A 70,807-nucleotide genomic window follows, 5' to 3' on the forward strand; every position below is an offset into this window, starting at 1 on the left:
ACAAAGCCCTGCCGGGAGGTCGCCCGAGGATCGCCAGAGTAAGTCTCATGGTGAGAGTAAAGTTTAGTTTCAATAAATTGTAGGGCTCCCTAGTTCTTAAAACCAGCAGAGCCACTATTTCGTTTCTACTTGTTGAATACAGCACTAGGTACAAGCACAAGTGTGGAGGTGTTGTCGGTCGAAACCCAACGGTGAGCAGCGACAGGCAACACGAAGAGCCGGGAGGTTGTCGGGGCGCTGGCAGGCACTGCTCCCTCGTCGACGGCCCGCAATTCCGGCACGCGCCACGGCTTGTTGAAGACGCAGGGCGTGCCACCTGACCTATACCCGATCAGGAAGGTGCGAACGTGCTTGCAACAATTAGCCTGCATACACAAACACATGGAAACGTAAGTCCGAGCCGTGGTCGGCTCCCAAGGATGACTCTTGCATCGGCTTTAAAGAGCCGATCGAGTCCCTGTGTCAGATTAGATCTGTTTGCATCCAGATGTTGATGAAATAAAGCAAATAACTGTAAAGCTGCTTCAATTAAATCTAATTAATCTAATCCACGATGGTAAAATCTTCACTGCTAGATCGGAACATCCTACACGTGACTGGGCCTAATGAACATAACAAATAGCTAAACCACAACCCAAAATAGAGGCCTAAGAACTAGCAAGAGCCGATTCCCGGAACAATCCCTATCAAGGCTAAGATAAAGCATCTATCACACCACCAGATCGTCCAACCCGTTTGCAAGGCCTAACCTAGCAGATATTATGCCAACTCCAAAAGATAAGAGCAAACCATAACAGATCGGATCTACTAAACAGAAAAGAAGCAGGGTGTTGTCTCTGTGCAACTAGTTCTATGCGACAAGAACTAGCATAAGATTGAAACGTGACTGGACAGAAACAACATGATATTCGTAGATGATAAGCAACAAAGCACAACAGATCTACTAAAAGCCATGCTACAAACATCAAGATAACTAGCATTACTCGCAATAAAAAATGCTTCAGTACGAGTAATACCAAGGTAAAAGCAAGAACAACGTTGCCCTGATCGCAAGACACGATCAGGGCAGCATGGCACTTACTTGGATGAAACCCTAAGGTTAGGGGTGGCGATGAGCCGAGAGTTGTTGTTTGCGAGACGTGATGACGCTCTCTCTCTATGAATAACATAGGGTACATATTTATAGTCCGGAGACTTGGGAAACAATCTAAACTAATCTTGTCTCGATCGGACTCCATCTCTAATCTTGAACTAATTCTATAAATACATGGCCCATGTGGCCCAAATGCTCACGCAGGAGCCGATTTACAAGCCTTCTTCAATCTTCTGCTTTAAGCCCACCTTGCTTTCGGCCCATAAATTAATCCTGTTAATTTATGGCGATAACACATGCCCCCCTGGTTTTGGCAATGATAGTTCCAAAACCACTCCGTCGCTTCATCTTCCCGTTAATGCTCATTAAACACACTGCAACCACCAAGGAAGACGCAACGTCTCTGCAACTGGCTCCTCGTAGAATGTAAAACTGCCGATCCGTCTTCCATCTTTTCACTATTTAATCTCACTCCGAATCGGCTCTTCTTCACGGCAAAACTCCTTCTTCCTCCCAAAGCCAGTAGCGCAGAAAAACCCCAATCCTCTAGCACCAGTAATGGCGATCTCTTCCTCCTCCGACTCCAACTCCTTCAGAGACTCTTCCTCCTCCTCTTCTCCTTCTTCTTCCCCCCTCCCTACTTCTTCCATCGACTCCATTCCGGAGAGTCGGGAGCCGACGCCGGAGTGGGACCCAACCGCAGCGTACGAAGCGCTGGCTCCTCTACACTGGGATGCAGAGGAGTTCGACTTCGGGGTCATCTCCGAGGAGGACGAGCCCGAAACTGAAGGAGAAGACCTCCGGCTCCTGTTCCAGGAAGAGTCGGAGAGCGGCGAGGAAGAAGACCCCTCTTCGGACGGAGTCGACTCCTCCTCGGAAGAAGAGATCGACTCCCCCTCCGACGACGATGAGCCGATGGGCAGAAAGCCCTTTCGGTTCCTCGGGTCCTCCGAGGAGGACAGCGAGGAAGAGAACAGCAGCGGCGGCGACAGCTGGAGCAACTCCGGGTCTGAAGGTGGCAGCAGCGCCTTCAGCAGCGACGACGACGACGACGACGACGGCAGCGGGGATGCGCCGGCCTGAAGCCCCAAGCGTCGTAGGTACTAGGCACCTACGAGCAGTAGCAGTAGGTAGCATCGTAGGCGTAGGATCACAAAGCCAAAGGATTAATTCCTTTGTAACAATCGGCTTTCCTTATAATGATCTTTCTTTTTAATGAAATCGAATTTCCTTCAATTTCGTGTATATCCGCTTACTTTCCAAAAAGCCGATGGCAACGCATCAGACTTCTATAAATATCCAAGAGCCGACGAAATTCAAACTAGAAGCAACCCACACAAGAGTAGAGTATCACTTCCACCTTGAACCGAACTCGACAAACTCTCAAATTCGAGCGTAATTCGAAAACCCAGCTCTACAAATTCGAGCAAGAACTCTCCAAGCACCCGGAATTCGAATCAGAACCCACAGCAACCAAACCCTAAGTCAATGGATCTGAACCATGGCAGATTCTGCAGCTCAAACGATAAGCTCTGCAATCGATGATGCGGCAATCTGCGGCCTGAAGGTAACATTCAGCCTAATCCTTTAGTTTTCTTCAGCTTACTAAGCCTCTGAAACACTAAACTCTGAATCATGACACCATATGCATACTTCTGAATTTCTGAACTTCAGGTGTCAGACATTCTTCTGTCGCATCCTTCCAATCCAAAATCTTTCTGTCTTGGCCCACGAACCCATGAAAACCCCATAGATTTGATCTCTTGTGAAGCAAATAGGATTCCTTTTGTGAGTCAAAACATCGATCTGAACCTCTGGACTGACTGCTTGAGAGCCTGGCCTAATCCCCCTGAGAGCTGGATTACATGGTACAGCATAGTAGCAAAAACTTACATACCCTTGTGGCAGGATTTGAACATAGCCGATGCACTTAACTTATCACTATCACCCCTTGACAAAGATGAAAATCTTCTGAAAACCATCGGCTATTTTTGGTCTGATGCTCTGAACTGTTTCTTCTTTGGTCATGGAACTATGACCCCTACTCTGCTGGATGTCACCATGATCACTGGCCTAGACATTAGTTCTCCTAATCCTGCTGCCCACAAAATGGCAGAAGTCCCCTTCAGACTTTCTTCTAAGGTTAACTGCACAAACTGGGGCACTTATATGAATCAGCATATGAAAACAAAAGGTCCAGTGACTGAGAAGGAACACACAGCCTTCTTAAATCTTTGGCTAGAGCACTTCATCTTCTGTGGTCCTTCTTTAGCTCGAACTAAGAATTACCTTCCTTTGGCCTATCAACTAGCCCATGGCAATCACACCAGCTTAGGCAAACTTTTCCTTGGAGAAACATACAGATATCTCCTTTTGATGACATCTAACTTGCTTAACAAAAAGAAACTGAGAACTGGAGGCCCTTGGTGGTTTATTCAGTTGTGGGCACAACTGTACTTTCAACACCATATTCCCAACTTCCAAGGCCTAACCAAGAACTCTTTTCCTGATGAGAGTGGCAAACCAATTAGATGTACAAGCTATGGACAAGCTTTATTCAGTCTTCCTGGCAGCAAACTGAATTCAACAGATGCAGCAAACTGGTTAAGAGTCTTCTACAAAGGTTAGACAATTTTGCCGATGACAACAGCACTCGGCATTTATACTCTTTAATGATCCGACCTGGCTTCCTTCCAGTTGGCATTAGCACCTCTAATAGAATTATCAAGCCAGGTTATGAATCTTACCAACCAGTCATAGCAGCTCGGCAATTTGGCCTAGGACAGGTCCCTCCCCACTTCCATATTCACCACTTGGTGGAGAGTAGAGCCGATCTGCCTAATGGTCTCACCATCTCAAGATGCTACAGCATGTTCGACGATCTCCACATTCCAATACCAGCCGATCTGTCCTTCACCTCCTCATCAATCGACTTCAGCACATGGTGGGGAATGTGGAAAACTCATGTATTCAGGAAAGCACTAGGTCCTCGACTGCAGAAAATTGATCCTGAATATGTAATCCCCGAGGAAGAGGTACTGAATTTATGCATTTTACTCTTTCTAGATCACCCATTTCTTTACTTGACTAATCCTGCTCACTCTGTTAGCAGCAACAGGATGGTCCAGAACCTATGACCAGCAACGGGGAACCATTCCACTTTCTTCCAATTGCCCCTGATGTACTCTTCTGCAAGGGATCACCAACAATGAAGAAAGTGATAATGACCATTCAGCCGGACTTACTTGAGTCGGCTTCCAAACGAAGACAAACTTCTGCGAGTGTTGCCCCCCGAATCTTGACCAAGAAAAGGAAGATGATCACAAGGCGAGTCATCAAGAAACCAGCACCAGCTTCCCCGAGTCCATCAAAGTCGAACACCAACCAGGCAACTCGTCTTTCTAAAACTTTTCTTTATTGCATACGCATGTACTCTGGTTGACCGTAGTTCTATTTCCAGGATGCAACTGAAGACACCCCTAAAACTGATACTTCAAATGCTCTGACGGATGTGCATGACGAACAGGCTAACACAGTCAAAGCCCCTGTTGTCACCTCCAATCCAACCGGATCGGCTACACCTGAACCGATCATCACTTCTTGTTCAGAACAGGTAACTTTTATGAGAACCAATTTTGAATCAGCCGATAGCTTCATAAATGTATCTTGCTCTAACTTCATATATGCCCCTAGAGCTTTGATATTTCAGGTTTGCTTTCCTTTGACCCGGCATCAATGGGTCGACTATCCCTGGAGCAGAAACACAATCTCTGCAGCAATCGGCTAATTTGGCACATCAGCTTCAACTCATCAAGGATCTACTATCTGCTCCGATCACTGCTCTGGTTGATGATTCCAGCAAAATAAAAGAAATTCTCGGGCAGATAGAAACCCAGCTTCCAGAATCACTTCAAGTCAAACTTTGGCCAGCCGGCCATCTCCTTTTCTTCCGGGCAGAGGTGAAGGCAGGTCAACAAAGAATAGAAGCATGTCGTTCTCAAGCTTCTCTGAAGACTGACATAGCTCAAAAGTGCAAAGCCCTCAACCAAAAGAAAACAACTCTGGATGCTAAAGCTGATATCTCCGAGAGCACAAAACGACTCAACCTCTTGGAAAAGGAACTGATGGAACTTGGAGAAAAAGTCCGCAATACCCAAAGACTAATCCAAGAGGAGAAAGCTTCGATTGCAAACTCTAAACAGGAAGCCCAAGAAATGACTGAACAGATACGGGCAGAGTTTGCAGAGATAAGCACCTTGAGTCGGCAGATAGTATCAGGCGATGACAAGGATGACGAAGAAATAATTGCAAAATCTGATGCTGTACGTGCAGAAGCCATCCATGCCATAGAAAGATTTCTGAACTAGTAGAACCATTCAGAACATTTGATGTTGCCTGTAAAACCTTAAACTTGTACTCATTTAAAAACACCTTAAGTCGACGGTTACACATCGGCTGTTTGCTTTTCATATGTATTTTTACTAGCCAACTCAACGTGTTGGCCCCTTCTCTTTTTTTCTCTTTTTTTACTAGCCAACTCAACATGTTGGCCCCTTCTCGGTAGAGCCAGATGGATCTCATCGGCTCTTGTTACTCGCCTTCCCACATGCTCGGGAAATACTTCTTGAGGTGTTGACCATTGACAGCAACAGGAAACTTGACGCCGTCCAATTCCTCGAGCATATATGCATTCCCAGGAAAAACCTGATCAACCTTGTACGGCCCGTGCCAAGTTGGAGACCATTTACCATACTTTTTATCTTTAGTTCCTAATGGCAATACTGCCTCCCAAACCAAGTCTCCAACCTGAAAATTCTTTGGTTTGACCTTCTTGTTGTACGCACGAGCAACTTTAGCCTTATTTACCTTGATCTTCTCCAATGACCAAAGCCTTAGCTCTGTCAGGTCCTCCACATTGTCATTCATCAAGACTGCATACTGTTCAATTGTCAGATCATTCTGGAACTCGACACGCCTTGATCCAGCCGTAATTTCCCATGGCAGCACAGCGTCTTGGCCGTAGACTAAATGGTACGGCGATGTCTTGGTGGACCCGTGACATGAAATACGATATGCCCACAAAGCTTCTAACAACACCTCATGCCAGCGCCTAGGATATTCATCGATCTTTCTCTTTATGAGCTTGATGAGGCTCTGGTTGGATGCTTCAGCCTGTCCATTAGCTTGGGCATAATATGGAGATGATCTGATCAGCTTAATCCCCATGTCATCGGCAAACTTCCTGAACTCCTCTGATATAAAGACCGATCCTCCATCGGTCGTAATGGTCTGAGTAATCCCAAATCTGTGAATGATGTGCTCTTTGACAAAGCTGATCACATCTTTTGACGCTACTGACCTCATGGGCACTGCCTCTACCCATTTCGAGAAATAATCTGTAGCAGCTAAGACCCATTGGTGACCCTTGCTAGACGACGGGTTGATCTGACCAATCATGTCCATGGCCCAACCCATGAATGGCCACGGCTTGATGATAGGATTCATTACTGATGCTGGCACTATCTGAATTTTGCCAAACCTTTGACATGCCTGACATCCTTTGTAATATTTGAAGCAATCTCCAAGCATGGTGGGCCAATAATAACCTGATCGCCTAATCAGCCACTTCATCTTATGAGCCGATTGATGAGTACCGCAGGCTCCTTCATGAACCTCATGCAAGAGCCGATTTGACTCTGGAGGTCCCAGACATTTAAGCAGTAGTCCTTCCAAGGTCCTGTAGAACATGTCATCCCCTATCAGAACATACTTCATGGCCTTGAGTCTTATCCTTCTGGGTGCCCCTCGAGCCGAATCCTTCAAGTAATTGAAGATATCGGCTCTCCAGCCTCCGGGTTCTAGAAACTGAACCTCTACATCGACTCCATCGGCTGTTTCCCTGTAGCCAGAAGCCATCTGTGCCAAATCATTGGCTTCATTATTCAGAGTTCTGCGTATCCAGTGGAAATTGATATACCTGAATCATGACATCAACTCATGGCACTGCATCCATATTGGAAAAAGAGCCTCGCTCTCACATCTATATTCCTCCGTGAGCTGAGAAATCACCAGCTTTGAATCTCCAAAAATTTCCACCGCTTCTGCACCAGCTTCGAGGAGTAGTTCCATCCCTTTGCGAATGGCTTCATATTCCACCAAATTATTGGTGCATGGGACAGTCATTGTGATGGAAAAGGAGTAAGTCGCCCCACGAGGCGAGACCAACAGAATTCCCACACCGCATCCATCATCACAAGCCGATTCGTCAAAAAACATAGCCCAAGCACGAATAAAAAATGCAACAATATCAGTGCTGATCCTGTCTGCAACAAGATCCGCCAGTGCTTGTCCTTTGACCGCTTTTGCAGGCTGATACTGAATATCGAACTCTGATAATGCAAACATCTATTTTCCAAGCCGGCCTTTCAGGACGGGAGCCGACAGCATGTGCTTTATGACATCCGATTTGCATATGACAATTGTTTCCGCCGAGAGCAAAATATGACGAAGCTTTGTACATGTAAAGTATAAGCAAAGGCAAAGCTTCTCGATCTCAGGATACCTGGTCTCAGTGTCTATCATGCGCCTACTGAGGTAGAAAACCACCCTCTCCTGGGCGTCGTGCTTCTGGACTAACACCGAAGCAATAGAAGTGTCACCCACGGATAGGTACACGTAGAACGGCCTATCTTGCTGAGGAGGAACCAACACTGGAGGCTTTGATAAATATTCTTTGATTTCATCGAAAGCTTGCTGCTGTTCTGCCCCCCAGCGAAACTCATTATCGGATTTGATCTTCACTAAACCCATGAATGGTTCGATACGCCCAAACAGATTAGAAATAAATCGTCTGACAAAGTTAATTTTACCGATGAGCTTCTGCAATTCTTTCTTGGTAGTAGGTGGCTTCATCGTCTTCACAGCTTCTTGACTCTTCAGGCCAATCTCAATTCCCTGTTCGTGCACCAGGAATCCCAAAAATTGACCGGCCGATACGCCGAAAGCGCATTTCTTTGGATTCATTTTGAGCCCAAACCTCCGAGTCCGCTCCAAAACTTGACGCAGGTCTTCTAGATGCCCCCCAGCTGATTTGGATTTGACCACGACATCATCAATATAAATTTCTACCAGTTTGCCGATGAGATCATGAAAAATGTAGTTCATGGCACGTTGGTACGTTGCACCGGCATTTTTCAGTCCAAAGGTCATAACCATGTACTCGAACAAACCGACTGCGCCTGGTACTCTAAACGCGGTCTTGTTCACGTCTTCTGGGGCCATGAAGATCTGGTTGTAGCCGGCATTACCGTCCATAAAACTCATCATTTTGTGGCCAGCAGCTGCGTTGATCAATGTCTCTGCAACAGGCATCGGGTATTCGTCCTTCGACGTCGCTTTGTTGAGATCTCTAAAATCGACACAGACACGCCATCGGCCATCCTTCTTTTACACCGGTACAACACTAGAGATCCATTCTGCATACCGGCACGGCCTAATGAACCCAGCGTCCAACATCTTCTCCACTTCTTTCTTGACTTCTTCTAGGACTTCGGCCTTCATCTGACGTGCTCGTTGCTGAAACGGCCGAAACCCTTTCTTGAGCGGGAGCCGATGCTCGACGATGCTTCTGTCTAGACCGGGCATCTCAGTGTTGTCCCATGCAAAACAATCCTGGTACTCTTTAGTAGTGCAATCATCTCCTCACGCAAGACCGGATCCAACCTCTTGCTGATAAATGTCGGCCGTGGCTTATCCCCAGGACCGATGTCAACCTCTTCCAAATCATCAGCTGATGTGAATCCGTATCCTAGCTTGCCGTCATCTGAAAAACCAGCTGCGAACGCAGGCGAGTCCTCGTTATCCTCAAGATCAGCGACAAACATAGGGAGATGACAAGAAAAATTATTTGGCCAACCGCACGGGCTGGCCGCTTCTATAATTCCATTATCATTCGGAACCAAATAGTCGATGAGTGGCCAACTGCCAGAGCAGGCCATCGTATGTACATGATGTAAAATTTCCGAAACCAAACAGGATTTTTCTATTTTTGGGGGGCGGTCGCTCTATCTCTTTTATATCCCATGGCATGCCAGGATGTGTCTACTCTGTGAGGCCAGTGGATAAGACCAGCCTCAGTCTGTTTTTTGTTGCTTCGATCTGATCACAATCCTCCAGGGCGATCCCTGAGATCGGCTCTTGTCCTTCCGCATCCCAAGCGTTCATGTCTGCGAGTGAGACCTCGCTGGAGTCATCTGCACGGACCACCTCCACTTCATCGCCATCCCACTGGATGAGATACTGATGCATTGTGGAAGGGATACAACAGTTGGAGTGAATCCAATCCCTCCCAAGCAATACCGTATATGTACTCTTGCTGTTGACGATGAAGAAGGAAGTCGGGATTGTCTTGCGGCCCACTGTCAACTCCACATTAGGAACCCCCATTGCCTCTGATGGTTGTCCGTTGAAGTCATTGAGCATCACATTGGTCTTGATTAGGTCGGCGGAAGAACGACCCAATCGGGTCAGCACGGAGTATGGCATCAGGTTGACTGCGGCGCCAGTGTCGACCAACATCCTGTTCACAGTCTTGCCGTCGATGAAGCCCTTGAGATACAATCCCTTTAGGTGCTTGTAGTTCTTCTCCTTGGGCTTCTCAAAGATGATCGGCTGTGGGCCAAGATCCAACTGCGCAACAGGCAAATCCTCCGGTTGGGGTGCCCGGAACTCTGATGGGAGCACGAACACCATGTTCACATCAGCCGATGGCTTCTCATCGGCTTTTGTCTGCTTGGGGCGCCACTCTTTTCTTGGAGGGTGCCTTTCCACCCTTCGCGGGTGCTTGACTTGTTCCGCGAGATTCAGACGCGCCTTCCTCAACACGTCAAGGTACTTTGCTTCTGCCTCTTCTAGATTGCGCAAATGCTGCACTCTGCGCTTCTGCGAGCGATTAAGCCCGTCAGGACACCACCGTGAATGATGGTACCTGTCTTCTTCTTCTGGCTCGGAATCACCCCTAGATGGCCGCCTCAAACGGTCATCACGACGTGTTCTGGGCCCTAAGCGCTGGAACACCGATGTCTCGTCCTGCTGGCGTCCTCGAGGCCTGCACTCCAAGCAATCATCTATAGTAGGCAATCGGCTCATGCCGGAATTCCAACAGTACCTGTAGAACGGGCAATGCCAGTGGTCGCGTATAGTCTGGCGTCTCCCCAGTGTCCTTCCTGTGCGGTGCTCGTACTCATCTTCTTCCGATTCGTATCGGCGGCGCAACTTGTACTGGTACTGGTACTTTTCCAGAAGCCGATCAGAAGCTGGAAGCTGGTTGCGGATGTGACGCACTTGCTCTTCAGTCACATGTTGCTGTTCCAGCTTGTGTTCCTCCTGCGGCCGTTTGCCAGAAGCAGCCTCTCTCCTCTGCTTATCATGGCGGCGCATGGGTCCCACCATGTTGATCTGGAATGCCAAATTTTGGCCCTCGGATCCGAAATCTGACAGCTCCACCACGTTAGCTTGTGGGAAGGGCTTCGTGTCAACCTTCATCGTGTGTTGTGCCAGAATTAATCGGCCTTGCTCGATAGCCGACTGGATCTGACGACGCAGCTCCTTGCATTCACCCGTGGCATGAGTGAACGAGTGGTGCCATTTGCAGTACAGCCTCCCCTGCATCTCTTGTGCCGTCGGTAGCTTGTGATTCTCTGGGACCTTCAGCTATTTTTCTTTGAGGAGCAAATCAAATATCTGCTCTGCTTTGGTCACGTCGAAGTCAAAGCCCTTCACAAGCCCCTGCGGTTTGACCCACTTGCACGGGACAGGGTTTGCCCCCCGAGTCCACTCTGCCATGGCCACTTCTTGCTCTTCGCCAGAGTCATCAGATCCATCCGCTTGGGCCATGTTTACATGGCGCTTGAACTTGTCCTAGTACAGCTCAGGATGGTAAAGCTCATATGCCGTAAGCTTCTGCACCATGTGTGCCAGAGAGGTGAACTCCAACTGAAAAGCCAGATCCTTGATCGGCTTAGCGAGTCCCAGAACAGCCAAATCGACTGCCTCCTTCTCTGGGATGTGCGATGAGTAGCATCGGTTCTTGACTTCTCTGAAGCGCTGTATGTATTCTGACACAGTCTCTCCTCGTTTTTGCCTGACTTGGGCGAGGTCGGCAATTCCAGCTTCAGCAGCCTCTGAGTGGTACTGGGTATGGAATTGATCTTCGAGCTGCCTCCAAGTTTGAATCAAATCCGGAGCCAATGACGCGTACCATCCAAAAGCCGGGCCTGTAAGGGATTGGCCGAAGAACCGAACCCTCAGAGGATCCGATACTGAGATCATCCCAAGCTGCGTTAAGTATCGGCTCACATGCTCTATGGAGCTGGCTCCTTCTGACCCATTGAACTTGGTGAACTCAGGAAGCCGATACTTGGGAGGCAACGGGATCAAGTCGTAGTCACTTGGATACGGCTTGGAATAGCCGATCGCTTTCCTCTTGGGCAGGATGCCGAACTGGTCTCTCAGTATTGCACTGACCTACTCCACACTAAAAACTCCTGGGGCCGATGGCTCAGCACTCGGCCCAGTAACGTACTTTGCCAGCCACGCTTGTTTCTCCGCGTCTGCTCCAGAAGCTCCTGGGTTTACCATCTGCACAGAGCGTGTTGGATTGACGCTGTCAGGGATGTAGGCGCACGTGTAGCCGTGCGGGATCTCCTTGGGTGGCTCGGTGAGGAATTGGCCTTCTCCAGGATCACCGCCAATCTTGTGGACGACGTAGATCGGCGAATTTTGTGGTTTTGGAGCCGCAAATGAGAATGGCAATAGCGGCCTAGAATGCAGTGCAGCTTCCTCTGTGTGACTCCCCAGGGTTGGTCCCGATGGAGAGTACTGGTTCTTGATTATCTCCTGGATGACGCGATGTGCCACGCGCTCAAGCTCATTCATCAGGCTCTGAGAGTGCCGATGAAGCGTATGGGCCACCATGTAGTTCATCTCCTGACGCAAGGCCATGGTGCACTCCTCTGATGGTACAGACAGGTCTACGTTGTCGAGAGCGCCTTCAGGTGAGAACCCCTTCCACTTAATGCCATGGTTGCGGGTCCTCACAAAAGAGCCGATGAGATCAGCTTCCAGGAGAGCTTTGATCTTATCGTACTTCTTCTTGTGTTCAGGAGGGAGCTCTTCATACGTGACGGGCTTGGGAGTGGGTTCTTGATCTTGAGCTCCATACATTGTTGGAGTGGAAGTTGTTGACGAGAAGGGTCCCACCGGGCATACCAGAATGTGTTGCCGGTCAAAACCCACCGGCGAGCAGCGACAGGCAACACGAAGAGCCGGGAGGTTGCCGGGGCGCTGGCAGGCACTGCTCCCTCGTCGACGGCCCGCAATTCCGGCGCGCGCCGCGGCTTGTTGAAGACGTAGGGCGTGCCACCTGACCTATACCCGATCAGGAAGGTGCGAACGTGCTTGCAACAATTAGCCTGCATACACAAACACGTAGAAACGTAAGTCCGAGCCGTGGTCGGCTCCCCGGGACGACTCTTGCATCGGCTTTAAAGAGCCGATCGAGTTCCGGTGTCAGATTGGATCTGTTTGCATCCGGATGTTGATGAAATAAAGCGAATAACTGTAAAGCTGCTTCAATTAAATCTAATTAATCTAATCCACGATGGTAAAAGCTTCACTGCTAGATCGGAACATCCTACACGTGACTGGGCCTAATGAACATAACAGATAGCTAAACCACAACCCAAAACAGAGGCCTAAGAACTAGCAAGAGCCGATTCCCGGAACAATCCCTATCAAGGCTAAGATAAAGCATCTATCACACCACCAGATCGTCCAACCCGTTTGCAAGGCATAACCTAGCAGATATTTTGCCAACTCCTAAAGATAAGAGCAAACCATAACAGATCGGATCTACTAAACAGAAAAGAAGCAGGGTGTTGTCTCTGTGCAACTAGTTCTATGCGACAAGAACTAGCATAAGATTGAAACGTGACTGCACAGAAACAACATGATATTCGTAGATGATAAGCAACAAAGCACAACAGATCTACTAAAAGCCATTCTACGAACATCAAGATAACTAGCATTACTCGCCATAAAAAATGCTTTAGTATGAGTAATACCAAGGTAAAAGCAAGAACAACGCTGCCCTGATCGCAAGACACGATCAGGGCAGCATGGCGCTTACTTGGATGAAACCCTAAGGTTAGGGGTGGCGATGCGCCGAGAGTTGTTGTTTGCGAGACGTGATGACGCTCTCTCTATATGAATAACATAGGGTACATATTTATAGTCCGGAGACTTGGGAAACAATCTAAACTAATCTTGTCTCGATCGGACTCCATCTCTAATCTTGAACTAATTCTATAAATACATGGCCCATGTGGCCTAAATGCTCACGCAGGAGCCGATTTACAAGCCTTCTTCAATTTTCTGCTTTAAGCCCATCTTGCTTTCAGCCCATAAATTAATCCTGTTAATTTATGGCGATAACAGGAGGGAGATCTCTCAAGACCGTCATTGCCATACATATTCAAGATCTCCCACAGATGTATCGCACAACATCGTTTGAACCAAGATGATAAAGGACGAGGCAAAGACACCAGAGCCAGCCGGCCACCTTGGTGGTTTGGCTGGATCACCATTGCCTTGATCCCCATCTTCTTCAACAACGATTGTATGTGCATCCTCTACCTCTCAATTCTCTTGATTCATGAGTTTGAATGAATTTTAAATCTAACTCATTAAAATCAAGTCAAAATGAATCAGTGTGTTCCACCTGCTCTACATGTTTCCTATGGTTGGCTTGCATATGTTTTATTCCATTCTTATCGCCTTGATGCTTGTGATAAAAAATATTTAAGAAAGCATGCTCATCTAAGTAGTTGACATGTGAGATATGGTTCGGATGATATGATCTTCTCTCTTTGTTGACTAAGTGCTTGGGAACTTTATTTAAAAATTTGAAAAATCTTTGCGAAGCTCCTCTTTGATATGCCAAAGTCCTACCAAACCCATATGATGATACTTCTTGAAAACCATATACACATATGCTGCTTGTTTTTGCATTGAGCTTTGTCAAATTGTTGTGACACTCGAGAGAAATTTTTTTATGCTTTCATGATCAAGATTCACGTGCACACCACATATCCCTTGCTATGCTTCGATGAGAAGTTAGCATTGTATCATCCATCCATTTCACAAAATAAATGCTCCATAAATCGTGTTGGTCTCTCTCTCTCTAGCTACTGTTAAAAAATGAGGCATGAGCTATTAAAAAAATATGGACCCATGAAGGTCCAGAAAAAAAAGAAAGAAACAAAAAGAAGGGGACCCATGAAGGTCTTGAAAAAAGAGAGAGAGAAGAGATAGCCATGCTCTCAAAAGAATTTATAGAGAGAGAGGGACCACACAAGAGGAGTTTCCATCTCATCCACCATAATCCATACACGTGCACATCTTGATCTGATGGTATGATTTGTTTTTCTCTTTGGATCCGGTTTTTGACTTTGCAATATATATGATACAAGTATGTCTTATCCTTCATGCCCTACCTTGAGCTCCACATAGCCATCACTACAAGTAGGATGAAGAAAAGGTAAGTCAAATGCCTTGGAAAGAACATATACACATTGAGCGATCTGAGATAATCAAATGAGGAGCTAAGCAAGGTTTGTTTTGAAAGCTTATTGAAAATCTCAAGCTACTTGACATAAGGAGTAGGAGTGATTTGATTCAACACTGTTCCATGCCTCAACTACCCAAGATGGCATGATAGACACTTTAAAGTTTACAAGTACAAGGTATGAGTTGGAATATCTCTTATGCTCGCTTCATATCTTTGGAATTCATGTTCTACCTTAGTTCTTTCTCCTTCACTCGAGAAGGAGCAAATGCCAAGTGTGGGGGTGTTGTAGACGGCGCTTAAGTATCAATTTTGTGCCGTCAATTCCTGCATAAACTCATAAAATGTAAACATCAACATAGTGGTAGGGATTTATTACTTACCACTTCCACGAGTATTGGTAATTATTTGTATGCAGGTGAAATAAGGGTGAAAACACACTTCATGAGCAGGGAAACAAACTCCACAGATCAAGGCAAAATACGCAACCAATCATAGCATGAGAATCAGGGTGAATTGGATCAAAAGAGGCCCGTGCACCCAAGCAAACGAGCTTAGGACAGGCCATGACCCATGGGATTAGGACAAGGGACACCAGGGCAGCCCAAATACCAAATTTGGGGGCGGTTGGAGCCCCGGGCAGGCCGGCCGACCACCATGGTCGGCTGACCAAGCCCACGGGCCCCACCACCTCATCTTTGACGCGTGGCAGCTCCTCACTGGCTCCCAAGGTCGGTTCCAGGGGGATATAGCTGCTGATTCTCGGCTGAACACCCCTTGGCTCCCTATTATAAATAGTAGAGGAGGGGGAACAAATGAAGACATCTATCAAGTGCTCACTTCAAGCCTTCTCTTGGTTTAGAGTTGTCTTAGAGTAGGGAGAGGGTAGAGGTACTCAGGAGGGGCGCCGATCTTCGTCGCTCTTCTCCATTTTGTACCTCTACGAGAGTGAGAGAGTAGTTCGGGAGAAGTGCCGGGGTGTCGGCATTCTGCTCCCAGCTTGTACCTCTACGAATGCTGCTACATTCTTCGGCTTTAGTAAGTATTCGTGGTTCCTATCTCTAGTTCTATACTTGGTATAGTATATGCGGTTTCGTCGCTCTGTATTCATTCAGAGTGCTATAGTTTACTACGGGAGCTCATACGTAGTTAGACTACAGTAGTAATCAATAGCGTAGACGTGGTGTCTAGGCTAGGGGTTATCCTTCGTTTGCCTTATATCCCACGGTTTGTTAGAGGTAGGCCGTAGGTGGTGACAGCCCTATTGGTCCTTCGTAATCCTCCACGTTCAGATATAGCGTATAGCTGTTGGCCGGAGTCGACTGACAGACCAGTTGTAAGCCGGTGCCCAAAGCGAGTATTTTGCCCGAGAGATCGACCTTTAACTCAGCAGCAGCAGTATCTTAGGAACCCTCTCTTCCCTTCAACCTATTTTGGTGTGTCCTTAGACCGAGTAGAATAGAAGAGAGTGTACACACGTTCCCTGTGGATTCGATAACCCTTGGAATACTCTAAGGTGAAAGATACAAAAGTATACGTGCACTTGTGAATTTATTCGTGATGCTAAAATACCCAACAGAAGTCCGTGCCGAGCACGACCTCGAGATCGCCGACATCGACCGCGCCGATGGGAGCTACCTCGTCGTGGCCGCCGACCTCCACCTCCTCTTCGCATTCCTCACCATGCGCGTCGGCCGCGCCGATGATGCCCTGCACACCATATGCCCCCCTCCACGGCGGACGGGAGTGCGATGAGGCTGGCGTGAGACACGCCCGCCTCGGCTTTGTTGGCTGCCGGCCCTAGAGCTGCCTGTCGTGACGGCGGGGTGCAAGACGGCCACGTGCCCATCCGCGCCATGCCAAAGCCATGGCCTGGGACACCACATCGAGCTCTATCGCCAAATCGAGCTCTGCTCTGCCACCGCTTGATTGAGCTTCGCCGCCCTTCTTTGCTCTATCCATCGTTGTGGTAGCTCGTCGTTGTCTGCCCCCTTTGCCGGCTTGAGCGCAAGGCTCGCTGGCTGAGATGCAGACCAGGACAAGCGGAGGACGTGGAGCAGCACGACAGCGTTCCCCTCAGGAAGGTCAGGCAAAAGCATAGGGAGGCGGAGCAGAGGAGGGAGAGAGAGCGCGGATGTTAACTGAACGATGATAGAATTCAGAGAGGTTGTTTTGCAAATGTTTGCCACCGCGACATTCATATGGTGCTTTGGTTGCTCCTGTGGGGCATTTGGGATCTCGAATGGAATACTTAATATGATTTTAAGATCCGGATATAATAATTTGAAAGTCTAAGAACTAAGTAAAACTTCACGATAAGTATAAGGAGACGGGTACAAATTACTCTTCACAAAACACTCCGGGGAGAGTCCACGGACCACTGCGCTCGTTTCCCAGTTTCCACCTCTTGTCTTCCACAGCCTTCATCCAGATCCACGCATCCTTCCATCCGCCGCAATCCCGACCACGCCTTCATCCCGATCGCCGTCGTCCTCGTCTAATCTGGGCCGGACTCCCACTCCCAATCCCCAACTTCGCCCTCCACCGCTGCACGTGAGGAGGTAAGACGAATCGATTCGCGTCTGCACTAGCTTGCGCGGCGCGGCGCGCCCGTGCGAGTGCGACCGGCTGCGGCCTGCTGGCGTGCGGCACGGGACACATCCCCGCCGTGGCCCGTGGATCTCCGGAAGGCGCCCGGTCCGGCAGGCGCAGAGAGATTCGGAGTGGGGGAGAGGCAGGCAGGCACTCAGGCCACAGGTTGTTGATCTTTTGCCTCCCAAATACACATCCACCTCACTGTTTCAATGGAACTTTGAATAATTTGCTCAAACTGAAATCTGATTATGTATTTATGTTTACGCCGCATCTTGTACTAGTAACAGTTAACATCCCCCATTTGTTTTCTTGAGGGTTTGTTACAACTGAACCACCATGTTAACTTGGCCTGACCCTGGTATGGTGATTTAAAGATCTTATTTCTAATTTCTGAACTTGGGTGTGCAATTGGTAAGAACCTGACTGGACAGAGAACGGATGGCAAATTAATAGTCATTTCTGTTGTGCAGCCTTGGTGCAGACATTCTCCTGCTTACCACAAGGATATGTGTATGCACTTGTCCAAGCATTCATATCGGGATAGGGATAGTGAATTGTTAGTGTTTGATACTTCAAATGTATCCATGTCTGCATGGGTGTGCACCTGAAGGGCATAATAACTTAGTGCTTAATTCAACTTGAACCGTAGTCCCCTCTCCTTGGAAGTGAAAGTGTGTCATGTGGCTCACCTAGGACCTTCACTTTGTGCTGCAGAGTGCATGTGTTCTGCGCTGTAGATGATTACTTGGTACACACTTGTAATATAGCGGCATATATAGATCCTAATTGGATTCATAAATTTTATTGGAAGATGTGTTGCAATTTTGATTTGCATTGACTTAACCTAGAAGTTGCCTGTGCTTTTTATAGCAATAAATATAGATGAAGGTTCTTCATTGAAGAATAAAAAAACGGCAATCAGCTTTTTTCACAGTTAAACTGGTTAAGATAACACCTTCTGCTGTTTTTCCTGCTTGTAGAATACCATTATAATTATATGATTATATAATCTAGCTTCATTGCTCAATGCAGATAGCAAATGCTTGTTACTAATTCTTGCCATACCTTTCAGTGATTCCTGTGCAGTTTGGTGAAGATGGCAAATACAGAGAACTTATTCAAGATGGCAAATACAGACACAGATACAACTGCACAGCACAAGGAATGGGATTATGAGTTTCAAAAAAAGGAATGGGATGATGCGCTGTGCCCAATATGCATGGACCATCCGCATAATGCTGTCCTTCTGTTGTGCAGCTCCCATGATAAAGGATGCCGATCCTACATATGTGATACAAGCTATAGGCATTCAAATTGCCTAGACAGGTTCAAGAAAATGAAAGTGAATGATGGTGAGAGTTCTTCACACCCAAACTCATCCATGCCTGGGGGTACAAGAAACCAAAATGCTGTCCAGAGATCTCGTTTTGATCTCACTAGAGAGAGCCCCAGGTTACTCATAGACATATCTGAACCTAATGAAGCTTCCAATCATCAAGATGCCATAGCTGGAGAACAGGAAGAAAATAACTACAATGAAGGCCCAGATATGACATTGGAAGCACAGGAGGTGAACAGTGGTCCTTTGGAGTCAAATGAAGTGTCGAGCTCAAACCAATTGTTGTGCCCACTGTGCAGGGGTACTGTTAATGGCTGGAAGATCATCAAGGAAGCCAGAAAGTATTTGGATGAGAAACCGAGAGCTTGCTCACGGGAAGCCTGCACATTTTCTGGTAATTACAGGGAGATCCGTAGACATGCCAGAAGGGTGCACCCCACAACAAGGCCTGCTGATGTGGATCCATCAAGGCGCCGTTTGTGGCACCACTTGGAGCATCAGCGGGAGTATGGTGACATAGTGAGCGCAATCCGGTCCGCAATGCCGGGGGCAGTTGTGCTTGGTGATTATGCTATTGAAGGTGGTGAAATGTTTTCACATGACCGGGAAACCAGCGGCCCAAGTGAACCAAGTGGATCTCTGCTGACAACATTTTTTCTATTTCATTTTCATATGCTCAGCAATAATCCAATTAGTTCAGGTGATGAGCCAAGAGGCACATCACGGGGCCTGAGAAGGCAGAGACGACGTTATCTGTGGGGAGAGAATTTATTAGGTCTCCAATATGATGATGATGATGAGCAGGAGGATGAGGAAGAGAATAACTTAGATGAAGAGGTTCAGAGACCGAGGAGTCGCCGGAGGTTCATCAGATCAAGATCGGAGGAGCGAGCGTAATGCATAGGTAGCTGTGGTAATTACATTCTTCACTGCTGTGAAGTTCTTTTACCAAGAACTCATGATGACTCCTTGCATGGTATTTGCCATGCCAGTGGAGATGCAGGTGACGTGCTTTGTCGTATTGTTAAAATACTGTGCACATCACTGCAATCAAAGACCAAAAAGCGAGTGGACCTCAAGTTCAAGCTCAGATTAGTCAAATGGGTTCGGCACCATCCATAAGGCCCTCTTCATTGTGACACGCTCGGGAGAACATTTATTATTAGGGCATAGCTTACAGCTCTATCCAACTAGAAGTGACCTGGAAGTTTGGTGTTTGGAGATGCTCGTTCCATCACAGCTGGAGCTGTTGCTGATGCACCGTGTGTTGTTTATTTTTTGTGTCACCTGCATCTGTTCCGGTTGATATCCTTGTTCAGCTGAAGTGAGTAGAGTCGGATTTCCTGAAACAATGGTTCACATTATGTGCATACTTGTTACCAAGACCATTCGCAAACTTGGTGTGCGTCTGTTGTTGGAATTCAAATGGTTGCCACCATTGGCTTGTCAATCCAAACCTTACGCAAGTTTGATGGACGAGGGTATCCATCACTGGTCCCTGTGGTTTGTGAACTCTACCGCTGGGCAGATGCATATTTTTATGCAGAGGCTTTTCTCCAATGAATGACGGTTGTATCTGATATTTGAGGACCTTAATTATAATGCATGGTGAAACTGTTTCTGAAACTTAGTTCTTGGTGATTTTTCTTTTAATATAATCCACTAACAAAGTTAACAAATCATGCACACGTCAGCTAAAGTTATTTTAATATAACTGGCAAACCAAATGTTTAGCTAAACTTGATCTGACTGTTGAACAACCTGTATTATTTTCAGAGTTAGACCATGTTTGTTTCTAGGGATTTGTTTTTAGCCTCTGTTACATCAAAAGGAATTTTACTATTTTGGAGTATAAAATAAAATATGTTTATAAATTTTTTTTGCACAGATGGGTGCTAATTCGCGAGATGAATCTAATGAGTCAAATTAATTCATAATTCACTACAGTGATGCTACAGTAACCATCCGCTAATTATGATTAACATACCTCATTAGATTCGTCTCGTAGTTTAGTTCCGGAGTTCTGCAGTTAGTTTTATAATTAACTTTATTTAATACTTCTAAATACTAAGATTTTTGTTGATGTGACATGGTTTAAAATTTAGCTCTAGGATCCAAATAACCCCTTACTTCTCTATAACATTTGAGAGATAAGTAGCAACCATAAGGATCTAAACTGGCCTTGCCACCATCAAGAGCAAGAAGCCACCCAATCCAACCGTCTGGCTTGCCAGGTGTGCTTTCTGGTGGATGAATTAGAAGTTTGGTAGAACTTGGATTATTTGTTGTCAATTTCAGCGTCGCAGATGTTTTAGCTTATCACAAAACAAAAGGGAGTTATCTGGCATCCTTTCCTTAGTCTTTGCCCATAATAACTATTTTTCTTTGCCCCACAATCAATGTATAGGTCTAGCGAGATCAGTTTGCCACCAATCAAGTAGTCAAGAATCATTTGGATAGGTACAACAATAACATAGTTTTTTTTCCCAAGTAAGTTAGGGTAGGCTAGCGATGAAACCCGAAAGAAATAAGTTCACGGTTCAGGCACATTGATAGCTAGTCTCCAAGCGCTCCTATCCAAAACTATCTCTTTAGAGATATTCCAATCCTTAAGGTCTCTCTTAACCGACTATCCCACGTCAGTTTAGGTATACCTCTACCCCTCTTTACATTATTGACCCGCTCAAGAACCCCATTACGCACCAGCGCCTCAGGAGGCTTTCGTTGGACATGACCAAACCATCTCAGCTGATGCTGGGTAAGTTTCTCCTCAATTGGTGCCACCCCGACCCTATCCCGAATAACTTCGTTCCGGACTCTATCCCTCCTTGTGTGCCCGCAAAACCACCGCAACATCCGCATATCTGCTACACTCAGTTGCTGGACATGTCGCCTTTTTGTAGGCCAACATTCAGCACCGTATAACATCGCCGGACGAATTACTGTCATATAGAATTTGCCTTTTAGCTTTTGTGGCACCCTCTTGTCACAAAGGATGCCAGAAGCTTGCCGCCATTTCAACCAGCCAGCTGAAATTCTATGCCTAACATCTTCATCAATGTCGCCATCCTTTTGTAGCACCGATCCTAAATACCGAAAAGTATCCTTCTGGACCACCACTTGCCCATCTAGACTAATGTCTCCCCCCTCATGCCTGGTTGCGCTGAAATCGCACATCATGTACTCAGTCTTGGTCCTACTAAGTCTGAACTCTTTCGACTCTAACGTGCGTCTCCACAGCTCTAACTTCCTATTAATCCCTGCCCTACTCTCGTCAACTAGCACCACATCATCAGCAAAGAGCATACACCAAGGGATCTCACCTTGTATATCCCTTGTGACCTCATCCATCACTAAAGCAAATAAATAAGGGCTCAATACTGACTCCTGGTGTAGGCCTATGTTAATAGGAAAGTCAGTGGTGTTGCCATCACATGTCCGGACAAACGTCGTCGCATCCTTGTACATATCCTTAATGAGGGTAATGTACTTAGTTGGGACTTTGTGCTTCTCCAAGGCCCACCACATGACATTTCTCGGTACTTTGTCATATGCCTTCTCAAGGTCAATGAAGACCATGTGCAAGTCCTTCTTCTGCTCCCTATATCTCTCCATCAATTGTCGTATTAAGAAAATCGCCTCCATGGTTGACCTTCCAGGCATGAACCCAAATTGGTTTTGGGTCACACTTGTCACTCTTCTTAGGCGATGCTTGATAACCCTCTCACAAAACTTCATCGTATGGCTCATCAGCTTAATCTCATGGTAGTTAGTACAACTTTGAACATCGCCCTTGTTTTTGAAGATAGGTACTAATATACTTCTCCTCCATTCTTCCGGCATCTTGTTTGACCAAAAAATTAGATTAAAAAGCTTAGTTAACCATATTGTTGCTCTATCTCCTAGGCATCTCCCTTTATCCTCTTCAAAGCCTCCCCGATCTCTACCTCCTGAATTCTCCTCACAAAATTTCTATTGGTATCGTCAAAAGAGTCATCTAACTCAAGGGTAGGGCCATCACTCTCCCCATTAAACAACTTGTCGAAGTACTCTCTCCATCTATCCATGATCTCCTCATCCTTCACTAGCAGTCGATCTGTCCCATTCTTAATGCATTTGATTTGGTTGATGTCCCTTGTCTTCCGCTCGCGGATCCTAGCCATCCTATAAATGTCCTTCTCCCCTTCTTTCGTGCCTAGCCGCTGATACAGGTCATCATACGCCTTACCCTTTGCTACACTCACAGCTCGCTTTGCAACCCTCTTCGCTAATTTATAGCCCTCGATGTTGGCTGCACTCTTATCAAGGTGGAGGCGCTTGAAACACTCATTCTTCTCCTTAATAGTCCTTTGCACCTCGTCATCCCACCACCAGGTGTCTTTCCCCCTCCTGTTTGCCTCCCCTACTCACGCCAAACATCTCTGAGGCTATCTTCCAAACACATGTTGCCATCTTTAGCCACATTTCATCTGCGTCTTCTCCTTCTAGTGCCTGTTAAAGTTTAAACCGTTGTTGACGACTATTTGGATATCTAAGATTTAATTTTGGATGTACATGAACTGAATTTGTAGGTTTTAGTGTTTTACAGGTGCATCTTACATGCCTGTTGTACACACTTGCAAGTGCATTCTTTTCACACTAACCTAATGCAAAGTGCAAGAGAGAGAAAGTGAAAGGGCCTATCCACAAATTAGCCCCACCATGTTCCCCCCTCTCCCCAGTTTCAAAACCGAGAAAAAAATATAAAAACAAAAATCCCATCTTTTTTTTCTCCCGGAAAAGTGGCTCCGCCGCGCTCGGCGAGCTCGATGGTCATACATCATCCCGGCGCCGGCGCGGCCCCCGCGTCGTCCGTCGGCGACGACGACTTCCACTGGGATGACGCGGCTGAGGCGGAGCTCCAGGCCATCGAGGCCGCCTACGCCTCCGCCAAGCGCCGCCGCCTCCCCGACTGGACCTCCCCGTCCCCTTCATCCCGCCCCCGCTACAGCCAAAGTCCTGTTTCCGGCGGATACAGCCAAAGCCCGGTTTCCGGCGGATCTACGCCGTCGTGGGTGCTCACGCCCCCCTCCTTCCAAGGTGCGGTCCCCCTCTTCTCTGCTACCCCTTTCCCATTCTTGGCATCGCGGAATTGAACAACCCTCTCGGTTCTTGAAAATGGGGGCAAGAACCCCCCCGATGCGAGGTGACGCCTCTCGCCTTGAGTCTTTGGGTGCATACAAATTGCTTCCGTTACCAAAGGGGTTCGGATGATTGCATCACACTGGGTACCAAAGGAGGAGGTTTCTTGGTGCTAGAGTTGCATCTCACTTGTAAGAAAAAAAATGCAATTTTTCAGTACATACAATGGCTACTCTCCTGTTCGTTTCTATGTTACTACTTCTGTTAAAACTCAGAGCTTCATTGATCTGTCATGATTCAATTCCTCAGTTGGCATATCAGATACCATGTTGTAGCTTATGCATATCATGCTTCTTCTGTGATTGAAATGGGCATCTTATTTCCTTTTCATTCTGACTATAGGGAATGTGAGGGCAAGGCACCAGCCAATTTCATTCGGCGGTAAGATTGTTTACTGCAGGACATCTTCTGAGGTGGAGAAGGCTGCAATGGACATCTTAAGCAAAATCGAGAGCATCAAGGCCCCTGGTCCAGTTTCTCTTGGGTTTGATCTTGAATGGAGGCCCTTTCCGAGAAGAGGTGGTTTGTTCTTCTATCTATCCGAATTTAGAGTACCATCTTCAATTTGTTTTGGTGAAACAACATTTTGGCTTTCCTTTTTTTTCTATGAATGTTTCGCTATGTCATTCTTGCAAGTAGTGTAATCTGATGGAACATAATGGTCACTGTGGTCTTCGCAGGAGAGCCCCCATGTAAAGTTGCTGTAATGCAGCTCTGCATGGAAAAGACTCTGTGCTACGTTCTGCATATCGCTCACTCTGGAGTACCACCTAAACTAAAATCTCTCTTGGAGGATAATTCATCCATTAAAGTAGGCAATTTTGCTTGGGTTTTATGTTGCTACCCTCAGATGTTTTTCACATTTCCCCTATACTATGCTCTGCTTCGATCAGTCAACTCATTGATCTGTGTCTTCTCAGGTTGGAATATGCATAGACAACGATGCAAGAAAAATGTTGAACAATTATGATACCTGCGTACAACCATTGATGGATTTGTCAATCTTGGCAAATGCCAAGTTAGCTGGGCCTCCTAAAAGATGGAGTCTTGCTTCTTTAACTGAAATGATCACGTGTAAAGAGGTATTTTGACAGTATTAAGTCCCCCCCCCCTCTTGCCTAGCTCTGTTTCTAATGTGAGAGAGGAAATTCTATTTGTTTTCAGTTACTTAAGTTTGGTAGGTTGTTAATCGTTCAAGTTACTATTTGGTAGACTGAAGTACAGAACCCCCCAATTATTTATGAAAAACTAAAATTTCTGACAATAAATGTGAAACTGAAAATTCTTTTGGTTATTGAAGCATGCTTTCTTGGTTCCCTTGGACTTCAAATGTTGAAATGCTCTTTAACAACTGCAACTTTCCTCTAGTTGCCGAAGCCAAGCAACATAAGAATGGGAAATTGGGAGGCTGATGTTCTCACCAAGAAGCAACTTCAGTATGCTGCCACTGATGCTTACATCTCTTGGTACTTGTATGAGGTACATAAATACACCTATCAACTTATTCCCTCTCATGATTGATTTTAATGTGTCCTGTTCTACCTGTTCTTGACGGCTATTCCTGCTCTTCATTAGGCACTACAGAGTCTTCCAGATTGTAATGCTGAAGCTGAAATTGAGTCTGTAAAGGTATCATAGATTCAAATGCACATTCTACTGGGAAATGTGTTGCCAATCTATTTGAATATTCCCAGTGATCTTTTGTCTTCACATCTCAATCAGGTCAGCAATATTTATTTCCCTGTCTTTACCCTAGAAGCCGTAGATTTCATTTTCATCTCTATGAGAGGGTAATAGTTCCTTAGAAGTTAGAACTAGTCTTTATCATCAATGCCAAGGTAGGTACTGGTAAATGTACCCGTTGAATGATGGGAAGGATTGGATTTACATGGAGTCATTCCTTTCAGTGCATGATTTTTTAAATGAGTAGCATACTTTATAATTAAGAATCAAGGTTTTATTTTTCCTTGGTATGAAAAAATGAAAAATGGAAATAAAGAAGATTACTGGTTGGATTTGGGTCATACCTAAATTCTAGCAGATTTTCTGATTAATGAATTGAAGCTACATGAATTCAACTAGTTGGTTCCATTAATATTGTGCAGCAGAACCATGGGCCAATTACTGGTTCATGGAGCTGCGGGCATGAGACTTTGTGACGCCACTGTTTCTAAGTTAAAAGAAGAAATGTCTTTATACTTCATGAAACCTGTTAAATGTCTGTTGGTTTATAAGATACAGAGAGTCTCCTATCCTTGATCTACTAACAAAATGCCTTTGTACAATTTGTCATCGTTCATCACTCCATCTAAAGGTGCCATTATCGGTTCTATGTATGCAGGGTTGAATTCATTGTGTTGTCAAAAGTGAAAACCGAAGGTCAAAGGATGTTGAATTCATTGTGCTGTAACACCTGCGGTTTCTGCTTGTCATTTCTGCCTATGATGGCTTGTTTACTGGAAAGCAGAACTAGAATGTAATTTGCGTTGTGTTGTCAAAATTCAATTTTCTGTATGATGAGATCCTTTCTATCCTCTACTTAATGCAAGTATGCGCAATTCTCTTGCGTATTATCAAAAAGAAAGACAGATTTGTAACTGAATGTACATTTCTTTAGAAAGACTGGTTTGTAGATTGAATGTACATCGTTTTTTGCAGTTCTGGATACAGTTTGCCTTATGAGGTGTCGTCTGAACTCCCATGACTATATGAAGTGTAGAGTTGGGCCTTCTACTTGGCCCATCTGGCATATATTTTGGGCCTCGAGTCATCAGTCATATATGATCAGGACACCAATCTTTTCTCTGGGCCTAAATGGCCCAGCAAATTAGCCTAATAATGAACGAACTCGGCCTCGAATCCAGATCCTCACTCAGACTCTATCTAAAAACCTTTGTATTTGTCCAAGGGTCCTCGAAAAAAAAACCTAGCATAGTAATATTAAGAAATAGAGCCTCCTAAATATCAACCGCCTGAATCGAAGAACTGTACAATCCATGCCTTCTCAAGGCAGTAGTTATGTTGATGCCTTCTCATTGTAGCAGTTGTTAGGGTAGGTGGTCTTTCCTGTTTGGGAGGCACGGCACCTTGGGTTTAAAAAGGGTACCTGGGCAGCGGTGTGGTTATGTGGTGAGGCGCGGATTGAGGCAGTGGCACAACATGCTCTGTAGGGTGGTGCTGGGGAATGGTTAGCGCAGCGACAAAGATGGATCCAGCTACGGAAGAGCTACTGAAAGACAAAGGAAGATGGGTGTTGAAAATATGGATATGGATGAGGAGAGCGGGTGGCAGCAAGCAATGGTAGAAAGTGAAAGAACGAAACTGGAAGAAGATTCAACCACCATTGGATTCCCTTCCGATGGTTGAAGTACGTCAACTATTAAAGATTTAGTTTACCGCTTAAAGATTATGTTTCTTATACTATAACTTCTGAAAATGAGAAATTTTAATTTTCTTTTTTTGAATTGCACTGCTTTCTTAAGATTTAGTTCAACTCGATACACCCTTAATGTGCTTCCCTTATGCAACAATCCTACTATATCGTTTGAGTATTTCTATGTGTGTATGACACAGCTACAAAAATGATTTGTAGCAACGCCCCAATTTTTTTCAGGGGCAGGTTAAAATGTAATGCATTGCTACAAATGGAGTGGGATTACTGTAGATTTTAACCCGCCCTTAAAAATGCATTTTTAGAGGCGGGTGATGGCATGACTCTCCCCTACAAATGGTCCTATGCCAAAAAAATTCGTAACTTTTTTATATCATCTCGAATGAAGTCAAACTTTATAACAAAATTATAGAGAATGACCAAATCTAAAACTTTGTAGTTGATAGCCTTGTCATTTGAGGTCATTTAATGGTCTAAAATTATTATAAGTTCTCTAATATCTATAACCATATAGTATTTCATATAACTCAAGTCATACTTTAAGATTTCTACAATCTTAATCTTTATATACATTGAAATATACTTAGCATATTTTTTTTATTTTTATAATTTACAATAACTATAGTGTCATTCACTTTTTTTGATTTGTTTTGCTATATATAGAGATTTAAATGAATTTTTTAATAAAATAGAAAAATATTTTTAGAGGCGGGTGGTGGCATCACTCGCCCCTAGAAACAGATTTGTAGGGGCAGGTGACGGCCGACGCTACAAATCAATTCCAGAACTAATATAAAAGAATAACATACCCTATTGAGTCATAAGTGACTATGTAATGTGGTGATAAAGAAGGTACGCTCGAGACTTGGTAGGCGGTTCGAATCTCGTCAACGAAATTGTACCAGTTAGCAGGGATATTTTTTTATTTTTCTTTTGCTGTTTTTGAGTTTTTTTTTCCTAATTTTTCCATGTTTTGGAAAATAATTTGTAGGGGCGGATGAGCCCATGACCCGCTCCTACAAATGTATTTGTAGGGCCGGACATGTTACCCATCCTTACAAATCGATTTTTAACTGCAAATTAGGGATGAGTATCGCACCCGCCCCTAATAGTACGTTTTTACCTACTCCTAAAAATATTTTTTGTAGTAGTGTGAATGACTCTGTAAGATTGGAGATATATGAGATGCTGTATATTTAAGATTCCATGCAATTTGGATTGATTTCCACAATTTAGATCCTTTTCTTGGGGTTTAGTTTTGATAAGATTGGCATACAGTACAAAGTCTTTGATATTTTCACCCAAGTGCTATTGCCGATATGCCATCATACGTGTTCTTCAGTTGGCAGCGTAACAAGTGGCACATTCTGGTCGTGGTCACACACATCTGCCGATTCATCAGATCCTGAGACCGTGTCCCTCAAAAAAGAAGACCGTCAACATTTGGACCCACTGTTTTCTGGTGTTCGTGACACGTATTCAGGTTCAGAACATTTCTTTAAGAATCATTTAGGCCATATACCATTGGCGATTTGTTGAAAAATCTGGAGAACAATGCAAATATGCTCTCATGGCTGGCTGACAGTGCGCATGGGTCGGCCGCGCATGGACTGTTTTCTTGCACTGCTGGTCTCAGTCAAACAAACATTTTGGTCTCGGAATTTTTACCAGTCAAAGATTCACTCATCATGTATATTTATGCATAAGGATATATACCACTTGTGATCTTGTTTCATATAGAAGTATGCTCGAACAAATCTGTGTACTGAGAAAGTGTGTATTCTAATGAGTAATGGCAGAAAAAGGAGAAGAATCATCAGATTCCTGTATAGCCGCCTACTTCACATGGGAAATATAATGCTATTAGTATACAAGCACAGATGGAATCTTCCTCTCTATCTCGACCGTCCACTTGTTGCTGGTGCACGTGGCGCGCATCCATTGAGTTGGGTCACTTGCATCGGCACTAAGTATATATCACTTCTTGTCACATGCATTTGTGCTGGTCAAAGGGAACCACAAGGCATTGTGATCTTGTGCACAAGATTTGGCCACATGAACAATTCTCTTTGAACATGTTGTGTGCCATGTCATGTAAACAGTGTTGAAGAATAACTTGTTAAGAAAACATAAAAAGCATCGAAAAAAGGATATGTTGATTTCTTTATGTGCTGTATCAATTGGGAATTGGGATCATTATTGGAGCACTATTTGGTTCCTTTGCATCTGTATTTGGTTTTGTCTAGTTCCAATATATTAAAGTCCACAAAGGTGAGAATAGGAAATAATTTCTAATAATTAATAATACATGTGCTACTTAACTGCAAATGTCAAGGATTTGAACTGTTTCGAATATAAACCTGTTATTCTTTAGAACACTGTTAATTTCTGCATATGTGCATTTCGATGTTTTTTATATCTATGTCGACACTTGACACTGTTACTAAGGACAACTATTTCTTGTCCACTAGGACTTAGTCTCACCATTTTGTTTTCCAAGAATATGCCGGAAAACCAAGCATCTTTGCCTGAAGAATCTGGCCAAATCTGAATGCAGTGAACAAGCTATCATGTATCGTGCGTAATGCATGGAGCACTAAGAAAAGAGTGGCATGAACATGAAACCACACTAACCAGCTCTAGAGGCGCTGAGTGCAAGAATCCATCAACTGAATCTCTTATCCTTTTCAAAATCATTTGACGGTGACAGGTGCATATATTTGTTTGTCGAACCTATGACCGTTTAACCAGTGTTTGAGAGTGGTCCATATCATGCCAGTTCTGGGCCAAACTGGTTTAGCATTGTTCTAGACACTTTTACTGCAACCATTGCATCAACCTGGGATGCCAGCTGAATAGCTGATGCTGACTTTGTCAGGAAAAAGCTTGGGGGGCAAATGCAATTGCACAAAGTGGCCTCCCAATCATGGTTTGCCCCTCTTTGGAGACCATGCATGCGCGCATATCTTGTCACCTTATATTCTTCCACTACTTGTAGAGACACAGGTTCTTGTCGCCTTACGTTCAAGGGCAATATCGCGACTACAGAGTATGCGCGATAGGTTCTTGGCTATTTGAGCCCACAAACTGTCAGATCAGTGTGACGTGCTGTTTGTTCGGTTTCATTCGCCATATATATATGAGGAATGTTGAGTACTCTATCCTGCTTGTGATGAGTGAATTGTCAACCGTGCGGTGTGATCGTGCGCTTGGTCTTTGGATTGCAGGTACACGGGCGTCAAGTGTCGACGGAGAGCTGCCGTGGAGGTGCTGTGGCCGATGGACCGTGCGGTGGACGGCGGTGAAGGGCAGTCGGGACTGGAGCTTGTGCGGGCGGCAGCTGTGGCGTCCACTCCTGGATCGAGGGCGCAAGCGGCGACGGATGGCGGGTTTCTTGGTTTGCGCCACAAAACCAAGGTGGCGGACGGCGGTTGAAGACGCCAAGTCGTGGAGGCACGGGCGTCGGTCTCGGGACTGACGGAGGCGACGGGCGTTGACGGCGTCTAGGGCCTCGCTGCGGGCGAGGAGGTGACGGGCGTCGGGCAGCGTCTAGGGCCTCGCTGCGGGCGAGGAGGTGACGGGCGTCGGGCAGCGTCTAGGGCCGTCAGAAGGCCGAGGCGGGAACGGCGTTTAGGGCCACGGCGTGGAGGCGGGAATCTTCCCGCGCGTGGAGTTTTGGCGGTTTTCTTAAAATCGGCCACCTACCCGGATTTCGCGGACATTCAAGGTCAATATCGCGACTACAGACTATGCGTTTGTTCGGTTTCATGCGCCAGATATATAGAGCAGTGTGGCCGTGAATCGGAGTAAAGTGAATTAGTGATATTGCATCGCATGCCCCACTTCCAAATATGCTAAATAGGCTTGTCACAATAGTGGTATTCAGTGGCCAATGTTTTGGCATCAGTCCCATCTGTATTTGTCGATTTGTTTCTCGATACGTTCATTGATCAATCTTTGCGTGTAAGTGATATCACTCGAATCTTATCTGTCGCCTTCTTGTGGTAGCCCTGCTAATGGGTAGCTGATGTAAGATGGACCTAAGATGTCCTAGGAGAAGAGATACCCTTTGATGAAGAAGTGACGATCAGGCCAGTGTAGTGGAGAAGCCAAGCTACGTCTACATAGTGGTTACTGCACTGCACGCACTCGTTCAAGGTTGCCACATGAAAAATAGATGTTCTGGATTAGCGCGGATCTGAACCGTCCCCAGCTATTAGTTGGCATCCATAACAACATGCTATAAAGTCACTAAGTGTCCAATATGACGAATTAATTATCCTTTCTATTTGTCATTTCCTCATAATAAATGAGGAAGTTCAGATAATTTGGCATGATGTCTGTTGACAGTTTGAGAGATACTTATTAGAGACTGGTGCTACCAGTTTTCGCGATTTAATTAATCTGAAACTTCAACTCTTTCCCTGGAGACAATCATTTACAGTAAACTGTGTGAATTGAATTCAAGCATATATTATCTGCTGGTATATTTATGTCTGCACATCAATTTCCGTATTAATCTTCTCTTAGAACTAGGTGTGGACTTTGGAGCCATAAAGCGATGCAAATTGCAATTCATTTTTGCTCATATAGATCTGGTGTTGGATCTTCATCCTTTATACCCTCTCAGATACATTTTCTTACTTCTGAAGCTCTCGTTGAGTTTGTATTACAAGACAGCTTGTACATTTCCCCATTAGGGAAAGAGGGAATGCACCAAGCACATGAGAATCCTATCAATTTCATTGACCAACTTAAACAAACACTTATATAAAATCAAAGACCAAAGATAACCAATGGAATGGGGATTATCCACAATAAAAATATATAATCCCAATGTATCTGCATACTAAACTAAATGCGCCTATAGTTTCCCGTGATCATGTGGTTGATATATATCATGCCACAACGGAAGTATAGAAATGACAATTAATTTGTTTCCTCTAATCCTCTTTCAATAGAACATATATTTGTTTGCAGAAATTACTAATACCTTTTCTTTCCTGAAAAATTTCTAATTCTTAACATTTATTTCTATATATACATTGTATATCCTATATCAGGTCAGATCAAAAGTATTCAGAATTAATATCACCAGTAAGTAGCTATCAATATGCATTGTAGCATATTTGTGGGGGGATTTTTTTCCTTCAAATTTTATATTTTTTCTGCATATTATGTATTTCTGTAAGTACAAATCAATTCTGGGGAAAATATGATTGTTTACATGATACACCAGTGATAGCTCATGGGTCGTGCATGAGGCTGCCACATGAGAAACCTGCCACTGCATGCACCCTCCACCGTCTGAGATTCTCAGGCTCATATGACTGCAATAAACTAGAAGCTCAGCCTAGACGAACTGAACTAGATATATGTCAGGCCCTAAAATAATTCAAGAATCTTCTTCTAAGAGCAGTGGTTCAAACTGATAAATAAGGGGGGAAATTACCTGCAGAATAACCAGTCATACATTTATATAATGCAGCAACCACATGGTAGTTAAACTGTTACAACCGACCAAAGGAAACAGTTGGTGCGAGGTCAAACTCCTTGGGGAAAGAGACAAGTTTCAGTCAAGCTAAGATGATGAGGTCATCCCCATCACATTCAACTCAGCCAAGAACATTGTAGATGAATTCTATATGAAAAAACAAGCAGCCGCGCGCATGCATATAGATTGATAGATGTATTGTAGATGAATTCTATAAGTACCATGAGCATGCATGAACGGCCTGGTCTCTTGTATATTTGGGGGAGGCTCTACTTACATCTTGAGGATCTGCATACTGCGTGGATGTGCTTCGAGTGAAATGATTCTTGGGATTCTGTGTTGCCATGTGGGCGTTGCCCTCGAACCTCCATCTGCTTCTTTTCTTAAGAGAGGGGCTCGAGCTGCCGCACACTGTATCTCTCGTTACCTGTTACTATTTATCTGTTGAGTTTTATTAGGTGCACGGGTCCATATCCCTTTTTTTCTGAGTTAGTTAAGATGATGCTTTGAAAGTGCTATGTTTTGTCTTTAATAAAATCATTTTCTTAACTCAAGTAAGTATATATACAACAATTTCTATTTCCAGTGCATAAATGTTGTATTTTATTGAAAACAAAAAAAATAGGTTGAGCTTGCTGACCAATTAAGTTTAGTTCCGATTATATTCAAATCAGGTCAATTTATTTTTATCCTTTGAATGAACTTAAAATAAAAATTTTAATATTATCAGTTCCAATAATTAAATAAAGTCAATGCAATTGTACTGTATAGAGCCCAACTTTTTGGATCTAGAAAAATAATGTCCTTTTAACTTTATTTTGCATTTGAGTAAAAAAACAAAGCTCCAGCAATCTATTCTATTCTATATTAGAAAGATTTCTGAGATTTACTTTTATTTTTCAGTAAGTTCGTTGTTTTTTGTTATTGACCAAAGCAGCTTGTGATATATCTTTTCCAAGAAAATCATGTTCAGTTTTATTTTTCACTAATTGCACAATTTGTTTTATAAATTTATTTGTCTTCACCCCTTTTTGATATTTATAAGTTCTAATCTATATCCGTTTTCCTACACTTGAATTTCTGTTGTCACGTTACCACTATAATTGAGAATATAACAAACGACAATCCTTGGTGGGTAAAAGTAGAAAAAAAAAGAATCATACTAGTCCAAAAAAGTGTACTTGTTGACATCTACAAATGTATCTATTGCCACATTAATGCTGAAGGTAAAATAATCGGACAATAAAATTAGTAGATTACAATCCTGGTTGAGTAAACAAATAAATCGTATTGACACGGGCCACGGGCCGACTGGGCTGCGCGGGTTACTGTAGCACAAACTACTGTAGCACCGCGGAGCTCAGCTCCTTAGCCCCAAACTGAAAGTAGAGATGGAGCCGAACCAGTTTAAATAGCCGGTCCCTGGGAAGCTAGTAACTCCGGTTCGAACCTTTTGCGCGAAGCGAGGACGAAAGCGCAAGAGAGTTATTTAGCAGGTGTGTTTTATTTACTCAATGTGTAGGGTAGATCTTAGCCGTTATCCCGGGCCGGGTCGTTACACGTATGCCGGTAGTTTAAAAGTTATAGTTGCTAACAATAATTTTCGATATGTATGGTCTAATATTGGTCATATATGCTTATAACAATATTTTTTATAGCAAATCTACTGATGTGGTTCTTGAATACCCAGCCTAGATAGCAGACATTACACATTTTATTTTTCTGCATTTTTGTGTTTATGAGAACGTGATAGGGCATTGATACATAGGCCAGTGCATGCATTGCAAATTAAGTTCATTCATAAGCAGAATTCAAGTTTAGTTAGCAAGATAATAGAGAGATAAATGCAAATAGGTCATCGATCGGGGAATTAATACATTGTACACACACATACCCCAGATCGATGAATTGAACTGATGTACTACATACTCAAGAATAATCATAATTGTCCATTTGCCCTTTAGAATCTAAACCACCGATAACAACATTCATTCCAAATGATGAAACAGGGCATTATGCTAGCTCCTCCTCTTGTACCAACTAAAAAATCTCATAAAGCTAAAAGTTTCTAATATCTTAAGATCTAACACGACCCGAGCAGATATACCAGCCTAAAATAAGCAGCGGAAGGGGGCGTATGACCCAAATGCGACCTATCTCAGACCAAGTTGGATGCATGCATGATAGTTGGGATATCTTGGTTTGGTTGTGATCATCACAAAGCTCCCTTCCATGTTCATGCATGATCATACAATTAGCTGGTTGACTCAATTATTTGTACATGCCAATTATTGGGATATATTTGTGTACGTTAGAAGATCACATGGCGGCGTCGATCAAGAGCTCAAAGTTGCTGAGTATTTAGCCCATTAAGGACTATACTAGTTAGTTGGTTCTTTCTTTTTTATTGGTGACGACTAGCTAGTTGATTCCAGAAGAGCTAGTTAGCTAGCTCTTGTGTGTGGTGCACTTGTATATGACTCAAGAGTCTAGCGATATATGTGCTTGATGCATGACGATGCCCTGCTTATCTTGCAAATACAGACCTAATGTATTCCGATCCATCTGGACCTAAGATGTCTCAGGGTCAGGGCCCTATGTATTGAAAATTGCAGAGAGCATGGTATTAAAATAAAATTGTTTGGCAACGGAAATTTTTTGCAGTTGCTGGGGAACAGTCATCACGGTCCAGCTCGAAGACTCTTTACACTGATGTCATCATTTACCACAACACGCCCTTTTGGAGATAAATATAAATTATCTCTCATACACCCAAATCATATCGATGAATGCTTATCAATCAAAATAAGTGTTTGTAATTTCTTTTTATACTTTGGTTTCTTAGTTAAGTTAGTGTTAGTCTCTTAGTTGTTTATGGAACCATAGTTCACAGTTTAGTGGATGCTCAAGTCTAAGACTCCTGATAGAGACAAATATTCTTAATTAATTCCAGAGTAGTAATCGACGGCGTAGATATTGTGTCTAGACTAGATGTTACCTTTTGTTGTGGTATACCCCACAATTTGTAGAGGTAGGTTGCAGGTGGTAATAGCCATGTCCATCCTACGTAATCCTCCACGTCTGAACGTAAAAATTAAAGTACCCGATCAGAGCAGTCTGGTTTTATCCAGGAATTAAAGCCGGTAGCCCGAAGTAAGCAACTAGGATAGTTTGTACATTATCTATAAATTCTTAGCCTTAGAAATCCTCTTTACTCCTTATCTCTATAAACTTTAGTGTCCTTGGACGAACTTGAATCTAATATAACTTTAGAAAGTGTACTCATATTTCCGATGTGATACCCCAAATGGATCCGAGGTGAAAGCTACAGTATAGTGATATCTGTATGCTTGCATATTTATTTATTATTATAAGAAATACCGACATATAGTTTTCTTAAAAAAATAGAATAGTGGAAAAAAGGTTTTAAACATCAATGAAAATCTTAGAATTTAGAAACAATATTATAGAATCACTTTTCACCGGATCATATGGAAGTTACAATGATATAGGCAGAGAAAGGAACACTATATGATACAGAAGAGTTCCCGGATTTTACTTTCAAATGGACTATCAATTTCTTATCAAGTGTGCGGGGATTTTTATTTCGTCTAAGTTGTACATTTTTCAAGAGGGAAAACAAATTGGCAGCCAATAATCCGCAACTGATATTTTAGAACCAAAAAACCATGACAACCCACTTGATAAATAACCCTTGGACATTACCTAATAAAGATCGAAAGTAATTGAAAATATTTATCACCTATATTAGGCCCACCCTTACCCCTCACATTGACCCACACACCATGGTCGAAAGAGGTGGGACAGATAATAGGCCTATAGAAATCGCATGTCCAAAAATATTTCTGCCAAATTTTTTTTTCCTCACATGTACCTTTCTGAAAGCTGGCTAACGGAAACATGGTTGGCCGTGAATCCAGGAACGTACCATGCGTCGGGGAGAACCACGGCTTTGGTGACAACGTTGCCGCACCCGAGGACATGCACGGGCATCCCATCGGCCGCGTGCACGAAGAGGCCAAAATCCTGGTGCGTGAACTAAGAGAGCGCGTTGTGATTTCCCATCGCCTGGTACTATTGCAACAAGTCCAATCTAGATACTGAATAGTGCTTGTGAATTGGGAAATTTTTTAGATTTGTTATACAAAATGTCTAGGTTGGATCTCAAGGTTCTATGCCTTTATAATAGGTTTTTTAAAACTACCAAAACTCATACTATAGCACTTTATTTTAGATTTTTCTTAGATGTCTATTACAAACTGGCCTATCCTTTATCCATGACCATGGAGGATAACCTTGGGCCAGCTGCCGTGGATGCGCTCTACCGGGGCGTGCATGGCCTCGACTCTAGCGGCGGAGGCGTCGCCCGCGACTCTAGCCTGGGCGCGCGTGTCGTCATCGAGACAGAGGAGGCAAAGACACTAGCTAGGTTCTCGCAACTGCTGCTCCATGCCATGCGATGGGAAATAGCAACCCGCTCTCTTGCTTCACGGACATGGATTTTGGCCTCTTCGTGCACACGGCTGATGGGACGCCTATGTAAGTTCTCAGTGCGTACTACTGCAAAAAAGATTTTTAGGAACAGACAAAAACGTATTTTTAGGAATGAGTGTGGTACCGCCCCTAGTTCTCATAGTTAAAAACGTCATTTCTAGAGGCAGGTAACGCATCCGCACTTAAAATAATTTATGTCCAAAAAAGAAAAAAGAAAAAATATTCTAGCTAACCAGCCACCACGACTAGCCATGTATAGTGTCAAGCTACGATTTTTTTGACGAAATATACACACTAGCATCACCTGGATTTCGAACAGCCTACCTCAAGCCTCACGTATATCTTTCTTATCACCACACTACATAGTCACTTGTTACTCTATACGATATGCTATTCTTTTATATTAACTCAAAAATTGATTTGCAGGGGTGGGTAGAAATGCCCCCTACAAATGCATTTCTAGGGGGCGGATGATGGCCTCGCCCGCCCCTAAAAATATTTTTCTGTTTTATCAAAAAAATTCATTTAATTATTTACATATAGCAATATAAATAAAAAAGTGAAACTTCTACACTATGGTTATTGCGAACTGTAGAAACAAAAAAAATATTCTAAGTATATTTCAGTGTATATAAATGTTAAGATTATTGAAACCTCAAAGTATGACTTGAATTATACGAGATACTATATAGTTATAGCTATTAGAGAATTTATAATAATTTTTGGACCATTAAATTACCATAAATGAAAAGTTCATCAACTACGAAGTTTTAGATCTCGTCATTCTCTATATTTTTGATTAAAATTTGAGTTCATCCGAGATTATATGAAAAAGTTATGATTTTTTATTTTGTGTGGAACCACTTGTAGGGGCGGGTCATGCCATCACCCGCCCCTAATAATACATTTTTAGAGATGGGTGAGGCCGTGAACTGCCCCTACAAATGCCACCATTTTTAGTGGCGGGTCATGGTGTCACCTGCCCCTAGAAATGTTTTTTTAGGGGAGGGTGACATCATTAACCGCCCCTGAAAATGACGCTTATTTTTAGGGTTGGGTGAGGGGTGACCCGCCCCTAAAAATATTTTTCTAGGGGCGGGTTGGATGCCACAGTAATCCCGCTCCATTTGTGTCAACAGATGAAGTTTTAGTCCGCCACTAAAAAATTTGAGGCGTTTCTACAAATTATTTTTGTAATAGTGGCGGCAACGTTGTCACCAATGCCATGGTTCTCCCTGACGTGTGGTACGTCCCTGGGCTCACGGCCAACCTTGTTTCCATCAGCCAATTTTTTTCATAGCTTGACTACAGCGTTGGGTAGATGCGCACGATAGAGGGGTACGCGCAGGCAGGTAAGAAAAAAAATTACATTTTGGTAGAAGTGTTCTCGAACATACGAATTTTATAGTTCTACCCTTCTTCCCACCTTTCTCGACCACGACACGAGGGTCCAATGTGAGAGGTAAGATGGGTCCGATAGAGATATGAAATATTTTTAATTGTTTTTAATCTTTATAGTATAGATAGATAGATGCCCCACTGAATATTGAGCAAGCAGACTTAAACAATCTCATAAAGCCTGTGGGATTAGCATCTCATAAACAAACAAGAAATGCATATCACGAAGTTTGTTAAGAAAACATTTGGTGATTGCACTTTGGCCAGGTAAAGGCCATGAAGCATAATAATTTTAATCAAAAGGTCTCTTTCATCGGTGTACACTTTTGAGCTAATCTCATAGCCATACTAGGGCAAGCACGTAGCAAGTGCCATAGAAAGTTGCGAAGGCGCACAGAAGCTCATGATCATATCAATCTCCATACTTGGACGCACACCGGTGGAAGCGAATCAGATAGAAGCAGGCTTTTAGTGACGTGTGGGAGGAGTGATTGTAGGGTGTACATACATACTGCACCACCTTAAGCATCATGTCCATGACAGAAATTTTATCATGCGGAACACACAAGCACATGCAACATAAACTATGGATTTATCAGAAGAAAGTTGTATTAATTGGAATTACTTGCGGGAAGTTTGTTTTCTTTGATATCATGCTAAGAGGAAATTGTGTGATACTAAACTAAAATAGTTGCAGAGTAAATTTCTGACTACCTAATGACAACGAAGGTTTTGGGATTCGGTCCAAAATGACCGAAATTTGCCCATTTCGGTGAGGACCAAAATGAAACCAAATGGTCCTAAAAATTTGATCGTCAAAGCTGAATTTTTATGCCATTACTATGGTCCATACAAGTCCACATACAGGAGTTATCGATGCCCAAATTTCTATCAAGTACTATCCAAGTTTCATTTAAAAATAAATTTGTTGACTGGTCAAACCACCGAATCTCAGTCCAAATTTTCCGAAATTCACCCATTTCGGTAGCAACTGAATTTTTTTTGGTTTTGAATCCCAAAACCCAGAATCACTGTTTTGTTAAAGAGAGAAGCACTGAAAAAAAGCACTCTTCAAAGTGACAAATCATTTGTTCAAATTAAAAGAAAGAAGTAAAAAAAATTCAACATTTCTCTGCATTGAGCCCATACCCACACCTAGGGACCATAGTTAACTGGTAGATGACTGACACTTCCAGAAATCAAACACCAAATGATTTTTGTAATGATGCTCCCAAGTATAGAATGCTAGTGGATCGGAGTAAGAAATTTCTATCCGTATAGGTCGGCGGCTCTCGACAATCATGCGAATGGCCACTCCCCGAGGCGCCTTGATTAAGCTAAGTGAAACCTTTGGCGCGTGCACTATGTTGGGAGTTGGGACTCATTAACGGCGCTAAAACCCTAGCTATAGTTTTAACATTTTTAATCTGTAACACAGGCTTGGCCCAGATTAAAGGCTAAGCAATCAACATTGCAATATCCGAGGCGAGGCAGAACCGACCATGGTGAGCTCGCTATGTACATTGTGCCCTACATAAATATGATTGACTACAAGCTTTCTCTTGTTTAAGCAACTGGTTTGATGAGTTCTCTAGACGTGGGCATGGCTCGCTGCCCCCATTTGGCCTAGGGCATGCAGAAATCCATTGGCCATGGGCTCACTTTCCATGGTTGCAGCCTTGAAGAAAGATGTTGTGTACTAGCCAACTAATGTTAATGCTGCATCAACTTGCTATGCAATTTGCATCATGGATGAGGTGTCCTCCGGGTTATAAAACTAGTCATGTCAGTGGCAAGGGGAATGGCTAGCATGGCTCTACGTGTTCCTCTTCTAGGGTTTGCAAAAGGCTAAGGTCGTCATAGAGATGAGCTAAAACAACTGTGCATGCACTGGCCTTCTTGCTAGCATATAAATATATGTATTCACCCTCTTTTTGAGCCATGAAAAGGAGTGTGAATTGAAGCAAACAAGGTCTCTTGCACATGCTCTCCGCTTACACAGATGATGGTGTGAACATACATTGTTACATGCATCGATGCACATGGTTAATTTTGTTGTATCCATACATGTATCAGCCTTCTCCTTTGCCTAAAAGCAAGCTCCTAACGAATGCTATCAACCAAATAGAGTCTAGGAGATCCTAACCTCGATTGAGTCAATAACCATGTATATTTTGTGCCAAAAGCATGCACCGCATTTGGTTCTGGTTCATGATGATGATGATTGCATGGGGACCTCAGTGAAAATTAAGCATTGGCCCAATGCAAGTTCGTGAAGCATGCATCTAACTAGCCACGTGTCGGCAGCTGTTGTGCTCACTTGCCTAATGATTATGACCATGATTATATATATTTGAGATGATTGCACCAAATAAAAGTCTTCAATAATCTTGTCCAATTAGACTAAGCTAGCTACTTGAATGTCAAGAAAGGGACTAAAATTGCGGTATGCTTAGGGAGACCTTGGCATAAGGCGGTGTGAAAGACACAGGCTAGCTACCATATATATATAAGGTGTTTAATTAGATATATATGAACATAGTTGAATTTACAAACTGGTTGTGCATGCCAATGTATAGTACGTGTATAATATAAGGTTGTACACAGCTGTTTGATTAAACTAAGTGCATGGAAAACAAATACTTTGCATGCATCCTCTATTACAAAATGAATGTTTTTGCTCTTGATCCGATCTTGGAACGCGTCGCACCGAAAGAAGCGTGCCATTGTTAATCCTGCATCCCAGATGGTACGTACTAGCTAATACACGGAAGAATCTGTCGAAAGTTGTCGCCACTAGCTTGACAGAATGGACCTTTCGTTCTTCTGCGCTCATTCTGCTTTGATATATAGGATGGAGTGAGAATATTAGGTGCAAAGAGGAAATGGGAACTGCAGCTTTGGCTCCATGCAAGGATGGAAACAAAATAGAAGGACAGCAAAAATATATAAGTTAGCAGGTTTAGGTATGGGTACAGTACGTCCAAATCGAATAAAACTAGGTGCATGACGCTAACGCGAACAATGTATATATATTAGTCATTTGACTTTAAGTTTGAAAATTAATTAATTAAACAGAAAGTAGTGCATTGACCCTTAACTAGCTAGCTAGCTAATACATTGCTGATGATCTCTATTTGTGTCTAACTTGTAGATAACGACGATGATGACACACACTCAAGGTATGGGGGAGAAGTCACTGATCACTAGCAAGTGATGAGAGCGAGATTTTTGTGATGCCGGAGCCAAGTCAGGAAGCTGCTTGGAGGTGCAAAATTTTTGGATGCTTTATGGTCCGCTTTTGTGAAAGAGTATGCGTCCGCGTCACCCTTTTCCGTGTCTGCTTGTTCTTGGTATATATGTAGGTCGGCAAAGGACATTGGATATATTTTTTGCAGCTTCTCAGGGGACACAGAACTACAGTGACTAGTGAAGCTGCTCTGCAGCTGCTTGAATTTGGGGCTTGCTTACTTTTTGCCATACACCATGCATACTACGAAGTGGATGCAAGGGGAAAAAAAGACTTACCGACCATATCGCTGCTCTGACACTTAATTACCGACCATATCTACAATGTGTACTTTGTGTTATTGAAGTTGTGGTGCAAGAAAAAAAATCTTTATATTGTAACATAGTAATTCCTCTGTAAATTAGAAGACCTTAATTAGAAATTTACGTTTCTTAAATAATTCGTGCAGACCTCCAGCATTAACTGTAAGGGATTCTTATACACATTTTACATTCCTTTACAAAAAGACATCAATATCTTGTTCTCTATTCAAACACGGAACCAAGTTTCTTTCTCTCGCAGAAATGTACAGTCGGTTGCACGTTTAAGCACCGAGGAAGAGATGGACGCATGCCCATGAGGAATGGCGGCCACACGACAAACACAAGGGTTGTGCAGCGAAGCTTTTGAGCTGTGCGTTTCCTAGTTTATTGGAGATGGAGTTGCATCAAAAAAAGCGATCAAAAGTTAAGAGGGGCAGCAGAGAATTTTTGGGTTGCTGCACGCAGGTAATTAGGGACAGAGGGCGCGTGCAATTGCAAATTGCAATGGACAAAAGCAGAACGACGATGGCGCCCCGGCCCTGCTGGCACTGCACTGTAAAGCGAGGGGCCCACCTGGCAGTCCACTGGGTAGCTTGCTCTGGTGTTTTTTCCCCCTTGGGAAATTGGGGATTGGCTGGAACGCGCACTGTGACAGCATGGCACCAGTTGGTATTTTGTTGTAATGTAAGTAACACACATACAAACACACGGTTTAGTCCTAAAAAGAAATGGTTACACAACACGGTTTAGTGGAGTAGAGCATAAGGTTCTCATCACCGTTTCCCATGCAGGCAAAAATGCATGAATGGACACGAGGATCAGGGTTTCAGTTTATTTCCAGATTATTGTGCACCAAAAAGCCTTGGCCATGGTCGGTGGCGCCTTTAATTTGTCACTTTCCACTATGTAAGAAATGATGAAAGGAGATACATACGTAGGAGACGCGTAGTCAGATAGAATTTGAAATAAATTTATATTTTATTGGTGGCAATGCTATGGGTGTTACAAATCCTGGCCGTGACATTTTGAAGAATAAACTTTGAATACATAAGCGCGTATTATGATTCAATTATTTTTATTGTTAGAGTGGAGGTAGATCATAGTTTATCGGAATTTGAGTTTAGGCAACAAATTACTTTTGATAAATATTTTGCCGATGCTTTACAATATAGCGATCCAATTCAAGCTTTTTTAAGCTTCGATAATATTTATTAGTAGTAGGATTCAATGCTTGCTGCAGTTCATGTTACTTTATAAATATAATAATTGTGCACATATTCTGTTCAGCTTCTCCGCTTTCAGCTTATTTCACCTTATTCTCCCTCACAAAATACTATTGAATCAGTCGAAATCATCAGAAAACAAAGAATCAGCCAGCTTATCAGACCAGCCTGCTATAATTCAAGCTGGAATATGTATAAACCAACTATAGTTTAATTTTCTAGTGGTTAAAATCCAGTATATTTAGACTACAAGTAGTAGTCCATCTTGTAGACCGATCGAATAATGCCGGCGAGAAGGATGCTGCTGGTTTGCATATTGCATTGGCTAACGATGCAATTACTACGAAGTAATAACATATATAAACGACGACGGGATGATTCTCCCATGCCGCGCGTGGATCTCAATAATAGTGGCAGCAGCAGATAAGCGCGAGCGGGCGAGCATGAGTGGGATGCATGGGAGCGTGCGACGGCGTGACCTCCCGCGCCGCGCGCGAGCCTCAGCCTCGGCGGCGGCCGCTCTTGTCTCGCCGTTGGTGTGGTGGCGTGGACTGGATGGATGGAATCCACGCCAAACGGGGGGCGGGCGGGAGGCAGCAGCTGCAGCCGCCGCCTCCCTCATGTTCTCGCCTCCGCCCCACTGGTAGGGGCATCCCAGCATGTGTCCTCCCTCATGTCTCTCTCTCCTCCCTCACACAGCAACAGAATCTCTCTCTCTAGGAAAGAAATCAAAATTAAACAAGATGCATGGATCGGAGAAAATCTCATCGAATTTTCTCATTCCTCCAAGAACGAGAGCAGGGGAATTTAAAACGCGCGCGAGGGAGCTCTGAAAAAGGGACTTAGATCCTATCAATCTCCAAGTAATCTTCTCCTTCTCTGCCACACTACCTTTCTTATTTGTTTGTTTGTTCGTTCTAGCTACTGCCATGATTCTATTCCTTTCTTTTTTTTTCCTTTCTTTCTTTCTCTCTCATCATGCCATGGCAGCAGCACGCCCATGCAGCCGCTCTCCTCTCTCCTGCTCTCCACCACCACCAGCAGCAGCAGCAACGGTTCCTCTCTCCTTCACATGCAGAGCTCGGCTGCCTAGTCCAGTCATCACCCCCACCCTGCCGGCTTCTTCATTCCCCCTCTCCTATATAACCACCCCCAGTCCAACCCCCCAAACCACCAACACAACAACATTTGCAACAGCAACAACAACACCTCCTTCTCCTTCTACCTCTAGCTACATACTACTGATCATCGATCGATCCATCGATCAAGCCTAAGGAGAGTGATCATCATCATCACCTCGATCATCAGCTAGCCAATCCAGCTGCAATTAAGCATCAGCAGTCAGCCATGGTGCTCCTCCCTACTGACCGCATGGACAGCCTCTTCTCCCCGCGCTGCGTCTGGGTCAACGGCCCCATCATCGTCGGCGCCGGCCCCTCGGGCCTCGCCGTCGCGGCGTGCCTGCGCGAGCAGGGCGTCCCCTACGTCATCCTCGAGCGCGCCGACTGCATCGCCTCGCTCTGGCAGAAGCGCACCTACGACCGCCTCAAGCTGCACCTGCCCAAGCAGTTCTGCGAGCTCCCGCGCATGCCCTTCCCCGACCACTACCCGGAGTACCCGACGCGCCGCCAGTTCATCGACTACCTCGAGGACTACGCCGCCAGGTTCGAGATCAAGCCCGAGTTCAACAGCACCGTGCTCTCCGCCCGCTACGACGAGACCTCCGGCCTCTGGCGCGTCGTCACCTCCGCCCCCGCCGCCGGCGGCGACATGGAGTACATCGGCCGCTGGCTCGTCGTCGCCACCGGCGAGAACGCCGAGAGCGTCGTCCCGGACATCCCGGGCCTCGAGGGCTTCGACGGCAAGGTCACCCACGTCAGCGACTACAAGTCCGGCGAGGCCTACCGCGGCAAGAGCGTGCTCGTCGTCGGCTGCGGCAACTCCGGCATGGAGGTCTCGCTCGACCTCAGCGACCACGGCGCGCGCCCGGCCATGGTGGTGCGCGACGCCGTCCACGTCCTGCCCCGCGAGGTGCTCGGCAAGTCCACCTTCGAGCTCGCCGTGCTCCTCATGCGCTGGCTCCCGCTCTGGATCGTCGACAAGATCATGGTCCTCCTCGCCTGGCTCGTCCTCGGCGACCTCGCCAAGCTCGGCCTGCGCCGCCCCACCGGCGCCGGCCCGCTCGAGCTCAAGGAGACCCACGGCCGCACGCCGGTGCTCGACTACGGCGCGCTCGCACGCATCCGGGCGGGCGACATCGCCGTCGTCCCCGCTGTGAAACGCTTCGCCAAGGGCAGCCAGGTTGAGCTCGCCGACGGCCGTGTGCTCAGCTTCGACGCCGTCGTCCTCGCCACCGGCTACCGCAGCAACGTTCCCCAGTGGCTCCAGGTAAATTCACACTCCAACAAATTAACTACTGTTCCATTGCAGCAACAACATTGGTCTGAGTCTGATCAATCCATGTCCAATTGATCTTTCAGGGTAACGATTTCTTCAACAAGGACGGATACCCCAAGACCGCCTTCCCCCACGGGTGGAAGGGTCAGTCTGGCCTCTACGCCGTCGGCTTCACCCGCCGCGGTCTCTCCGGCGCCTCCGCCGACGCCGTGCGCATCGCCAAGGACCTCGGCAACGTCTGGAGGGAGGAGACCAAGCCCACCAAGAGGGCCGGTGCCTGCCACAGGCGCTGTATCTCCGTCGTCTTCTAAACTACTGATGGAGCCGGCAGATCATGAAGCTAACTTACTGAAGCACACACAGACATACAGTTGTTCCTGGTGTTTTAGTTAGCCAGCAGTCCAATGCCCTTGGTTTGTTGTTGATTTGTTCTTTGCCCGGTAAATTACTAGTATGGTGTCGTTAATTAGGTTATACGGTAAAAATAGTGAGAGTGAGTTGAGTGTCAAAAAAACAGAGAAAGTGGAGCCCTCCCATCCGTGGTGAAGTGAGTGAGCCCTATAGGGGATTTTTACTGCAGCTATGGGCGCTAGCTTGGTGTATAGTAGCAACCTGTTGATGGAAGATGAGGCTCTTTCTCATTGACGTAGCATGTTCATTTCTTTGTTGTATACACTCTAGTGTAGTGTCCTACACTCCTACTACACTTTGTAGCAGTAGCTAGTTTTTGCAGTGTTATATGGTTAGTGAAGAGGTAGTACTACCTCTTGTTGTAATCTTTTTGTTTTCCTTTTTACTGCTCTTTGTATGGCTCTTTACTTGAGAATGAATATATAATATGGCTACTAGTGTAATTTGAATAATGTCATTCTTTCTTGTGTTAGCATTACTCTCTCTCTCTCTCTCTGTGTGTGTGTGTGTGTGTGTGTGTGTGTGTGTGTGTGCAAGAAGTAAAGTTTACCATGGGGGAGGGCTATGCAATGTCTCTTTCAGGCTTTATGCATCATTGAGATTCAGGGGGCCAGCACGAAACATGGTAGTGTGGTGCGGGCTGTCGAATTCCTGGCTCTTGTCCTCTGGTTGTCCCTTGCAACACCACTGGATCGGCACTTCTGCAGGGGGGGTCATCAGGTCACTGTTAGTTGTGTTCCCAATTGGCTCCTGGTGCCATGGAAAGTTACTAGTATAAATCAGATGAGATCTCACTGCTGCACCACACCACTACCTGACTCTGGCCCACAACCGGCCAACCAAGATTCCAGATTAATTAGCCCAAAGTCAACTATCACAAACAGGAGATTGAATATAAGTCTGTTTTTTTAGGGTGGGAGTAATACAAACTCCTAGTCACAATTTCAGAAGTTCAGCATATCAAGGCTGGCTCACAAAGCCACAAACATTACACAAAGAAATGAGTACTTATTTGACTCCAGTTTTTCCCAAACTAATACAAATCAGTTCGTTACACATGCGTAAATGGAGACTATGCACTCCGATTATTGCAGTTCAGTTCCTAAAATAATGCATACCAGCTTGCTGTTCCTAAAATAGTACATTGTACCAGCTCCTTTGAGCTACTACAATCGGTAATAATGAGAGTGATGGAGTAGTATACATGAACAACTCTTCAGGTGTTTAACATTGTTAAAGACTGTCCTACGAACAGCTAATTTCAACGAGTACACTCATCAATATTCAGAAGTTCAATTATGACCGTCCTTTCCCTTCCGAATCCGGGGCCAAAAATATCTGGAAAGAAGGAACCAATGGTCCAAGATGGGCCAGTTCATGTGATAAGAGAGCATCAAGTGGTCACTGAAGATCAAGCTGGATATGGGTTGTATCCCTGGTAACTCCGGTGGATTTAAAAGCCCCCACTTAGCAATGAAAAAAAGAAAAGTGATTCGATGAACAACGCTGCACAAGGCCACATGTGTCTCCCTTTGGAGAGACCCAGGCCCAGCAAATCACAGGTCACTTCAGATCCGGAAATTACTATCGCTGCATAGCAAGCAGATTGGTCGGTTAATTAATTACGTATAATTAAAGATTTAATGTTCAAATGAGAAATTTTTATTCCATTATTTTTTGGGGAATTCCTTGGGATGCATTACAGTTGGATTGTTTTTACTTTTTAGTAGCTGACTGGCGCAGCATGTGTGAACTAATTGTTTTTGTTAGTAGCATCAGTTGGTCCATTAAACTCGCATTCTATGTTTTGGTGCTATATAGTCTCATCTCACAGCTATCGGAAGACTACGACAAACAAAACACAAGGAATGAAATGATGTAATACCCGCTCCAAAATCTTCGTGTAAAAGGGAATCTGAAGGTGCTCTATGTTTGGAACGATAAGAATTACAAGTTGACCCTCCAAAGTACGTGATAGTAGGCCAACACACCGCGCGCAACCATAACTGAGGCGTAAACCATCAGTAGTTCACCACATACGGATCAGACTTCCAAAACTACACGGCCATGCTACACTTGCAGCGAGAGCTCATGCAGCCTAATATAATTCCTCACACGGAGCAGCACGCTAGGCGCTAGCATATGCATAGCACCTCTCTGACAGTTTCATCATTGCTTCGTATAGAAGGGTTATTAATCTGGTGGTGCCATTCCATGTTTGGAACGACAAGGATTACAATAATCTGGTCCTCACCTCCTAAACTTCCAAGGTGGTACTAAGCCACCATACCACAACCACAATTGGACCACTTGAGCCAACTACTACTAAGAGATATTGAGCTAGGGTGTTACAGATGAGCTATCTAACATAAGCACTTTATTGTTGCAGATATCATATGAACTATCTGAGATAAGCTGCTTGGCTTGAAGTCTATAACAGTCTATATATACCCGTTCACTATGCGAAACGGCGTGTTTGCCATGTGCCCTAAAGTTTGCCATGAGCAACTTCTCGGGCACACGGCAAACAACTCTTTTGCCGTCACTCAAAAAACACAAGGCAAATGTTGGGCACACGGTTGTATGTTTCTTTTTGCACACGACAAAGTACCGTGTGCTTTTTTTTTCACGCAACAAAGTAATAAATTTTTTTCTTCTCACCTCGAAACTTTTTCTACTCTTCACATACATGTGGTACTCTATGTTAAAATTTGATAAATTTTTTTGTATTTATTTTCTATATTTAACTAATTAATTATGTTTCAAGTAATTTTTAAATCAAGTCAAATTTGAATCGTAAGTGATTCAAATAATAGAATAAAATTAGTGGAAAAATGATATTCATGTTATTTAGCCTAGTTTGAAGCCTTACCCATCAAAGAAAAAGAAATTTCGAACATCTTGTCCAGGACGACCACAAACGTGTCGCCAAATCGTTTTAAAATTCTATAAAAAGCAAATGAAGTCTGAAAATCATAAGATTTGTCATAGTATCATGATTTCATATGTGGAAATCGTGGTAAAAAATTGAGAAGGTTTCTCACAAGTTGTCACGTACGCTCCTTACAAACCGAAGCATCTCCGGAGAAGATTCACAGAGTTGAGAAGTAGCCGTTCAGATTTCGAGTCAAAAGTTTTCACTTCAAATTTTTTGAAATATGCAATAGGCAACTTAGATTCTGTCATGCCAAATTTTGATAATTTTTCAGATATGTTTGATATTTTTAATTTTTTAGCAGTTAAATAATATCATATGATATACATTGACCCGGATACTCCGAGTATAAGTCCGAATACTTTGGACATGTGTTCGGAATCTGGATACTCTGAATATATGCTTGGATACTCCGGACAGAATTTTTTTAAAATAAATTAGATGTTTGCCGTGTGCCAGATGTTTGCCGTGTGCCAGTTGGCACACGACAAAAGAAGGCTTTGTCGTGTGCCAGATGAGGCACACGGCAAATGACCGGACTGGCACACAGCAAAGAGAAATTCAAATTTTGTAAACGACCTCAGATAAGAAAACAATCAAAATGAAAGTTGTAGATCTCAAAAAGTTATGAAATTTTATAGTTGACAACTTTTAAATTTGAATTCATTTATGGCCTCAAACAAGTAATTTACACTCGATTTAGTATAATATGTGTGAGAAAAAAACAGAGTGTAGACACAAGTGAGATTGTGGTGTAGTGGTAGAGGAGGTTACAAGCGAGAGGGAGGTCGTGGGTTCGAATCCCCCCGGCCGTGACTTGGGATGGGAACGGGCGGGAACGGACTTGGGACGGGAATGGGCGGCCGGTTTCCTGTGTGCCTGAAAAATAACCCACGGCAAACATGGCTTTGCCGGCCGTTATTTACCGTGTGCTGTTTGACGTAAGGATGGTAGCAGGGCGGATTTTGGGTTTGCTGGTTTCGGGTTCGGTACCTGATTTCCACCCACAGATTTGCGAGTTCGGATACCCAAAATATTTCGGGTTTGGGTCCAATCCTGGAATGTACCTGCAGAGCTCCATCGGGCCTCCGAAGTCTTTCAACCCAATAAAAGCCCATCTTAAAACCCTAGCTATATAAGACTGAATCCTTCAGTTCCTCACCCACCCCAACCCTTCCTGACCCATCCGACCCTGCAGCTGCGCAACACTGCCCCACACTCCGCCCTCCTGCACCGAACGGCCTGCGCGCCGCTCTATCTCAGGGACCTCACCTAGCGGTTGGTGATGTTCCCACACGCCTCCGCCCTCCCCGCCGCCCGACAACATGCATGAGATGAAGCACCGGCCCAAGTAGACAATGCTCGTGTTCCTCCTCAAAGTCGTCGAGGACTTGCTGCGCCGCCTCGTCTCCTTGGCGGCCGGGAGTGGCGGCGGCGGCGCCGTCGGGTTCGCCGCCGTGATGCCAAAGGATGAGAGTGCCGCCGCCGCCAGGGAGGTGGCGAAGCGGGCGCACCTACTCCTCGACGACGCGCTGGCCCCGCGGCCGCAGACCTGGGAGTGGGGTTCTACGGCACCGGCGGTGAGGAAGTAGGGTACTCGGGTTCGACGATGAGTACCTACCTGCAGTCGCCGCCGTACGTGTTCCCCATGAACAACAGCTACTGAGATGGTGCCGCGGCGGTCGTCGTATTTTCCTATCCTCGCATGAAAAAATTAGGTTTTGGATTATCCGTTGGGTTTCGGGTACCCGCGGGTTTCAGTTTTGGGGATGAATTCTCACCTGAATAGGAGGTCGGAGCGGGTTTGGGTTTTAGATTCGGGTTTCAGTTTTGGGTGCCCAGACACTCCACCCGAATCGAACCCGACTCGTTGCCATCCTTCGTTTGCCGTGGGCAACACACGACATATTGTTTGCCGTTTGATTTTGGGCAAATAAGGGACAACCCGTAGTGGTTTATCCCTGCATGTTCAATGCAAGAGCCAATAATATATGTATGTAATTAATTAATATTATCCTAGATGGTTGAAAATAACAAGAACAATGGGGGATACATTTCAGAGGGGCTCCTACTTTCAATTGCCGGTGACAACTTAATATTCCAAATGGTTGTATATTCGACAATGTTGATCATAACATTTTCGCAATTAATTGTTTCTGATATTTTAAGATAGTGCGTTTGTGATTTGTGATGATAGGAAGCTTGCAGATTTATAATAGAAGTTTCTCACTTTTTTATTGATAAGAATATATTTTCTCAGTTTTTATAATCCAAATGGTGTCCTTCTTATAATTAAATGGGTCGGTAAAACATGAAGCATCTGTCCAATAAGCTTATGTGTTGATGTTTATTGAACAATCTTCTCTAGTTTTTTTAACCTCATCCATTCAACAGTGAATAAGGGAAATTTTAAGTGATACACTGATACTGAAAGGGGCCTTTCTAATTTACGGGCGCCCGCTAGTTTGAATTTGTACGGTCAATTTCAGACGGCCCCAGACTTTCCGGTTTTGGTATATGTGGGTCCCAATTAATTTTCTTTCTCTTTTCACGTTCCGCGTTCCCGCGTTCCCCTAGACCGCGCGGAAATATTAAATTTGTTGTCCGTTCCCCATTGAACTTCCCCAAAGTAATAGGATAAACTTTCCGGAAGCTATTTTTTTTTGTTTCGATGTGGGATAATTGGGTCTAAAATATGGGCGGGGGGGAGTGGAAGTAAAAGTAACTTTCAACAAAAAAATTATAATGAATAACATGAAGAAGTGAAAAAAAAGTTGAAAACAAAATTATTAAAAATTTATTAGCTCTAAAAACTTTTGATATTCACGCTTAACAGCATATTAGTAATAAAATTTGTAGGAAAAATATTATATAGAAAAAATTTTAAAAGCAAAAAATTATATCAAAAAAAGTTTTGATAAAAAACAGTTGTTAAAATATCTGTTAATTTTTTTTGACATAGCTCAAAATATTTTTGAGTAAAAAATGTTTTGAGTAAAAAAAATTGGGTGCTTAAAAATTTGTGAAATAATCAATTATGTAAAGAAGAAAAAAATTACTGTCCCAAAGTAAACAAAATTTGATTGAGGAAATTTTAAGAAACAAACTGAAAAAGTTTGAAGAGAAAACTTTTACATCCAAAACAAAAAAGTTCAGGTAAAATTTTTTTTGCATCCAAATCCAAAACAAAAAAACTCGGGGTAAAAAAAATTTGTATGCAAAAAAAAAACTCATCTCCACGCCACCGGCGCGAGGCCTCCCCGCCGCCGCGCCACCCCGCCCTTGCCCCCGGCGCCGCGCCACCTCCGCCCCCTGAGCCGTGCCAGCCCCGCCGCCGCCGTTGGGCCTCCCCACCGCCGCGCCCCACCACCTCCGGCCCCGCTGCCGCCAACCCGCCCCTGCCCCCGCTGTCGCGCCACCTCGGCCCCAGCGGCGCCTGCCCGGCGCCGCCGCCGCGCCTCTGGATTGGGAGGCTCTCGCTGGATCTGGGAGGAAAGGGGAGAGGGAGGAGAGGAAAGGGAAAGGGATAAGGGGAAAAGAAAAAAATAAAAGGAAAGGAGGATGTGGTGGAGCCTGCGGGATGACGTGAGGACTGAGAAGGGAAATCGACCGCGAGTTTTGAAACTCTCAGATGACCGCAGAAACAGCATTGGGTACTGAAAGACGTTTGATTGGTAAAAGAATAATGGATGGCTAGATGGCAGCGTTTGATTGGTAAAAGAATGGCTGTGGACTTGATTGTGAACTTGTTTTTTGCGTAGCTCAAATATTTAATTATTATTTTTTTTCAAACTAATTGTAGTTTAGTTCGGTTAGTTAGGTTACTCAAACTACATGCCCAGTTCAAAGTCCTAGACTCGGCACATATGCTTATATTTTTCTTAATTTTTTTTCAAGAGATTAAACTCGGCACATAGGACTGATATTGCGGTTGTCAAATTTGTGACTAATAACCTTGCAAAAATAAGTTGCGGCTAGTAAAGCAACTAAGACCAAATCTGTGCCAATTTATTCCTGTGCATGCGCAAGATCCTGTAGCTGGGCAGACACGAGCAGATGAGTTGGGCAGACACATCACATCTTCTCTCGTGCATACCCATGCACATACACGCATGAAACACCTGCTCATATCGTTGATTATTTGTGGGAAATGGACGTGCAAGTGCCCTTGTCCATCGGAAGTGTAAGCCTGCACGTTAACATTCCCGTGCATGCGGTCATTTGATACTGAAGTTGCTTCCATCAATTTTTTAATGCATATATAATAAAAACTACGGATAGATGAACTTCTACAAGTCCAGTGAAGTTGTCTATATATAATTACTTTTTACCTTTTCGATCCTTTTCCCAATGCCTTTTTCTGGCTTTGTGGGTTGACAGATGTCCAGTGCTCGGCCCAATCCATATACCAGCACAATTTGAAACTAAACGCAAAGGCCCAATACGGCCATTGTCAGCCCAAACCTTCTCCAGAATGGCCCAACCTTAGCTTTGTTCCACTTTAGTAAAAGGCTTATATGTATACAGTCTGATAGAATTATGCCTTTCCACCAAAAAAAAAAGCAAATCCTAAAGATCCAATCAGCCATCCAATTCATTGTGTCATGTTAAACCAATCACAAACCTGAAATATCCACACACACTTTTTTTTATATGCCATTCTTTTTTCCATTTCACCAGTGAACTTGTAGTACTATCCTCCGCATCATTCAATGTTTAATTAATCATACCATTAGATATATAGATATAAACGATATGGACAGTCAAAATGTAGCGTGAGGGTCCCCTCTTAGGCATACGTATCTTTTTTTTTATGAAAATGGCTGCTACTTAATGCTATTTTATCCTATTTTAGTTATAACTTATAAGTAGACAAGAAATTCCTAAATATCAGAAGCACCAAAAGCGATATTTTATCCAATTCTTTAGTCCGGGTTGGAGGCTACTACTGGACTAAAAGGTTACTTTTGTTTCTGGTTGGAAACTCCAACCGCCAGAATGGTAACATCAATGGAGACTAGGGTCACCTTTTAGTCCCGGTTGGAGCCTCCAACCGGGACTAAAGGGTTCTCCACATGTTAGATTAAAAAAAGAAAAGCATTCCGTATATAGTCATATGTGTTGTGTATGTGGGACGTTAAGAAAGCTATGTTCGAGGCAACATGTCTTGAGTTTGAATCCCGCGGACTGCATAGTTGCGTGTGCTTGCGCCATTTTTTTTTTTGGATTCATAATCCCGGTTGAGGAACTCAGACTAAAGATCTCTATAAACTGGGATAAAAAAGCAATTCTATAGTAGTGTATTTGTGCTAGCATGCAATTTCGGATGCTCGGTCTACCAGCACAAATCGCATTTGACTGCCAACACAAATGTTTCTCGTGGTAATGCAATACTAGAAATTCGGGCTTTATATATATATATATATATATATATATATATATATATATATATATATATATATCAATTGCCACAATATTATGCTCGTTGGAAGTAGTGGCAAGTGCTTGCGTGGTTTAAACTTTATGCCACGTTTTTTGTTTCATTACATAGCTATGGTATTTGCAACGTAATGAATCATTGCATTAGGTAGTCGCAATGGCCAATATTATGACAATAGTATGTTAAGATTGCAACAAGTGGTAACAATTACAACAAACATGATATGATCGTGGCAATAAAAGTTCTATAGTTATCATATTTTTGTGAATGATGGCAATAAAGCACTCTTGCAACGATATATTTTTGTGGCAAAAATAATTAGAAGTAAAAAAAATATAAAAGTTGCTCATAGTTGGCTTTGAACATTGGACCTAGAGGATTACAAACCTTTCCCACTACATTAGAGCAACTTTTATTGCATATTTTGCTATAACAGTCTATTATTATTCTCTCTATTCAACATGAGAAAGAATAAAAAATATATATAGAAAACGTGGTAATAATATTCATATATTGCAATGCTACTTCACACGTGGCAATAATAACTTTTTTATTACAATAATTAAATATTACCATACTAGTTTAGCATGGCAAAACAGTCACCTTAATGCAATAACATATATAAGCTAACATTGCAATAGATACTAACCTATTGCAATGAAAATTGAACATATGACAATGCAATAAAATTCGTGGCAATACAACAGATATATTGCCACCAAATTTCAAATTGCGGCAAGATCATTATTGCAACAATTTATATGTTTTTGCAATATTTTTAGTGGCAAAAGTCTATTTTTCTAGTAGTACGAGCAATCATCATCAGTCACTACATGGAGGCATTATTAGCCAGGTCTTCTCTAAACGGAGGTGGCTTTTCTCCATCGGCAAGAGACACCAGTGGACCACCGCTTCCAGTTTCCAGCCTTTCTGTTGCTGGAATGTATGTCACCATCGTGTCCTTCCTGAACATCAGGTAGACAATGGCGATGATGTAGGCAGCCATGAGCACGAAGAAGATGATGGACACCAGAGCATTGGCGTATTTCGGGAGGTGATTATGGATGAGCCAGTCCACATAGACCCACACTATGAAATAGGCATTGATGATGATGATGGCCAAGCTGATTGTCCAGGCAAGGACTACCGTCTGCTCACATCGATTATCCCAGCAGTCACCATACTGTTAATAACTTGATTTATCCTTTTAGCGAAAAATGTGCTCAAGCACGGTCGCGAAAAAAAAAACTTGCTTGGCATGTACCATGAAAATATATTGAATGATTCCGAATGGTTGATAGTGTAGATACTTACATAGATGGATTCCTTGAGGTGTCCTACTTTCTTGCTGCTGTTGCAGAACTTGAGGAGAGGGATAATAGTAAATGGCAGCTCAAAAGACAGCAACATCTGCATTGAAAGAAATCCATGTTCTTAATCAGTTTGGTAGCTCAAGTGATTACTTCTCAAATACTATGCTAGGAAGATCGAGCCAAGAAATGGCTAGGGATCATACCGATGACAAGATGATGAGCTTTGCCGCACCTGTTGGACCACTAGCAACAGAGGCAATAAGGCTTGGAGCAATTGCAATGACTCGAGTGATGATGTTCCGTGCCCAGCTTTTCATCTTCGCGTCAAGAAAACCCTGAAAAGTGAAACATGTCAAGGTCAATATTGGTAATATGGTTAGCTGGTATGCTTTAGCTAGTGGAACAGTTCTAACGAGATCAGGAATGATACAAAATTATTACCTGCATGATGACCTGCCCTGAGAATGTGCAACTAATTGTGGTGCTTTGCCCTGAAGCTAGCAGTGCAACAGCATATACAACGGAGCTTGACCTCCCAAGAACATTCTGAATGCAAATACAGATAACAGATATAGACTGTTAGTTTATATCCAAATCATTCATTTGATCTGAGGAATGAGAGTACTCTATCCTGCTTGTGATGAGTGAATTGTCAACCGTGCGGTGTCGTCGTGCGCTTGGTCTTTGGATTGCAGGTACACGGGCGTTGAGTGTCGACGGAGAGTTGCCGTGTAGGAGCTCGGGCCGGGCGGCAGCTGTGGCGTCCACTCCTGGATCAAGGGCGCAAGCAGCGACGGAAGGCGGGTTTCTTGGTTTGCGCCACAAAACCAAGGAGGCGGACGGCGGTTGAAGACGCCAAGTCGTGGAGGTACGGGCGTCGGTCTCGGGACTGACGGAGGCGACGGGCGTCGACGGCGTCTAGGGCCTTGCTGCGGGCGAGGAGGTGACGGGCGTCGGGCGGCGTCTAGGGCCGTCAGAAGGCCGAGGCGGGAACGGCGTCTAGGGCCACGGCGTGGAGGCGGGAATCTTCCCGCGCGTGGAGTTTTGGCGGTTTTCTCAAAACCGACCACCTACCCGGGTTTCGCGGACCCCCCAAAACCGCGAACCGGATCTTCATCGGCACGGCGGCATCGCGGAGAAGACTTCGACTCGAAGAAAGAACCTCGACCGTCGGATGAGATCGTGTATCTTTTTCCGGTTTTGCCCCTACGGGCTTTCTAGTGTTTATTTGAGTCTATGGGTAATGTAGTCTTTTTGGGTGAGAGTTGTTGGGATTAAAAATCCCCTCACCCCCTTCCTCTCTCTTTCTCCCAGTTTTTTTCTTTCCTCTCGCGCAAGAACAGAAGAGCGCTGCTCTTCCCGTCGCCCCCTCCCTGGTCTTTCTGTTCCTCCCTCTTCTCCCCTAGGGTTAGGATTTTGTGATGGAAATTTGAGACCTTGTATCATGGATTCGCTGGGAATGGAGGCCTTTCCCTCCTCTTGACCTCGGAGCGGTCAATTTTGATTCATTTCTCAATCTCTGGTGGTTTCCGTTTGTTTTTCCTTTGTCTGTTCTCGTGTAGGCTTTTGGCACAGGGAAGGAGGAAGCCCTTTGGGGGCTTGCTGCTGCGCAAGGCAGTAGCAGGTTGGGCGCTGGAGCAGAGCCCCTTGGGCATGAGCAGCAAGGGCGCAGGGGCACGGCTTGCCCTGGCAAGCATCAGGGGGCATCGCCTAGCAGTTTGGCGCGCAGGCTAGTAGTGGCCTTTGAAGGTGCGTGCAGCAGGCAAGGGCAGCAGCGCTAGCTGAGCCACAGCATGGTGCAAGCGCGGCAGGAGCAGCAGGGTGGCCGGTGGCTGGTTCGTTGAGGGGATTCTGGTTTCCTATGAGCTGTGATTTTGGACATCGGCAGCTTGTTTCTGGCTCCCTGTTTTTGTGTTGATTTTATTCTTGTTGATCGGTGTCAAGTAGACAGCAGCGAGCTCGGTTAGCATCTTGTATTTTTGCTTGTATGCAATTCTGTGTGTGTGTGCTGTGCAGGTGCCGGTATGCAGGTGTTCTGACAGGATGCAGCATTAGCACATCACCGCCAAGCATGCAACCTGTTTGACGTTTTGCCTCACAAGGTAAGCACTTTGTTGGATGCTTAATCTTGCCTTGTTGGTAGGCTTAGCCTTCTAGTTTAAATGATTAGTCCCTTCTTCCCGTGATTTAAGCTGATTTCTTTTCCTGTTTAGTTAGCTAGTGCTAATTAGCTTTTGTTAGGTGTAAATTTAAAAGAAAAGAAAAACAAAAATTAGTTAATATGTTTTAGTGCTAGTTAGATTTATTTATTGTCTCTCCAGCATCTTGTATTGCCTGTGCACTAACTCATGTTTCTCGAGGTCTTGAGGTTTCTATTTCCGGTGGTTTCACTCTGATCGGCTTTTGTGTGGTTGCGCGAGTGGGTGTGTTTCGTTTGTGTTTCTCACCGCTTTGCTTCCGTGTGTGTTGGCTTCGGTGTGTGAGTGTTTCTAGTGCTGATAGCCGTCCTGAGCTATGCGGTACTGATACTCACTGTTTGAGGTGCGTCGGGTGCATAGGGACTTTTACTCTCCGGTTTTTTAAATCGAATTTGAGGCTCCCATTCACCCCCCCTCTGGTCTGGTCCTTCGTGATCATCCTTGTCTCTGAAACTGTTTTGCATTCCAGAGCAGAAGCTAAATGCATTTGTTTTCTTGGAACGATTGAAGTCTCCCAGCGTACCCTGAGCAACAGAGGGGTGGATTGCAGAGTAAGATCACTGCACGTGTTTGCATCTGCTGGAGAAAGATTGTTGGAACTGCAAACAGTTCCTGCGACGATGACCAACGCAACGTTGATGAGAAACGCCACAGCAAATGCAAGGCTGCACTCGATAAGGAAGTATCTGCAGGCAGCCTATCATAAGCATGTCAAGAAGACATCTATCAGTCGCACATCAACAAGAAGGCAACTGAATGCTGACAGCTTGTCAATGGGAATGGTTGGAACATACATTGATGTTTTTAACTGATCTTGGTGTCGTCTTTCTCGAGAGGACAAGGGCAGAATGCAAGAACAGGTTGTACCTACACCCATGCCACAAACTCGTTATTGATGAAGCAAAAAACAGTAGAAGTGACAACAGCTCAATAGGTAATAATGATTACATACGGTGTGATGATAGAGCCAAAGAGCGCAATTGCATTTGTGGCAGCAGCTTTCCCTGAGAGCGATGGGACAAACATTCCCTTCACCACCTCTCTCGCTGATGGTCTCAGGTAGGTTAACTCTCCGAAGAAGCAGCCCGCCATGGTGAACATGAAGGCAGCGATAATGAACTCCAGTTTGCGGGCCTGCCCAATTCAAATTTGATAAGATTATCATTTGAGAAACGCAGATCGAATAGCAGCTGTACGAATTCTGTTAAGGAATAATAGAGAGCAAATTTTAAAATAGTGTTGCCAAAAAAAGTAAATTAAATTTAGTAGGGTGTTGTATACCCCAAATCTTTGCACCCCAAGAAACACGAGGGTGCTGAACACTGTGAGGATAACTCCGGCCCACACTGGAATCTTGAGCAGTATATTGAAAGCAAAGGCTGTGCCTAACACTGCAAGAGCAAAATATTATGTCACTCCAGTGCACGCTGGGCAGGAAAAATAGGACAACTGATGATTCATTATTCATCAACCTTGAGGGATATCGTCACATATCACCGCCAGCTCCGCGGTGATCCATAGGCAAATGGTAACATAACGTGGGTACTCTTCCCTGCAAAGTTCAGCCAGATGCTTCCCTACACACAGCCTTTCGTTAATAGCATGGATTCGATACAGCTTGAAACATGAGGAAAATGTTGAAGTGAAAGGTACCTGTCTTCACTCCAAGATTTGCAGCAAGTGTTTGAATCAAAAGCGCGAAGACTAGACCAACTAAGACCACCCAGAGGAGCTGTTTAATTTTTAGTAATATTATGTCACAGAAATGGGATGACCATACAAAATTTTCAAATGACGATAACAAATAGGAAAGAACATGGCCGGGAGACCTGTACTCAGTAATAACTACTAAACCCAGGACAAATTCTTGCTGGTGTAAAAATTCAATAGCTACTGCCAGGAATATATTTTCAGATCAATAGCTGCTCAAAAATAGGGAAAATGGTTGATTATTAGTCTGCATTGCAACCAGGAAGAATACACTGTACCTCATACTTGAACTCGGCCCCAGCTTGCATATCAGTTTCAACTGTAGGAAACATAGTTCAAAAACATGAAATACTTATAGCGCTTCAACTCTTTTCTTCACAACAACTACAAGCATTGGAACATTACATTGATCTGAGAAAAACAAGGAAGCTTACTGTTGCTAGGATCCAGGAAGCCAATGGCCACAAGAGCTCCAGGACCAACATGGGCCAAGAATTTTCTCCATTTTGGCTGCCAACACCCATTAAGAAAAGTAAAGAATTAACAGAAAATGCAGAAAATATAAAATGAAATTAGGAGCGTGGGGGCGTAGAACTGTATTGATGTACCTCCACCGGAACTTGCTCATCCACAGCGCTCTCAGCGTCCTTGTCTTTGTGGTCATTAGTGTCACTACCACTACGAAGGACACAAACTTGGCGTGCTTCTAATCCAATCTCTCTAACATCTGCACTGAGCTCCATTTTCTATATAGGCAATGCACCGTACCAATCTACGAAAGCCCGCAAGAATGCCTTGCTTTGTTTGATACAACCGCGCATTCTCTCTATATCATTGGACACATGCCTAGTCAAAACAGTCCCATACAATATGTAATAATGCTCAATATTTATACAAAGAATCTTTGTCATCCATCGAACCTTGTGATCTACCAACTACAGCCTTTAAAACTATGCCTCCCTCCTATTGTCAGGAAATTAATCAGACTGTATGACATTTACTGTCTGTTTCCTCATACTTTGGAACCTCATGGGCGCAGCATCTTTTGGTGAAGGCAATTTAGAGGCAGCTTAGACCTAGTGCAGTGTACATCTCTGCAATATTATAATGTAGCTAGTTATATAGGTAAAGGCTAGCTTACAAATATTGACGATAACCAAGATCTCAAATCTGGTTTGTGCCGGCAAGAGACCAAGCTTTGGTGATACTTTCTTACACGTAATCACTAATAGGATATTTGTATGCTAGTTTTAATATACACAAATTCTTTCTTGAGTTCTATCAATTTGGATACAGAACTTAAGTGCATGGTCCTTTCATTTCGTTAGAGGTCACATATCATCTCTTATTCTCTTGGAAATTCTTAATAATCAGACCTTTGCAGTACTGTTTCAGCACGTGGGCTCATGACGCAATGTTGGAGCCTTGCGGGCAGTTATCTTTCGGGGAAGGCAACCTAGAGGAAGTTAAGACCTTGTTCAGTTGCGATCTCTGTATTATATGTGCCTATGCAAACATTCTTATTGTTATGCCGGTAACCAATCTTTTTTAAATTGGAGTTTCTGCATGGTATAACAGATATTGCTTGCGGTTGATGAATACAATTTTGATCAATCGGACTTGTAAGGAAAATGGCATTATTAAGCCACTAGTTGTGATCTTGGTGATTGAATGATAACATAGTTATTAGGACTAACAAGTTTGTGAGCATATATTTGTAGATTTTCTAGATCTCATCAATGGAGTCCAAATAATCATAGCAAGAGTGTCCAAAACGATCCAAATCATAGCAAGTGCAAGTCATGGCAAAAATCTGATACTATCCAAATGATTGCAAATGAAGTACAAAGTATCGGACAATCGGATACTATCAAAATAACAAGAAATGCATCAATGGCTTGAGGAGAAGCAGAAAACATAGTAGTAACAGATCAACCAGATGATCCGGTAGTATGATTTGGAGCAGCGGACTAAGCACCGAACTTTTTATGTAGAGATGATGTTTGCTCCGAAAGATTTTTTCGGAGATGCTTAAGCATTGGATGAACCGATGCACAGCCAGACTAAGTACCAGATGATCTGGTAATATAGCAGAAGATGGTTTATTTGGAGCCTGGTGTGTGTGTTGTGTGTGTGTGGGGGGGTTCCCGATGGCTATGCAGTTTAAAAGGGGGCACCAGATGATCTTGGACAGGGAACCAGATTATTACACTTTTAGTAGCCATTAGAGCAACGACTCTTTTTCATACCCCTCTACTGACCCATTTGAAGTTTGTTGAAGCATGTGGAAGCACATACAAGTTCAATAAGGCATCAAGTCACCATAATGCTAAAGTGATCATACCAATTAGCACATTCTTAGAATGTGGTTACTGCTGGGTTAGACCTAGAGAGAACAAGGTCTTGCTGTGCTGCCTTGTGATTGGTTTTTGGAGTGAACAAACCTTGTAAGGGTGGTGCGTTGGCCCCTTGGAGTCTTAGTTGCCCACCTGCAAGTCATGGACTCTCCCACCGCTTGGTGTTTAGCGGCGAAAATGATCATGCACATGGGATGAGGAGAACCCTTGGTGGAGAAACCCCATAGTGAAGACCACGTCAAGATGACCAGAATAGAAATAGTGGTGAGCCTTGCCTTTGTGGAAAGCATCTCATCTTGCTTAGGGAGAGCCCTAGTGGCGACTGGCGAGTATAACGTGGTGACCAGGAGCATATCTTTGCTGAAGCTCCAACTTGGATCGGACTAGAGGTGATATTTGCTTACTTATACCATGAGACAAGATTGTCATGCAGAGTTTCTTACAACATCAAAATGGTCCACAAGGCACATTATTAGCCAGCCATTCTTAATAATTAAATAAATTACTTTTCTTATGTTAAATTTAATAGTAATTAATATCTACTACGTTCTCTTTCCGTTTTTTATATGTCGTCTCACATTTTTGAAAAAAGTTGGAAACGGATGTCGCATACTTGTCTAGGTGCAGCGAGCGAGGTAGAACATTTACTATCCATGCATGGTAAAAGGGCCTCGCTCGCGCCGCCGCGGCTCTACTACCAGCATGCCTGCGCCCACAGCCGAGGTCGCTGCCGAGGACGCCTTCTGCGATCCGCCGCCGGGATGCCTGTCCTGCGCTTGCAATCGAGGGCGCCACCGGGGATGGCAGGCTAGAGCTGCAGCGTTGATGTGAATGGGGAGGGGTGGGCGAGAATGACGCAGATGGAAGTGACGCGGATGGAAGTGGAAGGAGGGGAGGCGGCGGAATCAGGCGGAATCACGCGGACGAGGAGTAGCGGATGGATTTTCCTGTGCGGGAAAAAGAGTTGGGGCGCTGCGTCCCTTGCAAGCGGAAGGAAAGTGATGCTTGATTGGCGGGGAGAGGCGTGGGCCTTGTGGGTGGGATTGGGGTTGGCCGGTTGGGTACGCGGGCGGGTATGAATTTTTCACGGTGAGAAAAGTATAGCTGAAACAACAGAAGTATTTTGTAGCATATGATTTTTTCTTATTTCATAAAACTTCCCCCCACCTTATTATGAAGGGCACAGAGGTGTTTTATAGGTGGAAAATATTTTCAATTATTTTGGTTATTTATAGTATAGATAGATAGATAGATTTAACGATGCCGATGAATTACTCACCCATTACTCGTCGTGTTCCCCTCTAGTCTCAGTGTTCAAGGATGCCGACGAATGATGATGCAACAACACAAGCCATGCACCAGATACAACCTGCCCTCTCACTCGTCAAACACTCCTGATTCCCCTGCACCAGTCACAACCTGTGCAGCCTCGAAATCACAAAAGTTTACAAATATACAGGCACAGTACAACCAACCCGACCTGCGCCCCTGCCAGCTCGGCGTTTCTCCTTACTGCTGCAGCAACCTGTCATCCTCAGTGTCCACACCACACCAACACCCCCCTCGGCTCGCCATGTCGCCGTCTCTCTTCTCGGTCAGCTTGCCGTCTCTCTGAACTCTGATGGGTTAGTTGCGATGGCGTTGAGTAGTTGCTCATGGTTTCCCTCCATGCCAGCAGGGGTTCACCAAGTCGCCGGCCATGACAGCGCTCTCCGAGATCGGGGATAGGACCTTCTGCGTCGCCGCGGTATGAAACTACAGCTGCCTCTCCTCCGGATTCCCTTTCCCCATCTTTGCCCTGCTCTCGGTCTTGTTCGTTTCCTCGAGGTAGGGTTATAAATTAGATTAGGACGACGCTTTTGATGCCAGCCTTTCCCAGCGCTAGATTGATAGGCAAGTTCTTCCTGCTGTTATTGAGCAAACACTGTTTTTACTACTGATGTTTGATATTAATCTTCACAAGATTTTGGCCATGCGCCATCCCCGGAGACTCGTCCTGGCAGGCTGCGTAGCCTCATCAGTGGTATTTTTCTTCCTTTTACCGTACACACTTAATGTTACTTTTAATGTCTTGTTTCTTTTCCTATATTGAACTAATGGAGTTAACAATTTGCAGGTGATGACACTTATATCGTCTTCTTTGGGATGGGTTGCACCTAATCTGGTAAAAGCATGTCCCAACTGACAGCTGTACTAATCCTTCCTACTATTGATTGTGGTGAATAAAGATTCTATTGCCGTTGTTAGTAAGCTGTAATGTTTTAAAAAAAAGACTTGTACGTGAGAAATGTCTATATTCTTACTCTTGCCACCTGGGCACACATAAATCGTTACAGAAGAAACTGTAATTAGCAAGGTGTTTAGGAAGATATTACTTCTAATTATTTATATGAATTTTCTTGTTATAATCATACTAACTACTATAAGTCTTTCCTTGGGACGTGGTAATAATGTGGAAGAGAGAAATTTGTCCCTCAAGTTAATAATTCTGAACTATATAACCATCACATTAATTAGTTTGTCTCTTATGCTACTTCCAATAGTAGTTTCATTCTCATTAAACAGTCACAAAAGCAACTTGGATGACATGGCAAATCTATAAAGAATATAGAGACGAAAAAGCCTCGTTTAGGTGAAACACAAAAAGATGAAGCTATGAGTTGTAGAAAGTTACGTTGTTTGCTCATGTGGCACTCATTACACTTAATTATATGACATATTATGACACAAAAACATGTGCATGGAGTTTCACCTAGATGAAACCCATTTCATCTCTCGTATTTAAAGTTTTGCATGTTATCAAAGTTGTGGCATCTTGTTAAACCAGAATGACACTTCCATTCGAAGTAAAATTTTCTTTCAAGGGTGCTTCAAAAATTTATTTTTTTACTCTTGTTGTAAAATTGTACTGTCAATCTATCATGCACAATAATGCTACTGATGAAGATGAAATTGAACAGATTTCAAGTAAATGGAGTCACTATATTACAACTATGCTATTCTTTGTATTTGGCGTTCTGTCGTTGAGGGGAAGTTACAAAGAAGACGGGTACGACTGCTGCTTGTTGCCTTTCAGTTAGCTTTTATGTATTTTCTATGTTTTTTTTGTATTTTAGAGACCAACAGTATCAACTAGCTAACTCAATATCCATCTCAGAGATTCTGATGATGAATTGGAGGAAGTGGAAGCAGAGCTGGTTCGCAACTTCCATCTCCTATTCATGTTTTATCAGATAAACTTATCACTAATTTGTGCATATATATATTTTCAGGATGCTAACTCAAAGAACAACCATGATGAATCTAAAAATAAACTCAAGGTTAGTACATAATTGGAATGTTTATAATTAATGTTATAATTAAGGTTAGTACACAAGTGAGGATGTCAAGTGTTACCTTGATATTCTCAATCTAATGTACATAGGGAAATGAGTTGCTTGTGAATTGATCAATTTGTCTTTACGTGCCTTTCCGATATAGTAGTAGTACTTTGTTTTTGCCTTTGTCAACCCTATTTTTATTCAATTATTATATTTCAACGACATTTATGTAGTCACCTTAGTTTTGGGCCATGTTTATTGGGCTACCGGAAATTGAGGAGTTTTCTCCACTTGTGCGAGCATATTATAACTAGTATATATATTAAAGATTGGATGTTTCGGCTAACTGACCCATGCCCGCAATTTCGCACTCTTACCTTTGCCCGCCAGGTACAAAATCCGTAGATATCCGTACCCGCATGTAAAATTGTCATCCCTACTTATTCCGTGTGACTGACCTTTCATAATTATTTACTCTATATATAGTTTGAATTCCTTGGTATTGATTTAGATTATATCTGCATTTGCATATCACCCTTTGTCGATGCAAGGATGATGATGATACCAAGAAACACCAAAGAACATTTCTCATGCGACTCTTCTCACCAGTTTTTATAAAGGTACCAATCAACAACTGGTTATTATATTAAAAGAAACAATTAACAAAGGTACATGCCGATGTTTTTCCTGCCGAATATTGACATGGCCAATAATATCTGAAATAATCTAGGCATTTTCGATTACATTCTTTGGTGAGTGGGGTGACATGAGCCAGGTTAGTTTGCTGATGTTAGAAAACTTTATTTATTGTCTGTTCGCTATGCTCATGACGAACCTTTTATTATCAGATTGCTACTATTGTTTTGGCTGCTGATGAAAACCCATTAGGCGTTGTCCTTGGTGGAGTCGTGTACAACACTTATTTAATTATGGTGTTCTATATATGTTTAGATGGTTTACCTTGTGATCCCTAATGAAAGATCTTTGGTGTTCTCAGAGCTCAAGCACTATGTACTACTGCTGCTGTTCTTGGAGGAAAGAGTCTAGCCTCTAAGATATCTGAGAAGATGGTAGGAAATGTTGTTTGACAATTTTTCAAATATGCTGCTGAAGTTTGAAATACTAGGCATCTGACTTAGTATTTCACTTATTGTAGGTTGGATTGTTGAGTGGAGCGCTATTTCTTATTGTAGGTTGGATTGTTGAGTGGAGCGCTATTTCTGGTGTTTGGTATGATGTCCCTGCTTTCAGGACCAGAAGGAGAGTTGTAAAAAAAATTTATTCCCCATTGCTAGAAATCTTATTCCCCATTACTGCTTAAAGTCCTTTCTAATTTAATTAGACAACCAGTCTGGGCCAATTTCGTTGGTTGCCATGTGTTTTGGGCCCTGTTTAGTTCCTAAAAAATTTCTTGTAATACCCATCACATCGAATCTTTGAACACATACATGGAGCACTAATGTAGTTGAAAAAATAACTAATTACACAGTCTAACTGTTTCGTACGAGATGAATTTTTTAAGCCTAATTAGTTCATGATTGGAACTACAGAGTTTCTTTTTTTATGCATAATATATAGGGAACTACAGAGTTACTACGAGACAACTCAAAAGAGCACTCAGTATCGAAGCTGTTTATTACCACGTCACAGCATTACGTGTGAATAACCATTTATTAGAACGAGACCAATATATACTTGCTGTAAAAGCAACAACAATATATTGCAACTCAGTAGCTAAAAGAGTATGACAATTGCGGTGGCTAGAGAAAACTAACACAGGACCAACTCATTGACCACCTAACTTATTAATAGATGAAAGGAGCTCAAAGAAGGATTCACAAATGACAATATTAATTTTTTTTAGAGGGTACAACCAGGACGCCGCAACCCACACCCCCCACACCATACACATGCGTGCGCGTCCTCGCACACACACCAGGGAGAGATTGGGAGGCACAAAAGCCTTAATTGCGTAGGAAACACGCAGCAACCACTAAACACGCAAGCGACTAGGGAAAACCCCGGTGACCACATGCGGGAGCCGAAGCTCGAACACGGGTGCAGAGACCTAGCGCCTTTGGCAACCGCGCGCGGTTCTCAACCACAATATTATTTAGATTCCATAGATGTGTGCAAACATTTTGGGCCGAGAGAGGGGTCAAAACCTGACGGAAGGGTAAAATAAACTAAATTCGTATCCATTGGCTATATGTTTATCGTTTCATTTTGAATTAGCCAGATTAATCAATTAAGAAAACTAAATGTAGCTCAGTTGTTATGATTTCTTGTGGTGGAATCTGCCCACCTGTATTCGAGTTCTCGACTCAGTATGGGTGCTCGTATTTTTCTAAATTTATTACAGGATTTACACGTGCTACTTTTTCAATGATAGACCTGGTGGTGACTTCGTCAATATTAAGGATCTGCCAACTTAGTGTTTCGGAGGTGCTCATAGGGATAGAGTTGCGGACGTGTATTCATATAGATGAATGTGCATGCTTGTATACGATCGGCTGCATCTATACTATATACTAGGTCAATAGAGTGCTTCGCCGCACCCGTCTCTCCCTCCACTCACCTCGCCGCACGCGGATGGAGACGCGGCTGCCCTCCCCTCCCTCACCTCCCGCCTCTCCTTCCACTCCCTTCCCCGCGCGCCCCGTCTCTCCCTCCACTCACTTCCCCACACGCGGATGGCGGCGCGGCTGCCCTCCCCTCCCTCCCCTCCCTCCTCTCTCGTCTCTCCCTCCACTCCACGGGGGATGGCGGTGCGGCGCGGCGGCTTGCGGACGGTGGTGCGGGACCGGTCGAAGCGGAGACGGCAGTGCGGGCTCAGCCGGGGCGGCTGCGCGCGGATGGCGGCTCGGGCGCGGCCGAGGCATGGATGCCAGCACGGGCGTGGGCGTGGCCGAGGCCGGGACGTCCTCGCGGCGAAGCCGAATCTGGCGGTCAGCGGCACGGGCGAGGCCGAGGCGACGGGGATGGCGAAGCCGAGGCGGGAACGGCAGGGCCGGATCCGGCGATGGCCGATGTCTCGTGGACGGAAAGCGCAGGGACTGTTGCGAGCACAGGAGGCGCGCAAAGCGGGCTGGGGCAGCTGAGCAGGCCCAGTTGGTGCGGCGAAGGCGGTTGGCTGAGGTGGGCCGAAATGCAGGGCCCGCATCGGGCTGGACACGTGTTAGCTCCAGGTGAACCGAGCTCTCCTAGCCTTGCCTCTCCACGGCAGATAAGAGTAAGAGTATGTTTGGAATAAAATAGAGATCAATTAAGGACAGAATATTACTAGCATAGTGCTCGTGTATTGCTAGAGGGTTCCGATTAGCATTATTCCGATTAATTTTCTAGATTTCAATTGACGGACCAAGAAAATATTGCTTGATTCAGATAGAGATTCGAGTTTGTTTAACTAGAGTTACAACTTACAAAATAACCATACTTGGCATTATCCGCCGCTCGTACCCAACTAGGAAACGTATCCGCACGCCGCCTCTTGTGCGGTCATGCCATAATATACAAATACGGAACAGCGCGGTTTTAACGAAAACCCTAAACAAGAAGCAAACCATCTATCATGGCCGGCAGCACGGAAGAACAAACGCAACCTCTTCTACCGCGTAGCAGCCGCTCGTCGAGAAAAAGAAAATTAACAATCGACGCCGCCGCCAGAGGAGCCATCAGCACTACAGCTACTCGTCAGCCTCGTCACCGTCGTCCTTGTCATCGTTGGAGGCGTCTACTTCAAGCGCCACTACTGGCAAAGGATCTTCGCCCCCTTCGGCTCCGTCGAGTACACCATCACCATGGCCGCCGTGTCTGGCCTCGACCCGGCGACGGACCTGCAGGCCCGGCCGGCGCTCCTCGACCCGGCATTTAACCTGACCCTCCACGTTGCCTCTCCGACCACGGCGTCTTGGTGCCAGTGCATCGACGCCGGCACGACTGTGGAGGTGTCCTACCTCCGCTCCGGCGTGCCTCTGGCCACCGGGCCCGCGCCTGCCTTCTGCGTGGAGGTCGGCGAGCAGAGGGAGGAAAGCTCCATCGTCGCGTGGGGCGAAGGCGTGCGCCTACCGGGGTTCGTGCTTGACAGCCTCGCCGCAGACATGCGCAATGGGACGACCGAATTCGGCATCAAGCTCACCGAGCCACTGCCGTACTGCGGCAGCAGCATGAGGTACTGCTCGAGTAGAGTTTGGGTGCTCTCGTGCTGTAAGATCGGCGGCGGTCCTGCTCCGTGCAGTTTTTCCTATGAAAGAGCCTCCGTTCCAGTACCACGTCCCGGCAGGGACTCTGGCTCGTCTCTCCCAATGCCAACGCAGTAATACAGCATGTCGATGACAATGTTCCTTTTCAAGCTGTGCAGGTGTGCCTTTTGTAATTGTCATGCTAGATGACAATTGAATTTTCTATGTCCTCATTCATACATGCAATTCGAAAATTTGCCTAGTTGTCAGTAAGGTTGCCCGCACTCGTTGTACTCTATTTTCATTCTCTAAAAAAAAGGGCGTACCTAGTGCCGTAGGCTTCCCGCACTGTGCGGGGTCTGGGGAAGGATTGTTTTTAAGCCCCAAGCCTTACCCACACAAATATGCAGATGCTGGGGCTCGAACCCGGGACCTTCCGGTTACAGACGGTAGGCTCTACCACTGCACCAGGCCCGCCCTTCATTTTCATTCTCTAAAAGAAATATTATTTCCTGATCATCAATATTTTTTTCTCCACACTCATTTCTTTCACACCAGTCATACTCTATATTCTAGTCATCAACATTTTCGACTCAAATCTACTCTACCCACCCCTTCTATATATAGGAGTTGACAAGTGGAACCCACCTCCACAACCTTCTCTCCCACGCATCATGTCTCTGTCTCCAGCGAAGTGGCCCGGCTTCCCTCTACCACCGCGGTGGTGGGGGCGGGGGGGGGGGTACTGATGCCGGGGAGGCCTCGCCGGTGACAAGGCCGGCATGGGGAGGTCTAGAGGTAGCCGGAAAAAATGACACTAGTACCAGGCGCTAAGGGCCTTTAGTACCGGTTATAGCGCCAGGTACTAAATGCAGTAGCATTTAGAAAAAATGAGTTCGTATAAATGCACACACCGTGGGGTTCAAACTCGTGACATGTGGCCTCGCGCGTAGTCTCCTCTACCATCCCACCCACACAACACATGTGAGTATGTAGAAGATGTTATCCTTTTAAATTAATCAGGACGGACCATTTAGTACCGGACTATGACCATTTAGTACCAGATCATAACACCACCCGGTACTAAATGTCACTATAGTACCGGGTGGTGTTATGGCTCCGTACTAAATGGCTAGGGGG

General features: G+C 44.4%; 5 protein-coding genes across 9 annotated transcripts; 4 read left to right on the plus strand and 1 right to left on the minus strand.

Annotated features, from left to right (window-relative positions):
* Positions 1-17,058: 17,058 nt before the first annotated feature.
* LOC120682016 lies at positions 17,059-20,168 on the plus strand. Of its 2 annotated transcripts, XM_039963737.1 has the most exons (3): positions 17,059-17,474; positions 18,385-19,555; positions 19,644-20,168. In XM_039963737.1, exon 2 carries the CDS (start codon positions 18,409-18,411, stop codon positions 19,546-19,548), a length of 1,140 nt encoding a protein of 379 aa, XP_039819671.1. In that variant the 5' UTR covers positions 17,059-17,474; positions 18,385-18,408; the 3' UTR covers positions 19,549-19,555; positions 19,644-20,168. The 2 variants fall into 2 exon arrangements, with proteins under 2 accessions (XP_039819671.1, XP_039819670.1); XM_039963736.1 differs by having other exon boundaries at positions 18,385-20,168.
* A 3,222-nt stretch (positions 20,169-23,390) lies between these two features.
* LOC120682017 (Werner Syndrome-like exonuclease) lies at positions 23,391-26,493 on the plus strand. Of its 4 annotated transcripts, none has more exons than XM_039963739.1 (7): positions 23,391-23,730; positions 24,175-24,351; positions 24,513-24,643; positions 24,753-24,914; positions 25,201-25,311; positions 25,408-25,554; positions 26,174-26,493. In XM_039963739.1, exons 1-6 carry the CDS (start codon positions 23,460-23,462, stop codon positions 25,468-25,470), a joined length of 915 nt encoding a protein of 304 aa, XP_039819673.1. In that variant the 5' UTR covers positions 23,391-23,459; the 3' UTR covers positions 25,471-25,554; positions 26,174-26,493. The 4 variants fall into 4 exon arrangements, with proteins under 4 accessions (XP_039819673.1, XP_039819672.1, XP_039819674.1 ...); XM_039963738.1 differs by having other exon boundaries at positions 23,396-23,730; positions 25,388-25,554; positions 26,174-26,489; XM_039963740.1 differs by lacking the exon at positions 25,408-25,554 and having other exon boundaries at positions 23,396-23,730; positions 26,174-26,489.
* A 17,535-nt stretch (positions 26,494-44,028) lies between these two features.
* Positions 44,029-46,665, plus strand: LOC120682018 (probable indole-3-pyruvate monooxygenase YUCCA5). Its single transcript, XM_039963742.1, has 2 exons — positions 44,029-45,793; positions 45,886-46,665. The coding sequence occupies exons 1-2, from the start codon at positions 44,753-44,755 to the stop codon at positions 46,111-46,113; spliced, it is 1,269 nt and encodes a 422-aa protein (XP_039819676.1). The 5' UTR covers positions 44,029-44,752; the 3' UTR covers positions 46,114-46,665.
* Positions 46,666-55,417: 8,752 nt separating this feature from the next.
* LOC120682019 (metal transporter NRAT1-like) lies at positions 55,418-60,552 on the minus strand. Its single transcript, XM_039963744.1, has 13 exons — positions 60,418-60,552; positions 60,244-60,319; positions 60,088-60,128; positions 59,753-59,831; positions 59,572-59,676; positions 59,381-59,490; positions 59,052-59,233; positions 58,894-58,966; positions 58,623-58,796; positions 56,343-56,447; positions 56,105-56,236; positions 55,903-55,998; positions 55,418-55,738 (listed from the first exon to the last, which is right to left on the minus strand). Exons 1-13 carry the CDS (start codon positions 60,550-60,552, stop codon positions 55,418-55,420), a joined length of 1,629 nt encoding a protein of 542 aa, XP_039819678.1.
* Positions 60,553-60,597: 45 nt separating this feature from the next.
* LOC120682020 (GDT1-like protein 5) lies at positions 60,598-66,875 on the plus strand. The gene is made up of 13 exons (XM_039963745.1): positions 60,598-61,291; positions 63,472-63,760; positions 63,845-63,913; positions 64,130-64,189; positions 64,283-64,330; positions 65,127-65,215; positions 65,324-65,363; positions 65,439-65,486; positions 66,038-66,106; positions 66,217-66,261; positions 66,335-66,396; positions 66,484-66,556; positions 66,680-66,875. The coding sequence occupies exons 1-13, from the start codon at positions 61,224-61,226 to the stop codon at positions 66,755-66,757; spliced, it is 1,038 nt and encodes a 345-aa protein (XP_039819679.1). The 5' UTR covers positions 60,598-61,223; the 3' UTR covers positions 66,758-66,875.
* Positions 66,876-70,807: the final 3,932 nt, after the last annotated feature.

This window comes from Panicum virgatum, chromosome 7N (assembly GCF_016808335.1).
Source record: "Panicum virgatum strain AP13 chromosome 7N, P.virgatum_v5, whole genome shotgun sequence".
NCBI classification, from domain to species: domain Eukaryota; kingdom Viridiplantae; phylum Streptophyta; class Magnoliopsida; order Poales; family Poaceae; genus Panicum; species Panicum virgatum.

Bases quoted from the DNA above. Each gene is read 5' to 3' on its own strand.
- LOC120682016 (XM_039963736.1), top strand. From the start codon at position 18,409: ATGGCAAATACAGAGAACTTATTCAAGATGGCAAATACAGACACAGAT.
- LOC120682020 (XM_039963745.1), top strand. From the start codon at position 61,224: ATGTTGGAGCCTTGCGGGCAGTTATCTTTCGGGGAAGGCAACCTAGAG. The intron at 61,292-63,471 runs TTGCGATCTCTG...GTTCCCCTCTAG, and splicing joins GAAGTTAAGACCTTGTTCAG to TCTCAGTGTTCAAGGATGCC. The intron at 63,761-63,844 runs GTCAGCTTGCCG...CCATGCCAGCAG, and splicing joins TGTCGCCGTCTCTCTTCTCG to GGGTTCACCAAGTCGCCGGC.
- LOC120682017 (XM_039963738.1), top strand. From the start codon at position 23,460: ATGGTCATACATCATCCCGGCGCCGGCGCGGCCCCCGCGTCGTCCGTC. The intron at 23,731-24,174 runs GTGCGGTCCCCC...TTCTGACTATAG, and splicing joins CACGCCCCCCTCCTTCCAAG to GGAATGTGAGGGCAAGGCAC. The intron at 25,312-25,387 runs GTACATAAATAC...TGTTCTTGACGG, and splicing joins TCTCTTGGTACTTGTATGAG to CTATTCCTGCTCTTCATTAG.
- LOC120682019 (XM_039963744.1), bottom strand. From the start codon at position 60,552: ATGGAGCTCAGTGCAGATGTTAGAGAGATTGGATTAGAAGCACGCCAA. The intron at 60,129-60,243 runs GTAAGCTTCCTT...TGTTTCCTACAG, and splicing joins CTTCCTGGATCCTAGCAACA to TTGAAACTGATATGCAAGCT. The intron at 58,967-59,051 runs GTATGTAATCAT...GCATGGGTGTAG, and splicing joins TTTGGCTCTATCATCACACC to GTACAACCTGTTCTTGCATT.
- LOC120682018 (XM_039963742.1), top strand. From the start codon at position 44,753: ATGGTGCTCCTCCCTACTGACCGCATGGACAGCCTCTTCTCCCCGCGC. The intron at 45,794-45,885 runs GTAAATTCACAC...TTGATCTTTCAG, and splicing joins ACGTTCCCCAGTGGCTCCAG to GGTAACGATTTCTTCAACAA.